A 70,796-nucleotide genomic window follows, 5' to 3' on the forward strand; every position below is an offset into this window, starting at 1 on the left:
CCCTGCCCCGTGTTGGGCACGCACCGGGGACACCGACCAGCACCAGGGCTAGGACAAGAGGTTCCCATCCAGGCTGTGCAAGGGTGTGGAGCAGCTTAGCAAAGAAAAAAACACATTAAAAGGGTTGCTTTCCAAATAACTTTACATTTTTTAAGAGTTCAAAAAAGTCCAAGAGCTCTGTTTAGGATGCCAAAATGAATTTTTTTTGATTGAAAGCAGAAAATTGCTCCAGGTCTCCCCTTAGCAGGAGCAAGGAACAACAGTATCTGGGAAAAGTCTTCCACCAAGAGATCCATCAGCAGGAGCAGCTATATCCCAAGTGAGGTTTCTGCCCTGATTTGGGTTGCCCAAGAGCCTCCACAGGCTCCCCTTCAGCCCCATCCCCTCCCAGAGCCATGACCACAGCAAAGGAGGACACTGCTCTGCAGGCTCCCATCAGTGCCTCTCTCATATATTATTTTATTTGTTCTGTTGGCTTTTATTGAGAGTGAAAAAATAATTTAAAGCAATTATCTGTACAGGGGGGGCAGGTGGCTGGTTAGCTGGGTGGAGGATCGGTGACCACTCCGGGGAGGGTTAGAGGGGGTGATTTACAGCTGTACAAAGACACGACAATCCCACCGAGGAGGAGTGGAGGGTGAAGGACATCTCTCGAGCTCTCACGGACCCGGAGCAGAGGGGTGGGAGGCTGTGCGGGGACAGGGGTGAGGCCAGACCCTCCTCAAGTGACCTGCAGGGGCGTCTCCAGCATCTCCATGAGGAAGGTGTCAATGGGGGTGTCGCCGATCAGCTTGAAGAAGAAGAGGTGCTCCAGGCACTTCAGCCCGATGGACCGCAGCGCTGGCAGGCGCAGGAGGAGTTTGGCAAACCTGGAAGGAGGGGAGCGGTCAGAGGTGTGAGGAAGGTGCTGAGTGCACGGTCCTGCTTGTTTCCAAGCCTGTGACAGAGGCCTGGGAGAGCAGAGCCTGAGTCCTCCCCAAAATGCCTTGTGGAGTCACAGTCAGACACTTCAGGGGGAATTACCATGGTTGAGCAGGGCACAAAGGAAAAGGGGAGCTCTGTTTTTCCTTCCCTTGTGCTTCAAAGTAAAGAAATAAACATTTTTCTCTGTATGAGTAGACAGAAAATATCTTCCCTAAAATAATTTTGCATTTCTAAGTTCCAAAAGAAAAGCAAAATAAAAAAAATCTGGATTCTCCCCCCAGCAAGAGCTTGAACTGGTGACTTGCATCTCCACCGTGCCATTAAAACACGACGTGAAACAGCCTTCAAAAAAGTCCTCTCCCCCATTTCTCCGACAGTGCCTCTGCCTCCTGTTTTGGGGTGCAGCGGGGGGCTGCTCCCCCCTTCCCTTCTGACCGCAGGACCCCGGCCGGAGCTCAGCACCACAGGAGGTGCCAGGGGCGCAGCGCTCGCCCGGGGCGCAGGGGCCGGATCCAGCCACCGGCGCTTCGGTGGCGCGGCCAGCAGAGGGTGGGATCGGATCGAGAAGCAGGAGAAGGGCTTCTCCCAGGCGGCCCCAAGGCTCCAGCACAGCTTCGGGGGCCTCAGCCTCTCCCCTGATCCAGCCTCTCCTCTCCAGGGTGGCTGTTGGGGTGAGCAGGGAGCTGGGAAGCAGCTGTGGGATGCTCTCAGTGCAACCCAAGTGTCCACGGACTAAGGGAAGTGGGAAAACTTCTGGGGATGATCCTACATTTGTGCAAACCTGGGAGTCCCCAGGCTCAAAAGGGACGTCCCCATGCCCCACGGGACCCATCGAGTGGCGTTTACGACCTTCCGCGTGCCCTCTGCTGGACGCAGCCCCAGGCTGGAGGGCCGCTGCCCTGCTGGGGACACTCACCGCCCTGGCTGCTCGGGGTATTTCTGCTTCGTGTAGGCTTCCAGCGTGGCGTAGACCTTCTCCCGCAGCGACTCCACTTCTGAGGGGCTGGACAAGCCCTTGGCATCTGGAAAAGAGAGAGCTCTGGTGGAGGGGAAGTCACTGCAGAGACATTGCTGCTGCCAGCAGTGACCAGGTGCATGGGTGGGAGAGGATTTGGGCCCTCTTTAGCCGAGGACCCAGAGACTGGGGCAGATCTGGGCACGGTCCTGATGCTCAGTGCCACAGCTCTCCTGCTCGTGACCTGCAGAAGCCTGGAGCCTTGTGTTTTCACAGGGAATTTCCCTCCCCTGCAGCCCTCAGCATGCAGGGGAGCAATGGTGGCACTGCATGGCAGCCCCACAGCTTACCTGGATTAAACAGGACAATGGCTCGCAGGCAGCCCAGCTCTGACTTATCCATCTGCATGTCCTTCATTTTGGACACCAGCTCTGTCAAAACCCTGCATTTAGGAGACATGGGTGGGCAGATCATCAGAGAAAGGGTTTGGACAGCAAGGCTAGGGGCTGAAGAGTTTCTGGGATGGGCACTGGGAATCCCCCCAATTCTTCTCTGCAGGGAGAGGCAGCAGTGAGGGACAGCGATGCCACACTGCCCTTTTACATATGTATCAGCAGCACCTGGGGTCCCCAGCACCAAATTCACCCCTGCTCTTGCTCTGCTCAGCACCTGGCCCTCTGCACTGTTTGGATTTTAAAGAACAATTTGTGTTTGCTTGAGGAAAACCACATAGGTGTTTCTCCACATTTCACTCTGTAAAACGTGGCCAGTTGTGTAAGAGTAGCAACACAGCACCCTGCCAGGCTGCGAGCAGACATGGCACAGACAATCCCCGTGGCTGTTACATGAGCAAATTCTGCAAGCTGCAGCTTAAGGCTCTGCTGGCTAAAGCTCTTGCTGATCAGTATTAGCTCTAGATCCAGTTACAGCAAAAGCTTCGAGCTGCAAGGGGAGGGCAGAGAGGCATTCCTCCTGCAGAAACACACACCCAAACGAGGAGATGATTCTGCAGCTGCAAATCCCTTCCCAAGGTGCTTTCAACCCTTTCTTGTGAGTTTTGGTTGGTTGGTTGTGTTTCTTTTAAGCCAGTTGAGCATCTCCTCCTCGTTCTAGCTAATTCTGCCCCAAGTCTCCACGGGTTTGCTCCAGCTCTTGCTAAAAGAACATGCTTCCCTTTCAGAGGGGAGAGGCAGAGCTGCTGGGGGTGACAAACTGGCCACAAACCTGTCGAAGATGGAGCCCACGCCAGCGCTGTGGGCGCTGCTGCGGTGCACGTGCAAGCCCGTGGCCAGGAGGATGCCGTCCTGCACCGACACGGAGCGGTGGGAGAAAGAGGCGATGAGCAGCTCGTTCCAGCCTGGATTGGAGGGACAGGGAGGTGTGGGAGACAAGAGGACAGGTTCAAAGCATCAGTCCCACGTGGAGTGGGGAGCTGGTCTCTGCCCACTGGCTCCACCATCAGATTCCCAGTGCTCCGTCTACAGTTTTTGCCCAACACCCATCCTGGCCCTGCTCACCCTGCAAGCTCAGGGCCTCCTGTTCCTCGTGGGCTCACAGAGGCCAGGGGAAGGATGGGGATAACAGGAAAAGCCCGGGAGGCCACACATCAGGGACGTTACCTGCACGAAGGAGGATGACTTGGTCCTCCAGCGTCAGGTCAGAGAAGTGGGGGATGCGCTTGGCCCACTCCACGAGCGTGAAGAGCTGCTTGTCAGCGGCGTGGCAGATGTTGGTGACGGGGTCATTTGTCTAACAGAGCAGCAGCATGCAAGGGAAAGAGCACAGGAAAAGGGGAGAATTGGTCAGTGTAAAATCACTGATAGTCATCAGCAGCACATCATGCAGCATCAAATCAAGTTAGCAATACTCAAAGTAAACTGCAAGTAAAACAATCAAATCACAATAATTTCAGCTGCGTGCTTTTGGAATAGAGATTTTTTATTTTTTTTTTTTAAATCATCATCTCTTATCAGCCAAATTAGCAGGTTGCCAGGCATTTGTTTGCTCTCTGTTCTTCACAAGGCAAGTTCTGCGTGGCAGGCTGGAGTCCTGCTCCCCAGGGCACATCTCAAAGCCATCTGAACAGGCACGAACAGCAGTTTTACCCAAACCCAGGGAAACCAAAGCAGTGAACCCACTGTGTCCAGCTCCACCTCAGCCTTGGTTGCTGGGGCAGGCAATCTGTGCCCAGGGCTGTGCAGGCACAGAGGCCAGCACTTGGCACCAGCTCCCTGGCATCCAGCTGTTGTCCTATCTACTCCTTGAAACCACAGAGGAAACCGGAAAAAAATCTAGCAAAGCAACATACAGACTGTTTTATAGCAGTCATTCAGAATAACTTTTAAAAATCAGTGGTTTTTAGATTTTGTGAAGAAAAGGTATCTTGCAAAAATGGGTTTGTCATTTCAAATCACACCTCGGGTTTGTCATTTCAAATCACACCTCGAACGCTCTCATCTCAAGATGTGAGTGATTTTATTGAAACCGCACAGAGCCCCTTACTGAGCTCTCTGTGTTGACGTCGTTGTATGCCTCCGTCTTGGGTTCGACCGCCAGCTCTGCTTCCAGGATCCTCTCCACGGGCATGTCCTCACTGCCGCTGCTTGTGGACTCAGCTTCGTTTTCGCTCCGCTCCCTGCTCCTCTGCCTCTCCTCCTGAACAGCTGGAGGACAGAAAAGCATCTCTTCACACCCAGACAACACTTACCTGCTCGCTTTGGGTTCCTTTTCCTCTGGAAGGAAGGTTGAGAAACCCTCCTAGTAGGGGGAGAACAGAAAATAGACAGATACTTCAGGGTGCCCCCATCACTCCCCAATAACTTTGGAGTTGTTGCAATCCAGTGGCCTCCAAATTTGACAAGTGACTTCCAAGCTCCAGCAGAGAGGAAGGAGGAGCTCATGCCTCCAGGTGGCAGCCTGGACTCAGCCGTCTCTGGATGCTGGAGGAGGCAGGAAGGCCCCCAGCACCCAGCTGCTGAGGTTTGCTGCATGCCCAAGTCCTGCCCCAAGCTGAGGCCTCCAGCAGCTGGCACAAGGGGGCATGGGGCTGAGCAGGAATTCCTCCTGCTGCAAGCTTGGATCTCTCCTTCTCTTCTACCATCTACGTTTTCCAAAATATCTGCCAATAGGAGAAACAGAACCCCTGAAATTCTTTACAGATCTCAGCTGTTAACCCTCAGGGCAGCTGGGTGTATGAAGGACAGGTCAATGTAGGATGAGCATCCATGGCATGCCAAGCCTCGTGCTCAGTAAAACATCCTGGGTGCACATTTTTGTTTGAGGAGTCCCAAAGGGGAACATGGAAACGTTGCTTAAAAAAGGAAAGAAAAAAAAAAAAATCAAGTGACCACCAGTTTAGCTTATTTCTGGGGAGAAGCATCCCAAAAGAGCAGCCCCACTGACACCACTCCTGTACAAAAGCACACAGCACCAGCCATGCAGCAGAGCCCCCAAAGGACAAGTAGGCAGCTGGGCTGGTCTCAGATAACCCGTGATGATCTGTAGGCATTTATACACCCAAAGTGATAAAGGTTCAGTAAAGCTGGGCCCTGCCACAGAGATTCAGCACCTTAAAGACTTCCCCAGCCTTAGCTGTGCATCAGGCAGTCAGTAGCCAGAGGAGTAGGGAAACCACCATTAGACTAAGAGATAAAAGGGACTTTTATCCATTTTTATCCAGGAGAGGGGACCTGCAGCAGAGGACACTGAGGAAGGGCCAGCTCTGCAAGCTGCGTCCACCAGCAGCCTGGGGTTTCCATTTTCACGCTCTGTGAAGGGGAGCTGCACTGACCTCAAGGTCCTCTGAGCCACTTTGCACCTAGCAGGAAGGGAGAGCTGTGCCTGAGATTAGGTTTTTGATTCCAGCCTGGCATTTCACAGTCCCCTGCTGCCCTAAGTGCTCAGGGCAGCATGGCAGTGACCGTGCTATGGGGAACAGGCTGAGGTTCAGAGGTTCAGCCTCTGCCTGGCATCACAGCTGCCTGCCCAGGCTTTGCCCTGCACTGGAGTGTTTTGTGTGCTCTCCATGGGGACGGCGTGGCCTCTGAAAGGGATAGCTAAAGGATGTCCCTGCTGGCATTCAACCTTGGAGATGACAGGGTTTTTTGCCTTGGAGCAACAACAACAACAAAAAAAAGCAGCTTAAAAGCCACACTGGATGTCACTACCTGACCTTACAGTCAATATCCTGAGGAAGGAGAGGGGAAAAAAAATCACCCCCCATGAACGTGAAGGACAAGATGTCCTGTGAGAGGGCACCTGCATAAGCACTGTGGGACACCAAGGACCAGCTCTGTGAGTCTGCAGCTCTTGAAAGCCCCTTCCCTACATCACAGCAAGCCCTAAGGCTGCATGAACACCAACACTGCTGCCCCACATCCTCCTGCAGTACGCAGTAAAAATGGTGTTTCTTGTTCTGCCACGCAGAACCCAGGGCAGCATGCCATGGGACCATGCTGTCCCCTCATGCCACCAGCAGTGCTGCACACCAGACTGCCCCTAACACACAAAATATGTGTGTAAGGAGGATTTTTACCTTCCCTCTTCATCCCCATGGCGAGGCACTTCTGATAGCGGCAGTACTGGCAGCGGTTGCGCTGGCGCTTGTCTATGAGGCAGTCCTTGTTGTCCCGGCAGGTGTAGATCAGGTCCTTCCTGATCGTCCTCTTGAAGAAGCCCTTGCAGCCCTCGCAGCTGTACACCCCGTAGTGCTTCCCTGGGGAGGCAGGACAGGCCGTGAGCAGGCATGGAGGAGCTCAACCCAACCCCAAACGTGAGCGAAGAGGTTGCAGGGTGAGACCTCAGCAGGTCTGGCTTGGCTTTAGCAGCTCTCAGCAGGAATAATGACTTATCACTTTGCTGTGATAAGGAGAGACCACATCCACCTGCACCCCAAGGGAGGAATGCAGAGCCATGTCTTAGCTAAGGTTCAAGGGCAGAAAATCTATAGGGAGCAAATGGGGTATGTGGATATGGTGGAGTTCGCCAGGCTGCAGGACTCTGGGGCAGGAGGGAAGAGCCAGGCACAGCCACAGCCCAGATAACACAAGGCACAGGTGAACAAGAACATGGTGATTTTGTGTTTTACCTTTGATAAACAGGCACAAGGTGTAAAATGAGATGATACGCAGAGCCTGTTTTTTGGGGTTGCCCTCTTTTGTGCACAGCACAACTAATTTGCAAAGCAGACAGCCTGCCCTTAGGTAAGCCAGGCCAGCTACAAATCCTGCAACACCAGCACAGCCCTGCACGAGCCCCACTCCAGAGCATCAGGGGAGCTTTCATTGCACAGAGCCTTCCACGAGGAATAAAACCTCCTACCTGAGGACCTGTCCCCACAGATGGCACAGATGTGTTTGGCTAGGGAACCTGGGCTTGTAGATGGATAATTCATGTTCCCCATCCCCGTGAGACCTGGCAGGGGCTTGACATCCTCCGAGCTGCTGACGTTGTTGAGGACGTTGAGCTGCAGAAGCAGAAGACAACACATTGAGAGGGTTGAGCTCCATATCCTAGTGAAACCATCCCCAAATTGAGCCCCCCCTCCCTGCCCAGGCTGGCTGGGCTCATCCCCAAGCTCATCCCCAGCCCCAGGAGGTTGCCTTGGGCAGACTGACATCCTCCAGTGAATCCAGCTGGAGGGAATTAAGCAGAAGCTGGGTAGCAGAGATCACTTCCCACACCGCCCTGATGCTGTAACCAGAAGACAGCGCTAAGCAGAGCTGGAAAAGGGCAGGCAGCAACCCTCAGCTGCTCAGTTACAGCCTCCAAGCAACAGTGCTGGTGGGATCCTGCCTGCTTCATTAGGGGATGCTGGTCACCAGCTGCCTGGGGCCTCGAGCACTAACTGCTTAGTAAGGAAGGGATCTGCAGCCAGGTGATTTGTTGCAATTCAACCTGCGTGGCTGGGGAGGCTGTAACGATGTTAATAACAATAATGAGTGCTAAATGGGGTAGCTTCCCTGCCTCGTGATGTGCAAATCTGCAGAAACACGTGAAAATACAGCAATCACAGTTGCTCTCTGGGGCTCAGGTTCCCAAACTCGGTAACAGACGGGTGATCAGAGCACATTTGGGGTTGCCAGATCAAGAAAAGGAGCAAGCTGAGCATCTAAAATGTGCTGCTGCGAGATGCAGGCAGAGGGCCCAGAGCTCCCAGCTCGGATCCCCTGGAGCTGCTCGTGGCTGCTGCAAGTTAAAGGTTACAAACTGACATCGATCAGAGACCAAAGCCCGATGTTGCCCAGGGCTCCCTTTTATTGCTATTTGCTATTGCTATTTTGCTCTGCTGTTGTCGGCAGGGCAGCAAGGAGTAAGGGCCATTGAGCACGTCTTGGCAAAAGCTGCCCGGGCAGAGCAACGTCTCCCCAAAACCACGGGCAGATCATCTTTCCCATCGCCATGCTTTGAGGGACGGTTTCTTCATCACTGAGCTTGGTTTTTAACAGTCACCACAATTTGTCAGCTAAATCTCTGCTTCCCAGCAAGAGGGCAGAAGCAGGGAGAGAAAACAGGGCTTGGGGTGAAAGTCGAGCTACGCCTCTAGTGAGCCTTCAGAGTAACTAAACCACCTGGTTTTATACCACTTGTTGCAGGTTCTCCGTTTGTTTCAAGAAACTGTCCATTTCCCATGAAAAAGTGTAAAAACCTCCCCAGGGAATTTTAGCCTAGAACAAGGAGAGGTGGTCCTGCTGGGATTTTTGGACTCGTCATTAGATAAGTAAAAATGTGAGGTCTGTCCTCATCTTCTGTCACCGCTGGCCCTTCATTTTCAAAGCTTCAAAGGTCTGATGGCATTGAAAATACAAGTTACCCAGCAAAATTATCACGTTAGGAGCCAGCTTTTCTCCCACTGAAAAATAGGGCTCTACAGAAAAACATTGCCCTGGGTAACAAAGGTTTGCTGTCCCCAGCAGAGGCCCAACCCAGACAATGGGCAGCTGTAAATCCAAAAGCTCCAAAACCCAAACTTGGAGCAAGGAAAGGATTATACAAACATTTCCTCCCCTCCAAGTACCAGTTTTTAAAAAACTCTGCAAGTTTCTTGCCAAGATGCTGAGGCAGGAGGAACTTTTTATGGTTTCAAATATTACTCGGAGCTCAGGTATCACCTTTGCTTTCACTCTGGCTGCACTTCCAGGCAATAACAGGGTGCACGTCGGGGGAGAAGTGGGGCAGTTTTAGCCATCAGTGTCTTTGGAGCTTGACTCCTGCAGGTTATGTGCAATCACGTATGATATTTGGGACAACTGCTTGAACCCAAATCCATTAGCAGCCTCCCTGCCGAATCCCCAAGGCCCAGCTGTCTCCTTGCATTAGAGGCAACACAAGTGAAACGCTCCTCGGAGCTGGTAGCTTGGCACGGTGCCTGGATTGGGGAAACTGCCTCCTGGAGCATCCCCTGCCCCAAAGGAAAGGGTCTCCGTACAGCCAGCATCACCACCATCTCCAGCACCACCAAGTACCTGCTCAGGGTGCCATGGGCACAAGTATTGCCAGAGCTTTTCAGCACATGAGCAAAATCCCACACTGCCACCTGACTGAGGTGGTTGTGGGCTCTTGGCAGCTTGGTCCTGCCCCTGCCCGGACCAGGTACCCCATAAGGGTGTCCCCTGGCTCTGGGGGACACCAACCCCAGCCACAGGGATCCCCCCCTTGTCTGGAAGGGAAACCTCAGCATCTGAGTGAGCTCAGACAGCGAGGACAGGAGCGCTTTGTTTTTCTTCAGGCAAAGTTTACCTGCAGCCCAGAGTACGTGGCTGGCATTTAGCATCAGCATTTGTCTCTCCAGAAAGTCTATGGGAAGGAGCTAGAGCGAAACAAAACAGATACCCTTTTGCAGGAGAAATAGGGATGACTATTTCCATTTACAACACATGTACGTGTATTTCCACTCGTAGTAATTATTCACGTGGCAATAGATGCAGTGGTGGGGATCAGAAATCGGGATTAGCTCTCTCCCCTCACTGTGCAGGGTATTTGGAAATGTAGACAGGCATTTTCCGTGTCTGTGCCAGGGGGATTTAGGCAGGAAGGCTCACGTGCTGATTGTTCTTTACATCCAACCTCCATAAGTGGCCAAAGCACACCAAGGACTCCCCAGCAGCCCACCCCACGCCAGCCTCAGAGCACCCCAACCTGGCACAAAGGCAGCCAGCGCCTCTGCCTACCTGTGGGCTGGCGTGCGCCACGAAATTCATGCCCGGGGCCGAGGACAGAGCGACAGGGTGCGAGCCGATGGAGGATGCGATGACCCTGTAGGGCGAGCCCAGCGCGCCCACCGGAGACCCGATGGCGTTCATGGGGGACGGCAGCGCCCGGGAGGCATTCGCGGGCGCCTCGAGGTAGTTGTGGTGCCCGTCCACCGCGCTGCCCGCGGAGAGGCTTGAGGATGGGCTCACAGATGTGGAGCTGGCGTGAACGGGGGAATCTGCAGGAGAGGCAGAGATGAGGGACACGATGGGTGAGCCTGGCCGTGCAGAGATCTGCTGCCCTGACTCGGTCGTGTCAGAGTAGATGCTGGCCGAGGCTTAACACCAGCCAGCAAACGTGCCTTATTGTATAAGGGGAAAGAGCAAAACATCGCTTATGGCACAGGAAATAGGGTTATACACAGCAACAAAACATATTATGAAGATAATATTTAATAATCAAATCTCCCTTCGCTGCTTCAGTGCCTCAGCTGACGTGGAACAAGGCACCGCTGCTGCCTGCCTCGGGCTGGGTTTCTATTCCCTGAGGTCCCACAACTGTTGGGAAGCCATCTCTGGGGTCAGCACACAACTAAAGCCATGATATCCCCACCAACCAGGCTGGAAACCCCAAATACTCACTGGGATGCTCCCTTGCTTCCCATGATGATGGCTCACGGTGTCACGCCCTGCAGGCTCCTCTTCCCTTCCCCATGGCTCAGCTCCTCACTCCCCCCACGTATGTCCCCACCTTGCTATTTCACACCTTCCTCCTGTTCCTCTTCAAGACGCCTCATCAGGCTTTGGGACCCATTAACCATACAACCCACAAAATGCCAAGCTCCATCTCAACGGTTTTGCCCATAATTATCTAGCAGTGCAGACAGCAGGGCAAGGCACCCAGAAAAACTTTTTATCCATTGTTTGCCCTCACTTATTGGTACAAGAGGGAGCAGGCAGAGGCTGTGACCACACAGACAGCAGAGTGTCTGGGCACCAAATGCCTACCAGCCTCGATGGGTTCTGTATCTAGTTGCACTTTAAGGATTTACTTGTGACCTTTTTTTTTTCCCCCTTCCCTAGAATTTAGCAACCCCGGTTAGCATTAGCTGTCATTAGCATTTCAATGAAGCATTGTTTCTCTGTTGGCTTTTCAACACAGGAGACCGTTCCTGGAGCAGCAAGGCAGAGATGCTGTGTGGGAAGGTCACACAGCTGGTTTTCCATGGCTGGCACGGAGGATGCTCTCCTTGCGTTTGCAAGGAAGGCAGAGGTTTGGTGGTTCCCTCCCTTCCCCCCCTCCCAACATTATTGCAAAGTTATTTACGTGACAGTGTTTGTTATTTTACCTGAAGTAACAATCAAATCTGATTCAAAAGGAAGATGCACAATAAAGACGGGAAAAGGTCAGCTTGCTGAATAACATTAAAGACATTTGTCAGAGTCAAGGAGGACTCGATCCGCTGTTATCAACCCACTTCAGACTTAATTCCGCAGAGGGAGGGGGAGAAAAGGTCTTTGTCAATTCTTGCTTTGGCTTTTTGGATCAATCCTCCCAGTGGGAAAGCAACGTGCGGCAAGAGGAAGCCAGCACAACAGCAGAGCCCCAGGGGCAGCATAGAGGTTTGTGGGCAGCCCCAGGGCATGGGGTTGCACCCTGCTGCTGGAGGACATGCCCCAAGCCCTCCTGTCACCCCCCCTGGGGACAGCAGCATGTGCAGCCTGGGTTGTTAGTCAACAGCAAAACTCCTACCTTGGAGTGGCTTCCACATAACAAAGCCTTTCACCCAGAGACAGCTGCCAGGAGAGCCTTTGGAGGGGGGCAGATATCCCACCTCCCCTGGGACCTGACTCTGAGGCACCTCGGTTGTTCCTTGGGACTTGGAGAGGAGCATCCTGACCTGTGCCATCAACAGCTTCGGAGAAATGGGCACGGATTTCTCATCGCCTCCAATTAGTCTGGTTCCAGAGTGTGCAGTCCTCCCCAGCATCAGGCTTATGAATAAATTAATTTTTATGTCACTTTAAACAGTGAGATAACAGCATTACCTTTTAGGATTCTTCAGCTTGGGAGAATAAGCCACCGAAGGGGGGATTGGGCAGAAGTCTGTCACAGCAGAACAGCTAAGGAGAAGAGGGGTGATTCTTCATCCTTTTCCAAGGGCATCTTTTAAAGTACAGTTCAAAAGATGTAAGCAAATAAGAAAAGACTCCCAGGTGAGATATTTTACCTGTGTACACTTCCACCAGACCTACCAGAAACGTGGCCACTACTAAGTTTCCCTATTAGAAAGGCTCCAAGCTTCCGAAAGTGCATCCAATAAGTGCATCAAGTCAGTCTTCAAGGGAGCAAAACTGCTCCCGTGTGCATCCTCCTTCACCAGGAGGACTCTCAGAGCACTCCAGCCTGGGAATGGGAAACTGGGGGGGATATGGGGAGTGACTGTAAGGCTCTGCACCTTGTGTGCAGGACAGGCCATGCCAAAGCATCCTTGAAAAGTGGGGTTACTTACTCCCTGAGCTGAGCACCCTCAAAGCTACTTCAATCCAAAGGAGCCAGATTGGTTCAGACAGCGCAAATGGCAGAGACTGCAAGTCTTGCTGATTCGGGCTGAAAATGGCTTGGGAAGATTAAATGAAATGTTCCATGGGAAAATACCATTTGTGTCACACTTCTTCCAACAGAAAGTGACCTGAACATCTCGCAGGGACTTCCCTCAAGGTATTTTCTTCCATCGCTGGGGGATGAACAGAAGCATCCGAGCTGCTCCGCGGCAGGGATGTGGCCCTGGGATGGCACGGGGGGGACCGTGGAGCCAGGAGCCAGCCAGGGCTGCCTCCACCTCTCCAGCAGCACTGGGCACAGGTGACATTTACACAGGCCCATAGCCCATCCGTCAGGTAATGCAAGATGACAAGTGGTGCTGGGGACTCAGCCAGCTGCAGCAGGGCCCTGTGGAGCCAAGGGGAGGAGAGGGCTCAGCTCCCAGCCAGGCTGGCGCAGCCCAGTGTCAGTGTCCGGAGGACCCAGTACCTCAATCAACCCTTTACGAGCTCTCTTGTATGCCCCCCTCACACACAGCAGCCTTCTTTTTGTAAGAAACCAAGTTTAAAAATAAAATGGAGCGAGTTTCTGTGTGCTCTGCTGCTTCCAGCTGCCTCTGTGGGTGCAGCACAGGCTGCAGAGAGGAGCCAAGCGTTGGGCATACAGACACAATGTGCACCCTATTGCTGCAGCAATCGGGGTAAGATCATATGAGATTATTGACGACTCTGCTGGCATTAGAAAGAAACTAGAGGAAACCCCAGGAACCATGCAGCTCTCTGCGTTTTAATAACGTTGCCCTTGAGCAAAAGCATTGCGTTCACCTAATGGCCACTGAAAGCAAGCAGGCACATGACAAAGCTCTGATTCTCCACTTCAATCTGGGTTTCATCTCCACCACAGCAAAATCCCAGCCCAGGATGGGAATCTTGCATGGTCAACCTCACGAAATTGGGAGTACAGGACCACCATCTCCATCAGAGCACAGCTGCGGGTGCCTGGCAGCTGCAGGGCACAAAGCCCCAGGACCCCCCCATTCACTGCTGAGCAGCCAGGGCTGGGCTAACGCAGCTGAGCTGGCCCAGGACCAGTGCTGGCTCACTGATGCCAGCTTGGACACCCCTGTGCCATGAGCACCTCCCAGGGGAAAAGAGGATCGTGCCTGAAAGGGAAGCCAAGCTGCAAGAGCGCACAAATGACCACAGGTATTTCAGTAAAGACAGCAGGAAGGGAAGTGCCTGGCCTGCAACCCATAAAAATGTCTCGGTTTTCAAACAAATAATGACAGAAGACACCAATCTCACCAACTGCATTAGAGAAGAAGTGGAAAGAGAACAGAGAGACTAGAAACATCCAAGCCTAGATGATCATCTCTAGATGATCACGCTTCCAGCCTTGTTTGGCAGGCCTCAGAGAACCAAGAACCAGCGCAAACCCTTTGAACAACAAACAACATGCCTGTGCTTCTGGGGTCTCAGGCATGCATGGAAAGGGTTCATTTCACTGGCATGAAGGATGACAGCACAACTTTGCAGGTACCTCCTCCTCTGCAGATCCAAGCACCAGGCAGAGGCGTGCAGGGAAGGGCTTCAGCAGAGGAGTGGGAGGTGCAGCCTGGCAGGCAGCTCATCCTTGGAGACAGCCTTTGTGGGGAAATACCTGCAAGGAACGCTCCTGAAATTGGATGCAGTTGTGTAGCAAGGACCCTGAGTTAATTAGAATAAAAGTTTTGCTGCTATGACTGCATATTTTTTTCAATACATGGAAGCTAACCCAAAAAACTATCCCCTTTCTGGTGGTATTTTTAACTGTCCAAGCAGGTTTCCATGGGCAGTAGATCTACATGCTAATATCCTACAGCAAGGTTACTGGTTTTGCCTCGCTTTTAAGGTTCAGCAACCTTTGTGCTTCCAGCTGCCCACTCAACTCTGCGAGCCAATAAATAATGCAGCCTTCCCCTGACAGCTGACATCAGAGAGGAGCAAACATTTTTGGAGGTGAGCAGGGGCTTCTGCAACGGGGATCTGCATGGAGACAGAGATGAGCAAGCAAGAAAAGGTTTCCCTCTGGCAGTGGGAAAGAGCTGTCACCTCTCCTCTCAGATAGTGCAGAGCTACACTGCTCCTGTGCTGCCCCTGTAAGCCAGGGTCACCCAAAACCTGACCCAGGAGGAGCAGTGGGCTGGAAGCACGTGAGGCTTTCACCTGGCTTGGTCCAAACTCTGCATCAGATGCTGGTTTGAGATCTTGGGCTGATTTGATTGAAATTGGACCAGGTGTCTCTATGGCCAAATTCACCACCACCTACCCCTACAGGTATCACTTCCCCCTGGTGACAATGGTAATGCATGAGAGTTATGTAAAAGTTTCCCATTTACAAAGAAAAAAGTAATTGAATTTGAGGCCTGAAGGGTTTTTTGAGATTGTCTGATCAGATTTCTCACTGGGATCTCCATCACAGCATCCACCAGGGACAAAACATACACACTGATCCCTACAGTGGTCTTTGGGCTCCTGGAGAAGCTACAGGTCCCCATCAGAAAGCATCCCATTTGGCCCTGTGAAGGCAGGTGAAAGCGAGTCTCTCCCACTTTTAAAACAAAATCTGTTTCAGTAGCTGCAGGATTTTTCCCCATTGCTCGATTTTCTCACACTTCTGTCCATTGGGTCAAAGACCTCCGCCACCATCACAAAAGCACGCTCACGGGTCTGGCCACAGCAAGCTGGGGCACCCAGAGGAGAAGCAGCCCATGGCACAGGCACCACGGGCAAAAAGGTGCCAGGCGACCGGGCAGCAGCCTGGGTTTTCCCCCGCAGCTCTCCAAAGCCCCCAGCCGACCCGGCCTAACCCCGGCTTTGCCTGGGAGAGCTGACAAGATCGCAGCCGGAGGTGGTGTGGCCGCAGGCCAAGTTACATGAGTACTCATAAAAGAGACTTTGTGGAGGAGCCAAGTTAGTTCTTGTCCCCAACCAACTGTGCCAGAGTGCTCGGAGAGGGGATGGCCAGCACAGCATCTTCCCTTGCCCTGGGAGCGAGGCGTCGGATGAAATGCATCCTTCTGGGGAACAAGACCACGGGTTGAAACCCTTTCCATGTTCCGGGAGCCCAGGCTGTGAAGGCAAATCTGGCTGCTTAGCGCACATCCCCTGCTTTGGATGTGTGGGGGTGACTAACCTGAGCGCTGGCACTGCTGCTCTCTGCACTCCTCGGTAGCACTGCACGGCCCCGAGTCCTTTTCTCAGCACAAACCCTGTGCTTCTGGGCAATCTGTGCATGACTGTTCCCTGACACAAACCTGGTGTTACTCAGACATTTAGGATCATAGTGACGGCTATATGCACCATCAAAAACGCATATTTTATCTCTAAGGTCAATGAAGATGAAGTTAAAGCATATGTAACAGTCACTTGAATGAAAAAAAAAAAAAAAAAAAAAAAAGGAAAAAAGAAAGAAAAAAAAGGAAGCAAATACAGTTTTAGGAAACCAGTGCTGCATCAGGGGCACAGGAGCCCTCCAGCTTTGAGGGGAGTGTGGATGTGAGCAGGGACCCCAGGTCTGTATCACGCCCAGGGAGCACAGGGCAGGCAAGAGACATGGTTTAAAGCAGCCTCAACAAAACTCAGCCAATGCTTTCCCATCTCTTGCCAGTGATTCACCAGCAGAAAACTCCTCTGGTTTTCTAAACCAAGCTAGAAGCAGGTTAAAATACCACTTAAATGCACTTCTAAATGGAAGTTAAAGCCCCAATATATCGAACTGTCGGCCAGATGTTGGATTGGTGCCCTGGTCTTCACTGGTGGGGCAGAAATACCTCTTCTTCCTACCAGCTCCCTTTCCCAGAAGCCTCCCGAATGCTCCGCAGAGCGCTGTGACCCCTGCCTCCACAGGGATCCGTGCCTGGTTCCTGCGAAGATCAGTCTGAATGTCTCCTTGTACATTCGTAATACTCAAGGAATTAAGCACAAATAACACTTCCATTGTTCCCCTCTTATTGCAGCAATAGGAGAGAGTTTGGCTTTGCTTTTCTTGTTCCCTAAGAACACCAGTGAGCAGTAGACTTTTCCAACAAGAAGCCTGTTTTCTGCAGACCCTGGCTAAGGACTTACTTTGGAAAGTTGAGCACTTGCGAAACGCAGGGGTGACGATGCAACGCCTATGGCTTTTCTGCAGCTGGAGAATTTCTAGAGGTGAGCATCCATTGCAAGAGGGAAAATTACACGTGGTGGGACCATCCTGTGTGCAATCCAACATCTGCACAGACCTCATCTCCAGCAAAGAAGTCCCACCCAGCAGCACCCAACAGCTCCTCAAACCATTCTCCCTCAGCTTCCTCCACATTAGGACAGGGAAAATAGCTTAATACCTTTGGATAAAGGCAACAAGCGAGCACTAGGAACTACAGAGCCTGTTTCCCAAGAGCAGTTCTGGTTTCTGCACTGGGGCTGGCTGGCATGCAGGGGACTGGAGCAGCCCCTAGCCCTGCAAGCAGGCATAGCCCCCTGCACAGCCCCATCTCCCTGCTTGCAGCCTTGTTTGGCAAACCCGAGGCAGCTCCTGGTGGTTACAGGGGGATCCATGTCCCAGGGACAGTGCCACGATGCAGGCTGCTTTATGTCTAAAAGCGTTTTTTTTTTTTTTTTTTCCTCCAATGACTTAATGAATAAAAATGCAATTGGAAAGATACTTCCTTCGTTTGGTCCTGCTCTTTGAATAGGTTCAACTCACACACATCTCCCGAACACCAAACTTCAGAGCAGAGCCTGGCTTTGATTCACGCCTGCCTGATTTCAGGCAGCTTGCTTTGGCTGTGCTGAAGTAAACCGCAGCACAATTTCAGTCCCAAGCACACAGGCACTGTAGGTTACCGCCACACGTGAGCTAGGCTAAACACATTTCTAAATTCCCTTTTCCCCCTCGGATCCCTACTGCAGGATCAGATTCCCCACCCAACCCAGCAGGCACCGACTGCGAACGCAAGGAGAATACTCACTGCCGAAGCCCACGGGAAACTTAATGAAGTGAGGATAATTCCCATACATGTTGAATCTTCAGTTCATCTCTCGCCTTTCTAAACACAACCACCTCCTCTCACTTCAAAGCTGCCCGGAGCGCGGCGCAGCCCACCGGGGTCGGGACATGGCTCTGCAGGAGCGGGGGCTCTCGGGGGGCACGGGGGCAGCTGCCTCCTCCCGCGGCCTCATCCTCGCTTCACGCCGGCAGCAGCTGCTGGCTGGGATGAGAGGTGCTCTCGTTCCTGGCAACTCAGGGCTGGCTCCTGTCTTCGGCTGTCTCGGCTCGCCGTGAATTCACCGCAGAGCGTCCCGGTAGCATAATCGCCCGGCTAAGACACCGATGGATGCAGGCAGGCTCCGGTATAGATCAAAAATTGGGAGGCGGAGGGGAGGTTATGTTGTTTAGGGGAGGAGCATCGTGGAGAAGGAGGCGGCTGTTTGCTTTTCCACCAGTCAAGACTCGGTGCAGGTTATTAGTTATGCTGGCCCCAGCCATGTGGAGGTGTTTTCCAGGCACACCAAGGGCCAGCAGTGCTGAGAGCAGGAGCCCCCACGCAGCTATCCAAGGGCTTTGGGGGCTGTGCAGGACGTGGAGCATCGTGCTCCTGCCCTGGCTCTGCTTTACCTGCACTCCTGGCATCACGCTGCAGGGTCGTGGTCGCCCCTAGGAAGCAGCAGGTGGAGCTGGAAGGAGCAAAAACCCAAACCCCAAACCCAGTGTGCACTGTGGCAAGCATCATGTGCAAATATCAGCTTCCTTGCTGCACCACGCAGGGCAGGGGCATCACTCACAGCATCAAGCACCCAGGGGGTTGCTTTCGGGCACCCCAGTTAGGTGCAGGGTCCCCACACCCCTCCTGGAGCCAGGATGCAAGCTGGGCTGGTGGGGAGCCACTCGGTGGAGATGGGGAGCCCACTTGTAAGGAGCTGGTTTACAGCTGCATGGGATGAGGAGGGGGGGACACACAGGACAGAGCCCAGGGGGCTCAATCCACGCCAGCAAAGAGTTCGCAGCCACAGCAGCACGAAGCAGCAGGCTGCACAAACAGCCCCCATCCATCCCTAATGCTCACTTCATGCCCACCCACCCGATAATCAACTACTGCAGGAAATAAGCAGAAATAAGGAGGAACAAACAGGCAGATGCCAGAGCAGGGCAAAGCCATGTGAAGATTTTTGGTACTGCCTCTAGCAGCCAGTGCTCTGTGGGGGGAGCATCCCAGCTCCCTGCCCAGGAACCCCCTGCCCTGTGGCTGCAGTTTTGGGGGGAGGCAGGGATGGAGGCAATGGCACAGCCCCATGCTTCTGATGCAAGTGACCTCAGATGAAGTCACCTCGAAGGAATGGGAGAAGGAGGAATTTTACCCGAGGCTGTAAAGCGAGCAGAGGCCCAGGTCTGCACTGCCTGGTGTGCAGAGCTGTGCTGGAGGAGGAGGAGAAAGAGGAAGAGGAGGAGGAAGGAGGATCACAGCCCTGCCACCAGCACATGGTGGAGAACAGGGACAGGGGGCTGGTGATGGAGGCCAAGCATCACCCTCACACCTGGCATGGAGGGTAAAGGTTACCCTAGTTAGCTCCATTTCTCCCTTCACTCTCAGACATCACTATGCTCCTTCCTCTCTAACCATAGTTCAAGCAAGGAAATGTTTTTATTCCTCATATTAATATTTCAAAAATTATTTATAGAGGTGATTTGGCCTCCTCCCATTACCAGGTAACGCACAATATCAGGAGGACACCAGATCACAACCACAGCTCCTAACGGGCAGCAGGTACACGGCAGCAGCTCCAGGACTTGGCCTTCACCTGGGCATCTCCACGCAGCAGAAGACTGACCACTGCCAGGAGCAAGGAGGCTTGCAGGCAGCAGCATCAGTACTCTGCATCGTCCCAGGCACAAGCATGCAGTTTTCTTAGAGTAAGACACGAGATCAGTATTCAGAGTAGGTTTTACTGATACAAAAAAAAAAAAAAAAAAAAAAGTAACTGCGGTCTTGCAGGGGGAATACAAACAAGAGATGGATCCTGTAGTTTCCATCAGGCCACCCTTCACATTCCACTTGCCTTATTGCACAGACAAGGTGGGCACTGCAGGATGGTTTCATTCCCCAGGGGCTACGTCCTGCCCTCCTCTGCACCCTGCGCTAACCACGGGGATTTCTAACCTGTAGGCAAGGCGGGCTATTAGGGGATAACACTGGCTGTGACTTCAGCACGGTCTTTTAGTGTGGTGTTGGGGCTCCGTGCGAGGCCAGGAGGCAAGAGGCAGCAGGGCAGGATGCCCCACGGCCCCGCAGAGCCGTCCGCAAGGTGCCTCGTTTCAATCTCTGGATGGAAAATTGGATTTCTCAGTAGGGAAAGCATTTTGCCCTCCGTGACAAGTCTGAAAAATATTTTTCAATCAAAAAAAAAACAACAACAACAAACCAGCAAACAATTGCTTGGGAAGAAGTGATGCTTTTTACCCCCACGAGCAGGCACGGAGCAGAGCTGGGACGGGGAGGTGTGAGCAGCGAAGCCACTTTGTGTTTTAAGCACCCACCACGCCGGGTTTTAGCAGGGGTATTAATCCTCACCCACCACGCAGGATCTCAGCAGCCTTAATTCCGTGCTAATGACGTTTTAGTAGGGAATTATTTTTATTGATCTGCCCAGAGCAAAGAGCCTGATTTTAGCCCAGCTCTGCCAACATCCCGTCCTTTTTTTTTTTTCCTCCTTTCTTCCAGCTTATGAGAAATGGGAGAGAAGAGAAACAAAACAGCCCTGAGCTCCTTAAAAAGGCTGGAAGTCCCAAGCAGTAAGTGGATTACTTTATTGATTTTTAGCAGATCTGGGTTAGCCAGCGCTTAGCGCTGCAGAACACATGCACGCTGAGCAACTCCAAGGGAACCCCTCCAGGCCCTTTCCTCAAGCTAAGCAAGCACTGGGAAATTCATTTCAGGGTTTTGGGGCGGGCTCCAGCCCCTGTACACAAATCAGTCTGGCAGGCTCCAGGAACCAGCCCAGCTTCTCTTATAAAGTGCTGCGGGACCATGCAGAGGGAGCCCCTCAGCTTCTGCAAGACACTGCTCCGTGTTCTCGAAAGCTTGCCATTTCTCCCCTCTTATTTTGTAAATGACAACACCGTGACCACCACTGCTGTCTTACAAAGGGAAACCACTGCCACACTGCACCCATGTTGCCTTCCCTGGGTACCCGTCAACTCCCCAAGGCCACCACACCATATCTGATGTTTTGGCAGCACGTTGGAATAGCATCCCAAAGTTTTCTCAGCACTGCTCCACCCAGACTTTTGAGATATTGGCCTCTGGAGCCAGGCCCTAAACGTGTGAAGGCCCCAAGTTGAGTCATCTTATCCCACCGTGCCCCGGAACCAGGAAAGCAGAGATGAAATACAATCCCCATTCCCTGCACATGCGATTGAACCACAAAAACCCCAAACACGTATCAAGTATCCCAGTCTCCCATCCCATCTCTGTTTAAAAGCCGTCTGTGGCCATGTATGTGGCAACAGCGTATGCAAACAACAAGGCTGCAGCCCTCCTAACCCCACAGCTGCACATTCATCCCCCCCATCACACTGCTTCGAGCTGCAGAGACCCACGGGGGCTCCCCTCAGATGGCCACTGGGGTGCATCAGGAGCTACCAGGCCAGATGCCCCATGAGCCAAAACAGGACAGGCAGATGCCAAGTGATGTGCTCAAGAGCAAATAATGATTTGGTGACAGAGCAGGGACTGGAGGCTGAGTTTCTGCAGGCAAATTGATTGATGGACCCACTCTCAATGTCTGCTTTACTGGTTGGCATTGGCATGGGACAGAGCGAGGTCACTTTGGGCATTCCTCACAGATGGAAAGGAGCTGCTGCTCCAGCCCTTCCCCACCCAGCCCTGCCCTTTGCCACCACTATCTCTGGTGAAGCAATAACCACAGACACCAAGCTAATGAAATTAGCCCCAGAGCCCCACCGGGCTAATGCAATTACCAGCAGCAGCAGCACCAACACACCTGCAGCAGCACAGCCTCCTCTCTCCTCCTCCCCACGCCTTCCCCATCTCCCCCCGAGCCCCACGGGTGCCACCACGTCCCCTGCCCACGGCCAGGACCAGCAGGGTCCGGAGGGCACAGGTCACTGTCCCCAGCTCCGAGGGCACTGCCTACCTTGCAGAAAGCACTGTCCCCTGCAGCCAAGAGCGGGCTCTGAGGGCAGATAATTCCCAGTCTGTTTAAACCTCGGGAGTCCTTCAATTATCAGCACCATAATGAGGCCCTCGACGCTAATCAGTGGTGTCACTGAATCCTCTTACGCCTGCTTAAGCGCCTCCAGCAGCTTTGCTGGTTGCGGGGCCCAGCTGCCCACTCCTCCCAGGAATTACCTCCCCCGGCAGGCACCGGTGCAGCACGAGCACTTTTGGACACAGATGCAGACAAGATGCTTCCAGGCATGGTACCAGAGAGCATCCAGGACCAAGCAAACACACCAAAATCAGCTAAACAAAACAAAACAAAAAAACAAACAAACAAAAAAAAAGGAGATCTTTTAATGCTAACATTCTAAGCCACCAAGCCAAGCTCATTCTCCAGGATGCTCCAGGAAGCTCTTTGGCCCCTGGTGGTGGGTGGCAGGTGACCCTGTCCTGCTCTGCTTCTCTGTCCTGGCACTCACTTGTGGGGCAACAGGCAGCACATCCGTTCTGACTCAGGCTTTCTGCTCCAACAATGCACTTTTTAATATCACGCGAGGAGCAAAAACAACAGGTCCACTATAACGCCGAGATATCCTGAGGCAGAAAATCCATTTGGAGCCCAGCGAGGGAGAGTCAAGTCAATTAGACACTTTCTGGGGCGTCAAGCTGCCAACAATCCCAGCCTTTGTAAGAGCGAAGAATCAGTGCCTATGTGCTTCCCAGCGACTCCCCCTTGCCGGAGCAGAAAGGTCAGCAGCAGCAGCGTCATGGAAAAGCATGCAGTCAAATATTCCCGGGAAGGTGGATCCAAAGAAATAGCCATGCGGACCTTTTCTGTCAAAAGCATCCATTGCTCTGGGTCAGGGTTCGTGGGGGAATGAGCGCGGCTGGTAGCAGGGAGGTTTGGTGTGCCAAATTAAGGGGTTTGGGAATAGATAGCATTGAGGGGCGATGCTGGGTCTGCTAGCTCAGGGCCTGGGAGCTTGTGGCTCTCCTTTCTCCTTCCAGGCAGGTGCCTCCACCTTTTGGGCTTTGCCAGGGAGAAGCACATGCAGACAAAACACTGCCACAATACTGCAAGACTGGGAGAGCCACACGTCCTCTGCATCCCAAGGAAAGCACCCCCCTTCACTTCTTAGGGGTACAGGGCACCCAGCTGGGCTATGGAACCAGGACCGCAGGTTGGGTGAGGACAGGACAGAGCCAGGATTTCCGCTGGCAAGTGCCCAAATCACCCAGATCTCAGGCAGATCCCTGACCAAAAGCTCTGTTACAAAAAGTTGGGTTGGAAACAAACTCAGCTCTTAATAAAGCCCGCTCTGATAAATCATTTGGTGCTCAGCAAGGGGCTCTCAAAGCAAACGCTAAGATTAGGTTCACTTGATGCCTCCCTGATATCCCCCTGAGTAACTTCCTGAGTAACTCCAAGCTGTAATGCAAATCCAAGCCCCACTCCAACCCTGCTGTAGACGTGACGTGAAGCTGGCATTTCTGCACGCTTGAGAACAGCTAGGGTGGCCTCCTTCAAGGAAAAATGAAGGACAACATTCCCTCATCATCTGAGAGCAGCCCCCAAGTTTTCAGAGGGGTTTTAGAACACACAGCCCATGCACTTGCCTGCAATGCTGCTGCTTTCCCTCAGCGACCATTCCTCAGAGGAAATTTTTCAAAAGGAGATGGATCCTTGACTGGGTTAATCCTGCATTAGTGCTTGTAAGGACAGCAACATAAAAACAAAATCCCTCAAACAAAATCGCCGTGATTTTAGGGCTTCTCTGACTGCCCAGAAACAAACTACCTAAATAAAACTCCATCCTCCCACCTATCTCTGCAGAACTCCTGGAAAACTTTCAAAAAGCCTTTTTTATTTTTTTCCTAGATCCTGCTCAGTTCTTCACTCTCTTTTTCTGTGAGACCTGCATTTTGTGATGCACCTGTGTCCCCTGGGGTGGACGTCACCCATGCCCCATGCAGCCGGGGGCTGTGCTTGCTGCTCTTGCTCCATGCATCCCCACGTTTGTGCTTTTATGTTTCCTCCTGCGCCAGCAAGTGCAAAACTCCAGAGACAACCTGTCAATCTCCATCACATCTGGCTGCCTCGCGTGCTCTATTTATACCAACCAGGCAAACGTGGAGCTCGGAGTTCAAGGTAACAGGGGTTATTTCTGCTCCAAGTAGCTCCCTTCTCAGGGGAGGAAGGGTTGGAGGCATCCAAGAGGAGCAGCTTCACATCAGGGGCTGGCACCTATCCCTTAAAGGCTGGGGACACAGCAGCAAGCGCCAGCCACAGCACCATGGATGTGAAAGAGTTGAGGTTGAGATTATTGTAGGATACCTCCCTCTCCATGGCATGGTAGAGAGGGACATGGGTTGGAGACCAACACACCCCACAGGCTTTCTAACCCATGTTCTCTGCAAGGCCATGGCATTAAGCTCACTCTCTGGCCATGGTGCAGGCAGCTGACTGCCCAGTGTATCCTCAATGCCACAGCAAGGGCTTGTACCAAACCTTGGCTGCCTCTCCAGCGTTTTCATGCCTCCAATATCCCGGCAGCAGGAGAGCAGATTGTATCTGGTGCAGGACAAAGCCTGCCTTATCAAGCCACCCCATTGCTATCATTTAGACAGATCTGAAGAAGGAAGGAGGCATTTACACCAAATTAGCAGTTGGTGTCACGCGGCTGCAGAGCTTTTCATCTGAACCAAGGGCCCTAAAGCCACATCTACCGTATCACAGCTTCCGCCAGCTCTTCTCAGCCAGCTGCCTTTGGGATTGTCCTCTCCAGGCGGTGAGGCCTTGGCTGTAAGGCACAGAGGAACACCAGGGCTGCCCTCCCTTCCTTTAGATGTTTGCTGCTCCTCAGGAGCCAAGGTGCTCACCTGGATCCCACCTCTGCAGCACCTCTCCAGATGCCACGGCGATCCTTGGGCCAGGAGAAGGACATGAAGCCCCACTCATACACCCATGTGTCTGCATGGAAGAAGGAGGGGCAGGTTTCTTAGTGCTCTGCTGTCTCCTCTGACGCACAAAGACCTCACCTGTTTCTGCAATGATGTGGTCTTCCTGGGGATGGCTCTCCTGAGCTCCACAGAGTTTCAGGCAAGTCTTGGAGCAAGTTTGCATGGCAGCGAGTACCCGGATTCAGCAGCCCTGGCCTAGCACTATCTGGTCCCTCAGCTCACACCTATAATGCCTCTGGGCCACCAGGAAAACAAATGAAGACCACATCTTTGCCCAAGCAACATCAGTTTGAGACAGCCAGCCTGCTCTGTTTGACATTCAGGTGACAGAGCCATCGTTGCCTTGTTCCGACAGATGAGCACATCCCTCATCTGTGGCCGCCCGTCCCCTGGGACCCCCCCTCTCTGTGGCAGCCAAAGGGAGACAAGCACAACACAAAATTCAGCCTAAACCTTCTCCCACAGGAGCTGTTCCCCTCAGCGTTTCCCCACAGAAACTGTTCAAAACCCTTCACCCACCTGCATAGCCAAGGGGCAGATAAGGAGCCAGCGGCAGCGACCGTCCCTTTCCTTATCAACAGCCTCCATCACCTTTCAAACACATTCTCCTCCTGAAAGCCACATGATCCCCCTCAAACAGAAAATCCACCACTATTTAAAGCCTTGTGAGCATGACAAAATTCCCTCTGCCTCACAAAAAGGCAACAGTCCCAGATCAAGGCAAGCACAGAGCACGCCACGCAGAGAGCCAAGACAGCGCAGCAGCGAGGAGCAAACGCATGAAGACTTGGCAGGGATGTGCAGTGACATTTGCTGGCACTGTCAAGGATCTGCTCGCTGCCCCCAACCTCTTCCCAGTAGAAAGGCCAAGGAAGAAGCAGCGAGCGCCTGCCCGCAGCCACATGTTTCAGCTCGAGCCTCTGAGCAGAAGGAGCAGCTCCGTGCAGCAGGAGGAGGGGAAGGGGCTGGGGAAATGCAGGCACAGCGATGCACTTCTGGGCACTGACTTAAGAAATCCACACGCTGCTTAATGAAGCAAGCCCTGAAGATGCCTGAGCAGCTTCTCCAGCTCCGTCCTGTCTCTGTAAGACAAACACATCCCAGCTGCAAAATCCAGAGGCCTCAAACTTTCCACAGAGTTTTTGTGTGTGTGTTTTGTGTTCTTTGCTGTAACTGTTCCCAGCAGCCCAGCCCCAAAGGCTACATCTGTACCAGCAAATTCACCAGCTCCCGGGCATGGTCCCAGGGTCTGTCCTGCTGGTTGTAATCACAGGCACTGGCATTTTCCATCAGATCATTCCCAAGAGCAGTTTGGGAGTCAGCACAGGCCAAGGGCTCTTTCCACAGGGAAGTTTTGACAGCCAGGCTGCCCTCACAGCCTCCCCGGGCTCATTCCACCAGCAAGGCTTTTACATCATTTCTATCCACTAAATCCCGCAACCCCAGAGCCTAAATCCAGGGCAGCCAAGACCCAACGCTTCAAGCATCCCAGAAATTGTGCAAGACATCCCTCAGTGCCCCAAGTATTCCTCTGAGCCCCGCAGGGCAGGTGTGCCAGGTGGGAAGCTTTCCAAGAAGGCTGCTCTGCTGAGACACGAGCTACTTCTGGGTCTGTCCTGCTTTGGGGACCTTGAAGATGCACATATCTGCCATTTTGGCCTGACGAGGACGGCAGCGAGGAGACAAGACCTTTGCTTGACACGAGATGCGATGCAATCTCTCCGTGCCGTCCCAGGCTCCAAAGGGCACCTGGCTCTCCAGCCCCAGCCCCGGGGCACCCGCGGCCCCGTGCGTGCGGAGATGGCCGGCACGCCAGGCTCCCCACGGGATCACGCTGCCCAGCTCCTGCTCGAGCTGTCAGGGCAGGGATCACAGCCTGGCACGGGGCTGAGCTCTCCGTGGAGCCGCACGGCTCAGACCCACGTGCGTGGTGCAGAGGCAAGGCTGGCCATGAGGCTGCTGAGTGGGACAGGGGATTTTGCATCCCGAATACCCAAGGTGCAGCTGTGGAGGAGCCCAGGGTGGTTCCCCAGTTCACTGCCTTCTCCCCCAGCAGGGAACAATACCCTTCCACCCCTTTTCACTCCCCTGAAAGCACTTGAAGGGGAAGGATTCGCCCGCTGCAGGGTCAATCTTTGCTTCTGTTGCACACACCTCTAAGGAAACTCATCCCAAGGGACGTGGCAGGCTCAGCGTGCCCATGAAAAGCCCCTCTCCAAACACAAACCGGGCATTTTGGCTTGCAAATCTGCCCCAAGCCCCAGTGCCAAGCACCCCGCTTCCCTGGCTGCCATCCCTCCTTGCTTCTTGTATGCCTTCAGCAGCATGCTGGCTTACCCACGGCAGCCAAAACAACAAAGCTACCAAAAAAAGCGGAGAAACAAACGTGATATTCTGCAGCAATTAGGGCTAAACGGGGGAGAGGGGAATGAATGCACAATGGGGAGGGCAGGGACACGGTGGGCCGTGCACGAACTGTCCTCGGGAAGCCAGGTCCGAGCCAGGCAGCCTGTAAGGAAAGGCAGGGAGATGAAAAGGGTTTGTTAAACCAGCACAGGGGCCTCCCTGCTGGCCGGGGTCACCACGGAGTGCCCAGCACCCAGCAGCTCCCGCTTGCCCCCTCGCCAAGTCCTTTTGGGTGGCGGGAGGACGCTGGCAAGCTGCGGTGGGGTCCGCTCGGAAAGGAAGGAATCCATTAATCTCCCTGGTAATTACTGCCACATATGGATTTGCACAATTACACTCTGTTAATTGCTTATTATGGGCAAGGCGGACTGATTGGGCAGAATTGCTGCACTTTAACCCCTTCGCTGCCCCGCAGAGCAGCCTTCCTCCCAAAACAAGGCTCTATCCTCCTATAACCTTGCTGCTTCCCACACCACGGGCATTCGCTCAGATCCTTTCCTTTCAGCTGAGGACCCCAAGGAGACACAGCACCTCAAATCAGCCAGATCCCCCAGCAAATTTTGTCTGCCCTGTGCTCGCAACACACACCCCACAAGCTCTCGGGGTGCTGAGGGACTGCGTGCTCTTATTTGTTTGCCAGAGGAGTCCCAGCTCCCTCGTGCACTCCGACTCGGTGCCCTCAAGCCCAGCAGGGTTGGTGCCAACGGGAGGAGGATCCACCCCCACGTCTCACTCGGTCTCTGAGCACAGCTTCCTCCACCAGATTTGCAATGCAATGTTTCCCCTCCTCAAAGCACAGAAAACAGAGGGTTTACATCATAAATATGTGTGTACAGCCACAGCGATACAAACTACACCAGGAAGCAGAGATAAAACCCTTGTGAAAGCCCCAAAGGTGCAGAATCTCTGCCAGCTGGGTATGGAGCAGCCTGGCCTCCCTGCCCTGTGGCCATCACTTCTGACACTGCTTTCAGGTAACAAACAACCCCGTACCTGGCCCCAAGACACCTCCTTCAGGATCCATCAGCGCTTCTGGAGAAAGCAGGGCGCAGCGACACATCGCTGTGCCAAACGGTGCCTCTCCATCCTGGCATTTCCAGATTTGCTCTCATTTTTTGTAATATTGCAGTTTCCCAGAAGTTTCCCCTCTGCCCTTGTGGTCACACACATGGATGAGCCACAAGGTACCACCCCACCACCCATCCTGCCCCTTCCCAAGGGAACCTACTTGAAAGATGCTGCTCGGCACGAGCAGGGACTCTTGAGAAGAGCAGAGCCAGGTGTCCCACAGGGCACAGTGAGGGCTTCCAGCTCAGCTCCTGAATCGCCCCAGCTAGCCACTGCAGGGGGAGCAAGGAGAGAAACCAAGCAGAATCCCTACAAAAGAAGGAACCTCTACCTCCAAACCACCTTCTTATCTCCTTCTCTGGGTAAAAAAAGCCTTTGGGAGGCCCCCCTGAGCTGCCAGCTGGAGTAGATCAAGACTCAAAACACCTGCAACAAACTCTCACAGAAATCCCCCTACCGCTACAGGAGTCCCTACTACATCGCTTTAGGTCCAGCTTAGGAGAAACCTGCCCCTCATCAGAGAATTAAAGGCCTTTTGTTGTTCCTCCTCTGCTGCAAGGAACAGCTCAAGCAATAAGGTTTCTCTCCAAAAGGTCGCCAGATCTACAGGAAAGTAGTAGCAGCAGCATTTGCTCCTTTTATTTCAGTCAGCAGTGATCTCCTGGCTCCCAAACTTCAATGCAAAAGTTTCTTCCTCATGCAAAAGCCAGCCCCAAGCTTCACCAGCTGAAGAGGGCCCTTTTGAATAGGCAGCATCTCCCTGAAGTGTTTTCAGGCATGCGTGAGTTCAGTTTTGAGGAAGGCAGGCTAGCCCTGCACCCAGGGAAGGCTGCTGGTCCCTACCATAAAGCAGTCGTCACCGCAAAGTTCAGGGTGAATCTTCAGAGCTGTCAAAATGGAGAGGGGGCCAAACCCGCAGCCGTGCTTCAAAAGGTCAGCTGGGAAAAGTCAGGGGAGTAAGGACATGCACTTTATGGACAGATGCAGAGTGGAAGGGGCCAACCCGTGAGTACCTGCGAGCTGGTTTTGGCAGCGCACGCAAGGCTTCAACTCTGGGCTCTGGTGGCTGTAGCCAGTGATGAATCCTTCGTGGCTCGTTTGCTGACAACAGGGGCTGGGGATAAAGCCTGAGACTGGGACTGAGGCTGAGCACCAGGCAGCCTTCCTTCATCCCGAGGGATGAGAGCAGGGCAGTGGGATTCCTGGCTCTCATGACCCAGCTCTTCAGGTCTCTGAGCCTTGGACGTCACTCCCTGTCCTTCAGTTACACGCACACCTATTTGTCCAGGGTTCGGTAAGGAACGGAGCTGTCAGCACCAGAAATATACTTGCAGTTTCTCAAGTATGCAGCGAATCACTCCACTAAAAAGGCAGGGAATCTTGCAAAACTGATGGACTCAGGCCATGCAGGTCACAGGGTGCCAAGCCCTGTCCCAGGCAGGGCAGGAAGCTCGGCAGAAGGAACACATCTGATATCTTTCCAAACTCACCTCACAGACGATGGTGCTAAAACCTTCAGGGCAGACATTAGCAAAGGTAGGTGACAGTGGGGCACGCAGGCAGCTGATACACCTAGGGCAGCTGTGCATCCACCTCCTGCTGCAGCTGTTATTAATGGCCAGGAAAATCGATTCCAGTGTTGTGCCACTGGTGTACCCGATAGACAGGAATCATCCGAACCATGTATCATCTGATGCTAATTAAATTCCATATCGATACGGATACATGACATATATTTACTAAGCAAGAAGCAAGAGACGTTGCTGTTTTAAATCTTATTTGACTTGGAAATATATAAAGGCAACTCAATATATTCCCTGTGCTCAGGATATGGTTATACATACACCATAAAGAGCTCACGTGCAGTGGAGGTAGTGAAATACATTGGGTCTGTTTGAAACACAAACCAGGTTCAAACAAATCAGAAATGAACACGAATATTTTGACAAATTCCAGTGGAATTCTCAACCTCAATTCTCTCTCTCTCCATACATACACACATATATGGAAGTGTATTTATATATATATATATACACACATATATGCACACACTTATTTAATACATTTGACAAAATATTTATCCAAGGAGACTTTCAATTTTTTGGAGAAACACCCTTTTGTTAAAAGACTTATTCTCAAAGAAAATTCACGACTAACTTTACGTGTAACTCCCACCCATCCTTTTTTAACATTTATGAGCTGATCTCCACAACTCCTTTAATACGAGCCATTGCAGGCCTCAACCCTACATGCAGTGTCCCTTTCCACATCCTGAATGCCCTCCACTTCAGGAGGAAGGCACAGACTCACAGAAAACAGGTCTGGAAGGGACCTGGCATGCTCCTCTCACCCATCTCCTTCCCCAGATCAGGACCAGGGACATTCAGTGATGGGGCTGCCACCTCCTCCCCAGCCCGGCTGTCCCTTCACATCTCCACCACCCCTGTTAAATAGTTCTTCCCAGTGCCTAACCAAGAGTTAGTTTGTGTGGCTGCACCTCACAAAGACAAGTCTCCTACACCTGCCATCAGAACCGTACCTCTCCTCCTCAAGCTCAAGGAGAAACTATTGCTGAAGGAACAGGAGAGCAGTTTCTTTCCAAAATCTGCACCTGAATTAAACTCCCATTAAGGCTCAGCCCAGTTGGCAGCCCGCACTGCAGCTGAGCATGACCTATTTGCACGAGGACAAAGCAAGGACTTACAGAAGTGAGGGAAGGAGCCCGTCTCCAGGGAATAAGGAGCCTGCGTGCCCGGCTGCATTTCCAACCTGCGTCCTGGCTCTTCAGCAGACTCAACCATGAAGGGAGGTTTGGGATCAGCTCTCCCATCCGCGCTGGGCTGTTGGAGAAGGAGAGGATCAGAAAGAAAGAAGTGTTTGTGCATGACACAGCAGCATCCTCACGATCTGTCCTAAGTTACAAATTTACCTCCCAGACCTTGACCGGGGCTGGGGTTTCCTGTGTTTGCTCTTGGGCTCCTGTCCCTTTGGACAACAGGAGGTGTTGCAATGCCGGGGGGAGGGCTGGCTGCGAAAGGCTGCACGACACAAAGGAGCTGGTCCAAAGCAGCTCTGCTGAGAAATTGCCTCCTGGAAGCGATTCCTTCTCTAACCCTGGCTCCTGATGGAAGAAAACCAAGCAAACAACTGTCATCCCACCATGAGCAGCCTTGGGCTGTACCCAGCCTGTCTGACTTCACACTGCGATAGCCGCTGTCCTTTGAACTCTTATCACAGCTCCATAAGTTGCCCATCTCGGTTCTGCTTTCCTCCTCCTCTCTTCCCTTCTCTCTGCCAGGTGCCCTTTTTTTCTCCTGTTTGCAAACATCCCCACTCTACAGGATAATAAACTTTGCAGTTAGGAAGGTCGTAGTGCTACCCACCTCGCTGCTGGATGCCGGGGGAGACCAGGCATAGCTGGCTTTTGCCTCAGAGAAGCTGTCTGAGGACTGTGGGGGCAGGTGACAGGGGAGAAATGTCCTATACGCATTCCTGCGCCGCGTCCTTGGCTGCGTATGGGTGACCTGGACAGACCCTTGTCTCCAGAAGGCTTTCAGAAGACAACCAGCCTGTGCTGCAACCAGTTTTTCTTGTGCTGAAGTTAGAGCCCCTGGCTCTGTCTCTGTGCCTGCTTATCTCTGTTACACTCTCAAACCCTGCGTGGGCGTCCGCCTGCATCTTCCCTCCGCGTTTCGGTTTTGCTAGTCCTGGTGGAGAGCAGCTACAAGCAGACGGAGAAGAGCTACAAGCAAACAACATTCCTCTCCCCTGCCTGCACTGATAATCTCGGGAATTCATCTCCTCTGTGCTCCCCTCCAGGCTCTGTCAACATCACCGGGGTTGTGGAGGGCAGGATTGCACCCACTGTGCTGCCCCATCCCGTACGCCGTGTGCTGCCCGGCCCAGCACACCGCGCCGAGAATATTCCTCTGGGGGATGAGTCAGAGCTGCGAGGGGTTTATAAACCCCTCCCTCTCCTGGATTTCTCCATATTTACAGCAGCAAAGCACGCAGGTCCTGGAGTGCAAAGTGATCTTGAGACTTCTCCTTCCAGAGGCTTTCAGAAACCAGAGCCCCTGCCTTGCTGTCATCCCCTCAGATCACCAGACAGAGCATTGCTAAAGCCAAGGTGGACCACAAAGCCTCCTCCACATCGGTGCCAACCACCAGGACATCTCCCACAGGAGAAACAGCCCCAGGGAGTCCAGGCAGATGAAGCTAGCAGGGGTGCCAAACTGCTGGTTTGACTTTGCTTGCATATTCAGGGAACCCATAATCTGAAAACGCAGCAAATTCCCCAAATTTGTGTTCTCATGGAGGTGAAACCCTGTAGGGATGTGCAGGGCTCCGGGTCCTCTCAGCTCCACCACTGACCTTACAGATGCACTCAGGTTTGCTGCCCCAGTGCCCACAGACTGCAAGACTTCCCTGCCCTGAGCTGTTGTGCCCGGATCCCTCTCGCGTTCCCCTTCTCCTTCCGCAGACCAAATATCCAGCAGCAGACGCCAGAGAGCAGAGCCACCCCAGGAATCAGGCTGTGGTGTTAGGTGACACGGCTTTAATATGCGACAGGAGCCAGAAGAAGGGCTATGAAGCACAGAAACCTCCACGCAGAGCACTTTGTGTGGCTGTGAGCAGGAGCAGCAGGGACGTGAACTCTGCCTGCGAGCACACAAAGGAGCTGAATCAATGTCCTGTTGATACAGCCCAGCAAAATAAGCTAATGATGGACAGGACTGCAGGTTTTCATATGTGAGGGAAGGATTTACAGTGATACCAAAGGAATTATTTCAGCCCCACAGTGGCAATACCCACCCGCTTCCTTATTATATTTTATTGATCTTGCCCTAAATACATGTGGCTGGAGGAAATGATGCATAAATTACTAACGAGTTAATTTCTTGCTCCAACACAGGCTCACAACAGCCCTTTGAAGGGGAACCAGGAAAGACAATGTGTGAAAGGATAAAGGCAATGAGACAAGCTTGGATGTAATAATCCCATGTGAATGATTATTGCTGCAACTAATGTAATCTAATAATGAAGAATTTACGCCAGATGTCCCCCCGAATATGCCAGGCAGACTCAGGATTCAGCAGTGGATCCATTTCTAAGGAAACCTTGTTAGGAGGAAAAAAAATTGCCGTTGTTTGTTGTTTGTTCTTTTTTTTTTTTTTTGCCAAGCAAGAGGCTGTAGACCTTTACAGACGGAGTCGCAATAAAAGCAAGCCGTGCAAAGCTTCCTGGGAGCGTGTTCGTTAGGTCTGATTGCAAATTTGTTTTCAGGTGAAGTTTAAGATGTTGGGTTTGGCCTATACAGCTCCTAACAACCTGGGATCAGCCTGTTTCAAAAGCTAGCCCTTGCCCCAAGCCAGAACTGACACCAGGGTTTCCCCTGCATCTCCCTAGGGTGTGGAAGGAGGTGCTACGAGGGCAAATGAATGAAGCGTGGAAAATCACCTCCTTTTGTTTGTTTTCAACTTGCATCCTTCCTGCTCCCAAAAGATCCTGGACCAGAGCTCCATCCCCATCCTGGGGCACAATATAACCCACACAGCCCTTCCTCCTCACACACTGCAGCACACAGGGACACCACATAGAAGGGAAAATGCAGAGCTCTGCACCAGAGGCGCACCACGGTGAAGTCAGGCTGCTGTCTAGTAGGACCAATTTCTCCTTGGCTCCATGCTCTGTAGAAGCCCGTTTTGTAGCCTGCAGGTTGAGGACAAGTCTGCTGGAGCGCTGCCAACCACCCAAATGTTTCATGAAGACCTGAGCTAGACCAAAATTGGTGACCAAAGAGCAGACAGAGTTGGGATGATTTGTTATTTCAGACCAAGCACCAATGGGTGCTCTAGCCTGGGGACAGACAGGGTTGGTGTATCAAGGTGTGAGGACAGCGATGCCAATTGGCACTGATTTCCTGGGCAGTGTGTTGGGTAATCACAGACAAACCACAGACCTGACATCAACACTTCCTCTTTGTTCAAAAATACACAAGCCTAACTAAAAAATAATAATAATTTTAAAAGGCACAAAGCACACTTTTTGCTCTCCCTCCTTGCCTCTTTTCTTATTCATCTCCTCTCTGAAGATATTTCATACCACCACTCCCAACACCTATTCTGGTCACACTTTGTGCTTTGAACTGCTGTTCCTAATTGTTCCCTTTTAACCACTGTTTTTTAAGTCGCTTTGATGGGAAGAAGGGGGAAGGGAAGCATTAGCAGGATCCAGATCCACTACAGCACAGAACGCTACATCCAACTTGAAAGATTTGTTTAAGCCCCATTAACTTAATTAGGACTTAACATCTTGTTCATTAGCTGTTTTTGCAGAAAATCCAGAGATCTCCACAATGAACCTGCGTGACTCCAGCACTGAGTCACGGGCACTGCATCAACGTGCTTTGATTGTGTCAAAATCACAGCCTCGGTGCTTCTCCCGTGATCCTCCTTTGTCAGCTACTTTGATAGCGTAGGCTGCTTGTCTGTGTTGAAATCGGTTTCCCGGGGGCTCTCTGATCTGCCTGGGCGCTGCTGTTTTCTTCTAGCAGGCACACAGCAGCTCCGAGGGACTTTGCAAACAATAATACAAACACAGGTGCATTTAGGACTTGCGAACCCTGATTTTAGCCACTTTTGCCCGTCAGGTGCTGCCGGGCCTAGAAACAACTTACAAACAGGACCAAAGATCAGACCTAATTTTAGTTAGCCTTTGGGCTCTGCGTCCCCTGACTGTGCTTGCTTTGATGAAAAGATGATCATAGGATGAAAGGAAGCAAAAACCCAGCTGGCACCTGCTGGGAGGGCAGGGAAAGGGAATCTGGCAGACAGGAGGTTCCTACAGAGATTGCCAACACTACTACACGTCTGTTTTGCTTTTTGGGCAGCATGGCGAATCCAAAGGTGATAAACATTTGGCTTGGCTGGCCAGACAAGATGTGCCCGCATCGGATACTGTGCTCTCCCTCCTTGCTCCTCTGCACCTCTCAAGGCAGCCCCTTCTGTTGTGCTTCAAGTCCCTGAGCTTCAGAGGATCCAGGCTCTCTGCTGGAGTGAAACATTTAGGTGGGAATAGCTGCTCCCTTGCACAGAGCGTGCTGGCTGGCTGGGCTCCTCTATACCAGACATTTGGACAACTCATCTCAAACTTCAGTTTGCAGCACAACACGAGGATTTTTATTAGAAGACATGTTCGAACCTCAGGCAGCTTTGAGGTTATTGTAGCGTTTTTAGGACAACAGCTTTATTTGCAATTCAATTTCATGAAAAGACAAATCTTTAACCTGCGAGTGATTTTGCTCCCCAAATGCTTTCAGTGAGGAAGAGCAACTCTTTGAAGTGAAAAAGCTTGCTGTTGCCTGAGCACTGAACAAGCTTAGCGAAGATTGTTGACTCTCCTTTGCTTGGTCTGAAATCCCAAGGAAAACACAACAGCCCAGTTGTGCTTTTCAGCCTAAGAGCATTTGGAGTGTTCTCTTTTCACCAGTCACGCTGCAATTTCTTTCTATAAATACCTAGAGGTTTTCCCATGCCATCAAACGTGCAGGTGAGCTGGCTTGATACACTTAGCAGCCAACCACCTGCAGCTGGAACAACTCGCTGCCCCTGAGTGCAGCAGCAGTCAGCAAGTAACATCCTCGGATGGAGGACAGGCACACAGCTCAAAGCTTGGAGCTTTCTGAACCCTCTCCTCACCCCCCTGCTCTCTCTGGAGGGGAGGGCAGCACATCTGGGAACGAGCACCCGCACCCCGGGCCCAGCGGCGAGGTTTTATGGAGGCGGTCTGGTTGCTGGGCCCCTTCTAGGAAGGAAGGGGCTGCTGATAACAGGACTGTGCCTGCACTCTATCTCGGAGCCTGGTGCTTGCCTGTGCCGGAAACAACGTGCTAGGAACCATGCAGACCTTCGTGGAAGCTATAGCAATTAGGTTAATGAAGAGCTGGGGCTGTCCCATATGTTTTCTGAGCTGTTGTTCTTTGGGTCCCCTATTGCACCTGTTCCTACAGCATCCAAACACCCTGAAGGCTTGGATTTCCCTGCACCAGACACAGGAACAGAAGGACGGCCAACCCAGATGACTGGCGCAAGGTGGAGGCATAAGTTGCTCGGACTTAGCCACCAGTTATGCCAGGAAATTAAACCTAGCACTCATCCCTCCAAGCCAATATTAGAGTAGCTAATAGCCCCAGCATGGGATTTCTGAAACAGCCAGAGATTCAGACACCAACCTGCTCCAGCTCTCCAGGACCTGCAGACCCAATCCCTGGGACTCCTTGGAGCATCGCTGCAGCCCTCAGATCCCTCTCAGAAAACCCTTGCTTTTTGCACAGGGTTGCAGTGCACAGCACCAATTTCTACCTGCAGCACCATCCCTCTCAGCTTGGGACAGGGGTTTGGAGTAGGCGACGTCTCAGGGCCCCTCAAATCCCATTTCCCAGGATCCTCTGACAAGTTGTTTTTTTTTCTTCCCCAGGTGCAAGCTCAGGGGAAAAGCTGTCCTTCAGAGCTAGCTTTGCTCATTGCAAAGTCCAGGGGAGTCCATGCTCCCCAAAATCCTCAAAGACAGAGGGTCTATCCCTGCCCAGTGCATTTCCCTGAAGCACAATCATTTTCCAGAGCTACGCTTCAGCGTTGATATGAAAGCAAGGAATCTGTTTGCCATTTGCAACCATTCCCAGCTCGTGCTGGAACACGAATAAAGTGCTTGAAAAGTCCCCAGAGACCCTGTCGCCAATTTCCATCACCTGCCAGACGGCACAGACTTGCTCCCACAGAGCAGACAAGGAAGGATGTCGTGAAGAGTCATTCACCATTTAATGGGCCAAGAACCAGAATCTGCAAGGAAACGGGAAGTAAAAGTGACAAAACAGGAGCAATGACCAGCCTGATGTGCGTGTGCACACAGGAACGCGTGTGTGTTATTAGCTTCCTCTGGCAGCATCTGAAACACTTTTGTCAGTGCCTGAAGGACCGCCTCTGAATCTGATGCAGCCAAACTGAACAAATGCTGCTCGCAGTCTGGAGAAAACAGTAATCTGTCTGACTTGTTCTCGGCACTTAACGTGCATTCAGCGAGCCAGATGCTTGCTTGTGAGTAATTGCAGTTTCTTCACAAGAAACTTTTTATGTCCAGTAGGTTTTTAAAATCCGGATTTTAAAATCGGTGTTTGAAAAGATGGATCTTTTAACCTTCTGGTGTGTCAGCTGGGATTTTACACCACTCTGCACAAAACCTAAACCCTCTATTCTGGCAGGGCAAATGAAACAGCGCTGAATATTCCTGAAGAAAGAGCTAAGAGAAGGAACAGAAAACTAACCAGGCTGATCTGTACTGACCTCAGCAGTGGTATCTACCTGCCCCAGTTCAAAAGAGCAGAGTGACAAATGTGTCCAGATGAACAGCTGGCCTGGCTCTAGTGCAAATAAACCACCAGCCTGAGCAAACTCTGCATGAAGAGGATGTCTGAGTAGCGCGTGCAGAATGCACGGTGGCTTTGCCAATTACCACGCAATGCAAACTGCCACTGTTTCCTCCAAAGGCACACGGTGAAGTGTCTCAACTCTACCTCAGGCCCCGTCCCCACCAAACTTGCAGGCGCTCTGCAGGCTTAATACTTCAGCCTCTGTCAAATGGTGTGGCAAGTGGTCCGCTGATTAGGAGGGAAATGGAATCCTTTGCTACATCTGGTTGTTTGAAATAGTTGTGTCTTGGCCAAAAGTGAATAGCTGTGAAGTAGCAAAAATCTTCTCTGTCCTCTGACGCTGAACCAGCAGTTCCTAACTAACCTGCAGGGCTTCTCCCTGCTGCCTTTGAGGGTGATCTAGATCAGATTCCAGCCTGGGAACAGCTCTGCGATGCAGACACATCCCAAACTCTCCTCCCTGACCACCCCAGGGCCCCCAGCATGAGTTGTGGCAAGGAAAACCTTGAGGATGGGGTAGAACCCTATCCATCTATCTTAGGGTTTGTGGGACCACTCCCATTGCCTTTTACTAAAATCATATCACTTCCCCATGGCGCATTTTGTTATTCATGTGAACCTAGCATTTCATCACGTCTGATTTTTACGTTATCTGGATTGTTTGCACTGACACGCGATAAGATGAAGTGGGGACGTCACAGCTCCATGCAGCATTGGCTGCGCTGTATTTCCCTCTTGGTTTAGGCCAGGCTGGGCTTGATTTCCCAAGATCCCAAAGAAAAAACATCCTGCCTGATTGCAGCCCCTCCTTTCCCAGAAATTGCTCTGTAGAATAAGCCCTGAACAAAGTGTTTCCTGTCTTCTGTTTAACCCTTTTCCTTCTAACCAAGAGCTCCATGACCCAGGCCTGCTCCAAAAGGCATGGATTTAGCACAATTCCCTCCTCCTGCCCGCTCAAAAGCTGTCAAAAGCCCAAAATGACAGCACTAGAGTGCCAGAAGCAAGCAAGTCACCTGCAATTTCACACCTGCCATCGCTGCTTGCATGGCAGCTGGTGAGGCGAGAAGTTGATGAAGGTCCCACTTGGCCCAGGCTGAAAGTCAAAGCAACTGTTGGGCTTTTCAGGGAATGTCCTTCCCTGAAGTGGGAAGGCAGGTAGAAAACCTGCTGGCAGCTGCCCGGGGGCATCTGTTGCCTTGCTGAGGAGGTGTTTGTGCTTTTTTTTTTTTTTGCACACAGACCTGTTCTTGGCAGGAGTTTTCCTGAGCTGGAAAAAACACTGGCCATCATCAGCTGTGGAAGCACTTTCTGGGCTGTGGATTTCTCTCACCACTGGAGCCATGGCTGAAATGTGCTGGCCAAGTCTGCCTCCCTCCTAGGCAAGATTTATTAGCACCAGGTGAGTAGCAGTAACAACCCACCCATTTTGACTCCACTGGCTGAAGCTAACCTGCAATTTTGCTCATTTCACCCTAGATGTGTGCATGGGAGCGGCTGTAAACCAAGCTACAGGGCCCCATGGTATGACTGCAAACGTTGCAGGCTGGACTGCAAAGCCTGCTGTTCTGCCCTCTACTGGGCTTTTTCTGCCCAATACCAACAGGAGGTTGGTAACTATATGGGCAAACCTACACTGTACTTCTCCTTTGATGGGAGATCTGGCTCCCAGGGAGCATGTCTTATGTTTTTGTGTGTCTCTGACAGCTCCAACACTCACTGCAGCAACATACTCCTCCAGGCCCACAGACTGAAGACCCCTCACCATGTACCCACCACCAGCCCCACATTAGCAGCGTGCTCAAGCCAAGAAGCAGCAGCCAGTCCCCTGCAAGAACCAGAGGAATCCAAACAGGAGCAAGACAGAAAACAGACTCACAAAGGCCTGAGTATGTCGCGTTGCACGGACATTGAATGTCACAGTCTGGCCCCCTGGCCCTAATATCCGCTGACAGCTCCCAGAGCAGGAGCTGAGCAGGTTAGTGATTTGTTCGTGACTCCAACTCCTGCAGAAGCTACTGCTTCAAAGTCCCTGCTGTCAGTCCTCAGCAAAACACGCAAGGAGCTGCAAAGACTCGCTGTCTCCAGAGCCTGTCGAAGAGACCTACCTTTGTGAGCTAAGAATCAGTGGCCAAATGCTGGGTCTAGTCCAGCCTTTGAAAACCAGAGCTCTGGAAGGCAACTTCAGCCAGGTCCTGGTAAATGACTGCTTGTTTGATGGCTAATCGTTTGTGAAAATACAAGGCAAACCCCAGTGTGGGAAGGGTTTAGGCTGTCCATACCACCAAAGGCCAGAGACACCTACCCCAAATCAAACACTACTTGTCTTTGATGCCTTAAGTAAAAGGTTGCTTCTAAATCCCCTTCCGTTGGGCTACAGATGCAAAAATCTAAAGCAGCCTGGGTAGCTCAGCTCATCAGGGAAGTGCTAAGTGGTACCACAAAAGCCATCTCCTCACCAAGCAGCAAACATGCAGAGCCGTGAAAGCACACACACACAGGCCTCCCAGTTAATGTCACCTTCACAGCTTCCATAACTCACAGCACAAGCAGATATCTGTTCCAAAACAAGATGCCAGGCAAAGCAAGGATCCCGTTCTGAACAATGCCACGGGCCCAGGAAGCACTGAGGAATTAGAACAACAAGAAATAAGGAAAGTCCCTCCAGCAGAGACTGGGAACCTTTGGTGGTCGCATGGCAGCGCACTGTTGATAGGAGCAATACAACAGAGTTGTGAAGTGACTGTCTGGCAGCAAACATTCCCATGGCCACTCTTGCCAGAGCAGGATCTAGACAGACAGCAAACAATAGAAGAGCCGAGTTAACAGTCACGGTGACAGAGACATGCTCGTTACAAAAACAACTTCCTGAAGACCCTAGAGGCCTGGACATGCCATGCCACCAGAGCTGGCAATTCATATCCTGAAGCATGAATAAACCGTGCCAGAAGAGGACCAAGAACCAAGGGACCTGGACAAGTACAGACTGGGGTTTTAACTACACCCTGGAATAATGTTAATTTTGAGGATAGATGTAGCCTGCATGTCACTGGAAGGAACGGGACCTTTAGTGGGGTGGAGGGGATCTGTCCTGGGTAATACCTGCTGTGAGAAGGGGAGAAATGCAGGACCCTGTCCAAATGGGGTCTCACTCTTACTGCCTCCCGAAGTCACACAGGATGAACGTTTGGAATGGGATAATTGTCTAGTCTCTTGTCTGGTAGGAATGGCCCTATAAGATCCTAGGAGAGGTAAAGAAAAGCTGCTAGAAGCACCAGCTCTGGTCACCTCCTGGGAGAAAAGCAGGGCTGCCCTGACTGCAGCAGGGGAGGAGCCGTCTCCAGAGGATGCTACAGGACTGTGCCTGTAGAGGACAACACCAAGGACAGGCTGGGGGACCCATGTGGTGGTTTAACTCTCAAAACAGCTCCTGTAGGGATTCAGAGCAGGGCGTTTCGGGCTAATCTCTGCGTCCCCTCAGGGAACCTGAAGGATTACTGCTCTACATCTGCTCACACGGTTGGGCCCCACCTTGCCGCCAAGGCGGGGGGGAAGCGCTGGCAGCCACTCTGTTTGCTAATCGGTTTGGGATAAACAGCAACGGGCACTATCCCTCGTGGTGCAGCAACTCCTGAGCATCTCCCTTGCTCCCTGGCCTGATGGCTTCTCTCGAGCCTTGCCTGGGGCAGGAATGCACCTCATGTTTCCTCAGGAGCTGCTACAGAGAGCCATAGCACAGCTCCCTCGGCTGTGCCAAGGGCCAGGGAAGGGCAGCTACAGCAGTGCCCAGCCATCAGTAGCCCAGGGCAGTCTGGTTACAGTGGGGGTGGAGGCCCCTGGATAGTCACCCCAACTCCCCAGAGCTGTGTTTACCAGCTAGCCCATGCTCTGCCAGCCCCCCACTAACGTCCCAGCAGAAAGGCCTGGGAAAGTCCTGCATGGGTTTGTGCTGTTAACTGTGCATCAAGGTCACTACTTGCTTTTCTTTCTGCTCTCCTCTCCCTTCTGAGCATCTCTATCTCCAAGCTCACTGCTGGTCCAACCACCTGCTTTATGGGATGCATCACTGAGCCCTCCTCCTTCCTTTCAGGACCAGGAATGCTGGTTTCGGGTCTAGCTATGACTGTGCTGGCTCCCAGGTAGTCAGTGCCATCTGCCGGCTACTCTTTCCTTGACTGCTATGAAAACATGGAAAGCTGAATAAGAGAGCAAGCTCTGCAGACTTACTGTTTAACCAGTCCTTCCCCCACACCCTCATATTCGGCTCCTGAAACCACATATCCACAGTGCACATTTAAAAGATGAACGCTTTCAGAAAAGGAGCATTACATTTAAAATGTTTTATTAAATAATGTTACAAATAGAACAATACATATCAAATTCCAAGTCATGCAGATGTTTAATTTATGGTTATAACTTAAACATAACTTACGACTCATTTAAAGTCCTTTAAGAGCTCTATAAATCATACTTGCAATATATATATATATATATACACATACAAATCTGAGACTTCCATTTTATTTGCAAGTTATATGCAGGCATGTAATCTTACAAACATATCTGACATTTTAAAATGGCCTGTGCCCAGATCAGTGATCAGAGACCTACTCAGGAACAGGTGCTTTAAACATTTACTGTTAACAGCACAGAAATACCCACAGTAAAATTCACTCAAATTAAATATTTAAATATACACCTGTATTACAGTAATCCCATGGGGATGAGATCATTTCAGATCTACTTGCTGCATTCAGAAACTGAAGTACCTATTACAAGCACCAACATTCCCAGTGCTATTAGCAAAAAAGTCCACAAGCTTTCTGGGACATGCAGCAGAAACACAAGTAACCGTCCATTTATGTCAGGGACATCATCTTAAACTGATTTCAACAATAAACCAGATCAATGACTTCAAAGCAATTCAACAAATGTTTCTTAATCCCAATTATTTTGTTTCTGCAAGTATATCCCATATGTCTCCAGAGAAGACATCTCCAGCAGTGTAGTAAGTGATGTGAAATAATGCATGTCTTCACCTCACCTAGGTACCTTTGAGCAGAACAGAGGAGAAACCAGCCTCCTCTTTAGGCAGCAGCTTACTATTTGCTCACCATCTGGACAAGAGATGGCAAGCTCCCAGTTATGATAACTACATGACTGAATGCAGACAGTATTTTGCCAGAAGGCCAGAATTTTGCCCTCTGCTTGTTTGTCTTCAATGAAAATACCAGACAGCTTGAGTTCAAAATTTGAGCAATACACAAGGTGAATCATCTTGTCAGCAAGAGGTAAAAACATCTGGACAGCTGCTGATCTGCATGCAGTTTCATTTCCTGAAAACCTGAGACATAAGTAAAGATGGCTTCAATTCCTGCAGAGAGAACAAAATTCCACTATAAATTAGAAAATTGGCATAGATTTGTATTCGCTCTCATGTCAGAGGAATTTTGTATGCAGCAGGCAGCAAAAATGCACAAAAGTGTTCCTAATGTTATATACAGCTAGACAGGCAACTCAGCACAATCATCCTTTAGGAGCTGAATAACCATTTCCAAATAAATTGATCAGCTTCTTTAGGAACTTTTATGCAATACCAAGATGCATATTAGGTACCCCAAAGTGCATATTGTTATTTCTGCAATTGTACAGCAATTAACAGTTCTGATTACTCCTGCAATTAAAAGGAAGACAACTGGGAAGTGTAGCGCTCTTGCATGCTTACCTGAAACACCTGAAGTTAAGCCATCTTGCCAACATGCTGGAAACTGCCTTCAATAGTAAGGCTCTGACAGCTGCTATAAAACAGAAATGAAAAGTACTTTAGCGATAGCTGTTACGTATCAAATGGATTTTAGAAAAGTGATTCCAATGCTTTTCATGCTGATTTTTGAGACACAACTTACCTGGAAGGAGTGAATTTCTTTGCTGCAAGAAGAAAGAAAAACATTATCATTTCAAGATGAAAGCCCTCTCATGAAAACTTTTTTAATTAAAAACTTTACTGTATATTTGATAAAGAAACATTGATCTAGCAACAGAAATCTCATAGGCAGTTATTACTGTGTTGTTATTAGCCCAATCTCAAACTCCCGCTCACTTTTCCTGGCAGTAATTACTGATGAATAGCTGTTTCTTTTCCCTCCCCTCTAATTATTTTCTTAAATTATTACTTTAAAAAAAAAAAACAAACAACAAACTTTTGGATGTTTAAATGCTCATTGTAAAGCCAAATGTAGCACATATGTAGGCCTTCTGAAAATAATTTGGTAATTTGTTTAAATGAGCTTTCACTTTTTCAAAAAGCCTTTTGAATCTGGAGGTACCACGCACACACACAAATCAGGAAGGTAAATAAAACAGTCCAATCTCTTACCTTTTTTTCTTAAGCGTCTTGCTAGCCAAAGGAATAATGATGCTGTGGTCAACACAGAGGCACTTGTGGCTGCTATACCCACATAGACATAATTGACTTGTTTGGCATGTTCAGAAGCTGAAAGAAAAAAGTTTCAGTGAGACCAGGACGCACGTGAGGTCTTTGAAACCCTGTTTCTTCCTTTTCCTTGTGCTCTTCGGAAGAAACCAGTATTGCTGCTTGTCACTTGCTTGTTCTACCTCTTGCTGAGATAGGGGACATCCTGTGCACAAGATGAAATGCTACATGCCAAAAATTATAATTATCCCACCTGTTGCCAAAGCAATGGCAAGGCAATAGGCTAACTATCCCAGGGTCTGTCTAACCTCCAGCCACAAGCTAAAATTTATGCTCTCATAAAATTTATGCTCTCACATTCTGGTTCCTGCTGTGGTTTTGTCCTCTTTGAAGAGTTCCACTGAAACCAATGAAATTATTCAAGACTCCAAACTATGCCCAAATAAAGTGGAGTTGAACTCTTAGCATGTTAAGCAAAGACATTTCATGCGGACCAAGCATGTTCCTACTGAGAACAGGGACAGCTCTTACTGCCTTGGATGGGAAGGCAAGGCTGAGACTTTTGCCCTGTAAAATTACAGCCTTTCACAGAAAAGCTCTATGAGTTTCTTGGGTGAACTGCTCAGCTGAAGACTGATCACACCAACTTTACAAATCTATACTTTTTCCACTGAGAAGCAGACTGAAGAATGTAAAATCCCTACAAAGTTATACTTTTCTAGAAAAGCTCCTTATTTATATGCAAATAGCTCAAGATTGAAAATATTTTATTATAGAACAAACAAAACCATCCAAAGTCAGGTTAAGGCTTTTGTTGTTTTTAAGAAATCAAGATTCCCCACCCAGACCTTTAAGGAATTTTCTCCTTTATTTTCAAGGAATATATTCAGAGATTTCATTAAGCTTTTTTTCTTTGTGCACTAGAAGTTCTAACTCACTGGTTGCTGTTATCTTCTCTACCCTTACATATCTCCTTTACTTGACTAGAAACCCAGTGACACTTTTGTGTGTCTATTCATAGATAAAGTACCTTCACATGTGGGCAGACTGGCAGTCCAGTTTCCTGAGCTATTGCATTTCAGAACATGAGAACCACTGAGCTTCCATCCTTCTGAACAAGTGAAGTGGCAGGATGTGTTGTAAGTGAAGTTCCTAGTATCAGGTGAGCAAACCATAGAGCCTTTCTCAGGATGCGTCAGTGCTTCACATTGCACAGCTGAAACACAGGAAGAAATGGAAATACAGGAAAAAAATGTTAAGAGTCATCTTAAGAAAGTGCCTTTCTTGTCTTTTACCCTACTCTTTGCACTAGTAAATGTACACTACTTTCAAAGTAATTTGAATTTATGGTGGAAACAATTCACAGAGCCAAGATGACACATTTTTAAGGCAAGGCAGGTCACAGCTGAAAGCATAAGAACTCTGTTACCTCTAACCTCTACTGAGGCCATGATACACCCAACCTTGCACACCCAACCAAGGCTGGAGAGTGACTGAATTTAACCTGGAACCTCAGGGAACAGGACTTCACATTGACAAGAAAATATTTACCAACTCAGGAATTCTTAACTTTGCATTTTGGTAATGCCTCTGACCACTGTCCTTCTGCCATGCACTGGAGGGGCCCTCCAGAACACAGCCCTCCTGGCAGTCGAAATCACAACAGGAGCAATAGACAAGATCTCAAGGGACATGGTCACAGGTCCTAAAATCTTCTGGCCAGGTTACAGCCTCACACCTCACAGCTGTAACATCAGGATCCCAAGAGCAGTCAGCACAGATATTTAAGGAATTCAGCATGCTAATGCTGATAGCCTCAAGAGCTCGGGTGTGCAGGGATAAGGAAAGGTACCTTCACAGGATGGCTGCTCCTCTGTCCAATTCCCAGAAGATTCACACTGCAGTGTGTCTGGTCCTTTCAGGACAAATCCTTCCTCACAATTGAACGTGCAGTTGGTACCCCAGGCGACATTCACAGAGGGATCAGAGCAGGTCACAGAGCCATGAGCAATGGGTGTTAAGGCAGGGCAGGTCACAGCTGAAAGCATAAGAACTCCATTACCTCTAACCTCTACTGAGGCCATGATACACCCAACCTTACACACCCTACCCAGGCTGGAGACTGACTGAATTTAACCTGGACCCTCAGGGAATAGCATCTCAGCGTGTTCCACATTGACAAAGAAATATTTCCTAACCCAGGGATTCTTAACTTTGCATTTTGGGAATGGCTCTGACTACTGTCCTGCCATGCACTCAGTGCTGGAGGGGCTCTCCAGAACACAGCCCTCCTGGCAGTCGAAATCACAACAGGAGCGATAGACAAAATTACAAGGGACATGGTCACAGGAAAATAAAGCTTCTGGCCAGGTTACAGCCTCACACCTCACAGCTGTAACATACAGATCCCAAGAGCAGTCGGAACAGATGTCTAAGGAATTCAGCATGCTAATGCTGAAAGCCCAAAGTGCTCAGGTGGCCAGGGATAAGGAAAGGTACCTTCACAGGATGGCTGCTCCTCTGTCCAATTCCCAGAAGATCCACACTGCAATGTGTCTGGTCCTTTCAGGAGAAATCCTTCCTCACAAGTGAACGTGCAGTTGGTACCCCAGGCGACATTCGCAGAGGGATCGGAGCAGGTCACAGAGCCATGAGCAATGGATGGAGCAGGGCAGGTCACAGCTGAAAGCATAAGAACTCCATTACCTCTAACCTCTACTGAGGCCATGATACACCCAACCTTACACACCCTACCCAGGCTGGAGACTGACTGAATTTAACTTGGACCCTCAGGGAATAGGATTTCAGCATGATGCACGTTGACAAGAAAATATTTCCCAACCCAGGAATTCTTGACTTTGCATTTTGGGAATGGCTCCGACCACTTTCCTTCTGCTATGCACACAGTGCTGGAGGGGCCCTCCAGAACACAGCCCTCCTGGCAGTCGAAATCACAACAGGAGCGATAGACAAGATCTCAAGGGACATGGTCACAGGTCATAAATCCTGGCCAGGTTACAGCCTCACACCTCACAGCTGTAACATCAGGATCCCAAGAGCAGTCAGCACAGATATTTAAGGAACTCAACAGGCTAATGCTGAAAGCCTCAAGAGCTCGGGTACGCAGGAATAACAAAAGGTACCTTCACAGGATGGCTGCTCCTCTGTCCAATTCCCAGAAGATTCACAATACAGTGTGTCTGGTCCTTTCAGGACAAATCCTTCCTCACAAGTGAACGTGCAGTTGGTACCCCAGGCGACATTCGCAGAGGGATCGGAGCAGGTCACAGAGCCATGAGCAATGGATGGAGCAGGGCAGGTCACAGCTGAAAGCATAAGAACTCCATTACCTCTAACCTCTACTGAGGCCATGACACTACCTTGCACACCCAACCAGGCTGAAGACTGACTGAATTTAACCTGGACCCTCAGGGAATAGGATTTCAGTGTGTTGCACATTGACAAAGAAGTATTTCCCAACCCAGGAATTCTTAACTTTGCATTTTGGTAATGCCTCTGACCACTTTCCTTCTGCAATGCACTGGAGGGGCCCTCCAGAACACAGCCCTCCTGGCAGTCGAAATCACAACAGGAGCAATAGACAAGATCTCAAGGGACATGGTCACAGGTCCTAAAATCTTCTGGCCAGGTTACAGCCTCACACCTCACAGCTGTAACATCAGGATCCCAAGAGCAGTCAGCACAGATATCTAAGGAAGTCAGCATGCTAATGCTGATAGCCTCAAGTGCTCAGGTGCGCAGGAATAACAAAAGATACCTTCACAGGATGGCTGCTCCTCTGTCCAATTCCCAGAAGATTCACACTGCAGTGTGTCTGGTCCTTTCAGGACAAATCCTTCCTCACAAGTGAACGTGCAGTTGGTACCCCAGGCGACATTCACAGAGGGATCGGAGCAGGTCACAGAGCCATTAGCAATGGGTGTTAAGGCAGGGCAGGTCACAGCTGAAAGCATAAGAACTCCATTACCTCTAACCTCTAATGAGGCCATGACACTACCTTGCACACCCAACCAGGCTGAAGACTGACTGAATTAAACTTGGACCCTAAGGGAATAGGATTTCAGTGTGTTGCACATTGACAAAGAAATATTTCCCAACCCAGGAATTCTTAACTTTGCATTTTGGGAATGCCTTTGACTACTGTCCTTCTGCCATGCACTGGAAGGGCCCTCCAGAACACAGCCCTCCTGGCAGTCAAAATCACAACAGGAGCAACAGACAAGATCTCAAGGGACATGGTCACAGGTCCTAAAACCTTCTGGCCAGGTTACAGCCTCACATTTCACAGCTGTAACATAAGGATCCCAAGAGCAGTCAGCACAGATGTCTAAGGAATTCAGCATGCCCCAAGTGCTCGGGTGCGTAGGGATAAGGAAAGGTACCTTCACAGGATGGCTGCTCCTCTGTCCAATTCCCAGAAGATTCACAATACACTGTGTCTGGTCCTTTCAGGACAAATCCTTCCTCACAATTGAACGTGCAGTTGGTACCCCAGGCGACATTCGCAGAGGGATCGGAGCAGGTCACAGAGCCATGAGCAATGGATGGAGCAGGGCAGGTCACAGCTGAAAGCATAAGAACTCCATTACCTCTAATCTCTAATGAGGCCATGATACACCCAACCTTACACACCCTACCCAGGCTGGAGACTGACTGAATTTAACTTGGACCCTCAGGGAATAGGATTTCAGCATGATGCACGTTGACAAGAAAATATTTCCCAACCCAGGAATTCTTGACTTTGCATTTTGGGAATGGCTCCGACCACTTTCCTTCTGCTATGCACACAGTGCTGGAGGGGCCCTCCAGAACACAGCCCTCCTGGCAGTCGAAATCACAACAGGAGCGATAGACAAGATCTCAAGGGACATGGTAACAGGAAAATAAAGCTTCTGGCCAGGTTACAGCCTCACACCTCACAGCTGTAACATCAGGATCCCAAGAGCACAGATATCTAAGGAATTCAACAGGCTAATGCGGATAGCCTCAAGTGCTCGGGTGCGCAGGAATAACAAAAGATACCTTCACAGGATGGCTGCTCCTCTGTCCAATTCCCAGAAGATTCACACTGCAGTGTGTCTGGTCCTTTCAGGACAAATCCTTCCTCACAAGTGAACGTGCAGTTGGTACCCCAGGCGACATTCGCAGAGGGATCGGAGCAGGTCACAGAGCCATGAGCAATGGGTGTTAAGGCAGGGCAGGTCACAGCTGAAAGCATAAGAACTCCATTACCTCTAACCTCTAATGAGGCCATGACACTACCTTGCACACCCAGCCAGGCTGAAGACTGACTGAATTTAACTTGGACCCTCAGGGAATAGGATTTCAGCATGATGCACGTTGACAAGAAAATATTTCCCAACCCAGGAATTCTTGACTTTGCATTTTGGGAATGCCTCTGACCATTGTCCTTCTGCCATGCACTCAGTGCTGTAGGGGCCCTCCAGAACACAGCCCTCCTGGCAGTCGAAATCACAACAGGAGCGATAGACAAGATCTCAAGGGACATGGTCACAGGTCATAAAACCTGGACAGGTTACAGCCTCACACCTCACAGCTGCAACATCAGGATCCCAAGAGCAGTCGGCACAGATATCTAAGGAATTTAGCATGCTAATGCTGAAAGCCAAAAGTGCTCGGGTGCGTAGGGATAAGGAAAGGTACCTTCACAGGATGGCTGCTCCTCTGTCCAATTCCCAGAAGATTCACACTGCAGTGTGTCTGGTCCTTTCAGGACAAATCCTTCCTCACAATTGAACGTGCAGTTGGTACCCCAGGCGACATTCACAGAGGGATCGGAGCAGGTCACAGAGCCATTAGCAATGGATGGAGCAGGGCAGGTCACAGCTGAAAGCATAAGAACTCCATTACCTCTAACCTCTAATGAGGCCATGACACTACCTTGCACACCCCACCAGGGCTGGAGAGTGACTGAATTTAACCTGGACCCTCAGGGAATAGGATTTCAGTGTGTTGCACATTGACAAAGAAATATTTCCCAACCCAGGGATTCTTAACTTTGCATTTTTGGAATGGCTCTGACCACTGTCCTTCTGCCATTCACTGGAGGGGCCCTCCAGAACACAGCCCTCCTGGCAATCGAAATCACAACAGGAGCAATAGACAAGATCTCAAGGGACATGGTCACAGGTCATAAAACCTTCTGGCCAGGTTACAGCCTCACACCTCACAGCTGTAACATCAGGATCCCAAGAGCAGTCAGCACAGATGTCTAAGGAATTCAGCATGCCCCAAGTGCTCGGGTGCGTAGGGATAAGGAAAGGTACCTTCACAGGATGGCTGCTCCTCTGTCCAGTTCCCAGAAGATTCACAATACACTGTGTCTGGTCCTTTCAGGACAAATCCTTCCTCACAAGTGAACGTGCAGTTGGTACCCCACCTGACATTCGCAGAGGGATTGGAGCAGGTCACAGAGCCATTAGCAATGGGTGTTAAGGCAGGGCAGGTCACAGCTGAAAGCATAAAAGAAAGCACAGACATTAGTCTGGGACATACTGAAGTGTTTTTACTTTCCTGAAGCTTAGCAACATATCCATTCCAGAGAAGCAGCTTTAGAAAGGAGACTTATTATCCTACCATTTCAGCAAGCAGATAGGAGTTGAAAGATCTCAAAATGGAAGACTGACTGTTTTAAGACAAGGTTGTAAATTCATCTGCAGCTCATGACACCAGCTAGTTAATATCAAAAGTTTTCCCAGTTTGACTGCTGCTTGGTGATGTATGATGCTTTTACTTGCTTCTAACAATAGCTTATTGTATGCCAAACACCTCAAAAAATAGCTAGTCAGGAGTACTTGGCCTGATGTGAACAGTCAGACAAGATCTTCTCCATTCCCTGTTCTCCACTTAAAGACAGAAAAGGTTTTCCTTACTTCGTAGTCTAAACCAAGATTGGGACATTGGCCGCTTTATCTCTTTAGGATGAGGGAGACCTGTGTGCTGCAATACAATAGCATCTTCACCAGAGAATTAAAGTAATGAGCCAGAATCTCAGTTTGTATCCACTATAAGCTATGTATATGTATCCACAGAGCTATGTATAACGTGGAAATCCCATCTATCATAGTGTTATAATGTCACTTTTTCATGATGGAAGAGGGGCAGACCACTCCCTGTAAAAATTACAGTATACTGGTTCCAATTTAGTCAGCTCATAGCCTTTTTCACACCAAACTGTGCATGGCAAGTTATAGGCAGAGCTCTCCAATGAATGGTTGCACTCAAGATTCCCATGATCAAATTTCGGTACCTCATCACAAGTCTTAACTTCAAAGAAGCACAAGGTACAGTCACTCTCTTTGGCTAACAAGGCAAATAAAGCCAGACAAACTGAGCACTAGTTAGCATGACCATCTCCCCAACTGGAAAGAAGGACGAAACAACCGTACCAAGTTCGCAATTCCTCCCATAGAATCCAGGGTTACATTCGCAGGTGTAATTGTTAAAACCCTCGTTGCATTGCCCATTGCCACTGCAGGTAAACTCATTGCAAGAAGCTGCAAAAAAAAAAAAAAAAAAAAAAAAAGAGTCAATCAAATAGAGTCAGCAATGGCCACTACTGAAACTTGGCTGGTGCTTCATTTATCTTTCTGGCACTAAACCAGCACTTTGTACAGCAAAAGAAAATCAGGGAATTTTGCTATATAAGGCTATCCCATCATTTCACAGAATCATTTCAGAAATCAATAGCTTTGACAAACTAGCTCACAGGGAAAGAATTCCACCGGCTGGAAACTCCATGACCACTTGTTCTCAGTTATTAGCAATAATTAAAATGTAAAAGGAACAATATACTATGGGGTTGGCAGAAATCCTCAGAGACATTCTTCATTAACTCACCACAGCTCTGATTTGGCAGATTTCACTTGGCTATTTTTGTGATAGATTTATTTTTTTGACCTCTCTCTACACAAATCTAAACCAGTGTTCTGTAGTTAGTAGAGACAGATGCCTCCAAAAGGACAATTCTCATCTAGCTCAGTCACCTACTTCAGAGTAGGATCACCCATCTTCTGGAAGAGACTGTTTTTCTCCACTGATTATGGAGAGGGTCTAATAACTCCCTTAGAAAAGATGGATGATATTCTGGGAGCTAGAAGGTAGGTAAGATCAATCCAGCTCTTAGAATAAGGTCAACCTCAGCTCTGTAAGGATAATTGTACTGGTGTTTACAGGGTTAGGTAGTTAGTATGTAAGGCCAGGTTAAACAACACTATCTCATCTCCACAAGGGCTCACTGAAAAGGACTTTCTGATACCATACCTCTATAGCACAAGGCGACCTTTTCTTTCGTACACCTCTCATCATTCCATTTGCCATCATCCTTCCCTCTTTTGATGTAGATTTCAACACAGTCCTCGTTTCCATCGCCATTTGGCTCCTTTGTAGCCCAGTTTTTATCTTCGTCGTTCAGTGGTTCGTTTGTTGCTACCCAGGTCCAGTTATTATTAATTTTTCTGATTCCAATCCAGTAGTAACCCGGATTGAAGGGTAAGGCTTCATTGAGGTAGTCATTTATGCTCTTATTTTGAATGGCAACCAACTTAGCGTGATGGTTGTGGCACCACTCCTCTGCACCATCATATGTCTCGTTTGTATTTGAATAAATGTATATCCAACAATTCACCCCCTCCAGTATTGTAAGCCCTGGAACAAAAAGATGGCAAAAAGTTGCTATCAGACTTTTTCCTCTCCTTCTCTAGAATAGGATCCATAAAACTCTACAAGTACTGCACGTTTGTCAATATCTGAAACAGCATAAAGGTAGCAGCAATTATTTGATAAATAATTAATCAGCAAGCTTCAAAACAGGTTATGTCACCATCAAGCACAGCAACTTCAGCCTGTGAAACTATGTCTGATCACACAAAGCTCTGCAGACTTCACAGTAAATCATAGTAGCCAATTACATCTTTGACAGGTAAGCAGGGCAACGTCCCATTGCAGCTACCGCTTTCTATGGGAATCCAGTCTCAAGCTAATTAGGTCACATTCAAAAAAAATCTGCTTAATTCTGAGCTTAAACCCAAGCACACTGACATTACCATCCATCTAGTTTTCTGCAGACATACACACTTACCATAAGCAAGAAGAGATAGGAACCACAAGCAAGTCATGTTTCTGAGTTTTGTCTTTTATGCAGATGGCTGGGAAAGATCAAAGGAACACATTTGTATGGAACATACGCTGTTTTTTTACAATTCAGTATAAAATATCATTCACTTAATCTCTTCTACATCTAAACGATCTTTCTAAAGAATTAAATAAGACTGCAGTTCTTGGGAGATTAATCACCTAAAACAGTTCTAAACGTCAAGATAGTTTTAAAATAGTTTTTTAAAAACTAACAGAATTTTACCTATCCAGTCGTCCTCTAGCTGAGCAATGAAATATAATAAAAGTCCATTTATACTCACAGGTGTAGCTGTATTGGTCAGGTGCTATAGAAGTCCTCTATTATTTAGCAGGGACTGCTGGATATTAGTTAAACTGTTGAATATGGACTTGAAGATTCAACTCAAAGCATCCAGACATCCAGACTCTGTGCCCCTTGCCTTTACTACTGCCTTTTATTCTCTCAGCCAGCCTGTCCTTCATAGTACGGGAAATCCCGCATGGAAAAAAAAAATTCTTGGAAAACCCCAGGATCACACCCTTACAAACTAAGCTTGATGTTTCCCCTTGCCAATCAACCCTCCCACAAAGACTTGCTGTGCTGACAAGCTGCCAAGTGCTGGATTACAGTTTTACTGACAGAAACACACAATTCCGGGATATCAGGAAAGAGCAAGAAGAGTTTGCTGCATGAGTAAGCAGATTCCAGCTTTTCTCCTAGAAAGTTTTACACCCAAGAGGCACCAGCTCTTTGGGCATCTCAGTAAGAAAGGCACTGAAATCAAAAGCTGGTTAACCAGTTTGAGTAAAAGATGAAAATTGCAGCACTGGGTGAGCCCTTCCTTCTGGATCACAGCATGCTGTGCAAAGTTCCCGTCTATGGTGGAGTTCACCAGCTCCAGATTTATTAGTGGCCATACAGGGTCTTGTTCACAATATAAATTCAACTGCTGATAACTGTCAAGCACACAGGCTTTGCTTTGACCTAATTATCTAATTATCTAATTATCTAATTGTATGCATGTAGGGTATCTATAGGCTATCTTCTAGGGTAGGCATATAGGGTATCTATAAGAAGCACATCAACTTCAGCAGATCTTTTCCTCAAAACTAGGACAAGGCGTAGCACATTCTCTTAAAAATCAGCACAACAAGTGCCTTAAGAATGGAAATATATCAACCTCTTTCTAAGTGAGTTATGTTAAGATATGCCTTTCAATACCAGCTGACATCTACCAGCACTCCATTCCACCTGGAGCTGGCGACGGTAAATATTACAGCAGAACAGGTAGGTCAGGTAAAGGCATAAAGCAGTTTCAAGAACTGGCTTTTACTTTTGTTGAAAAAGTAAAACATTTGTGAACACCCATAGCTTGATAAATCTCTGCCCATTCAGAGAAGGCAAAGAGAACAGAGTAAGCAGTATAAAATAGCACCAGTTCATATCAAAATACCAGTTCCCTAGAACTTGCAATGAAGTCCTTGAAAGCCTGTCAAAATCAGCTACCGATTAGAGTGAGAATTAAAAAGAGCATGCTGAATATTTGCAGGGAGAGGCAGGTGTGAACTAGGAAAGCTAGAACCAGACGTGCTGTCAAGAAACTCTGAAAAGTTGAGGTTAACTCCTGGCTATTCTACAGCCACGTTCTGTGACCTCAGGCCTGGGCCAACTTCTTATAACCACCAGACTTCCAGAGACTTACAGTTAGCATCAGGTCAGAACTGATTTCTTTAGCCTCAGCTGCTCATCTGGAAATTGGGAATGAAAACACTTCTTGTCTGCCAACCTGTCTGTCAGTGTTCTTCAGACTGTAAACTCTAACAGACTGGTACTCTTAATGCATCTGTACAGTATATCACACAGCAGGGCAAAATTCCATGGGGTTTGTGTTATCCTAACACTATTATAGTAATAATAATAAGTTGTGATAGAACAGCTATTTTCTTCTCCTAAAATATTAATCAGGTGTTAAGATGTAGACACAGAAGAATTATAGACAATTCCAGAGAAGTTCCTGTCCCCTCCAGAGCCAGAAGAGGGAAAAATAATTCACCTCTTCCTGGAGATTCACTTTTTCAAACTGTGTTACAAGCTTCCTACTGGTAAATGCTCAACCTTCTCATGGCAGAGGCTCTGAAGTTGAGTTGAAGAAACTGCATCAGAATCGCTTTACCAGTGGAATCTCCAGAGGAAGGAAGAGAGGGTTTCACAGTTTACAATAGTCTTCCTTCACAAGGACTGTCTGGGACTGAGTGTCTGCAGCAGATAAAGACAAAAAAAAAAAAAAAACACAATGCAAGCCTAAAAGCAATATGCCTGTAATAACTCCAGCCTAAAAAAAGACTGCCTCTTTTTGTTGGCAGTGTTTCACTGTGCAACACTGACTTGGGGCTCTTTTTGGTTTTTCCCAGGGAATTCTGCTACCCACTGATTATATTTTTAATCTCCTTTTAATGTAATGGAAGGCAAATACAAACAAAAATTTTCAGGAAAAAAAAGCATGAAAAGCATTTAAAGGCATACAACTCAGAGGTCTAAGTCTCGTTAAATTTAAAGGTACTTAAAAATTTCAACTCCATTGTTGTTCGGGAAGACTGGGATTTCTGTGAGCTAAAGATCATACTGAAACCTAAGATACACAGGTGTTTCAGGAAAAATGTACCTCTGACACAGTTGTCTAGTTTAAACTGCAGGTATTCAAGCTAGAAATGCTATCCAGCCTGCCTCTTAACTGGTTTCTATATTACAGATTTATTTTCTTTTCATCATTTTTTCACGCTTGCATTTTTTCTTCCTTTGGCAACTAATTCGAGAACACAATAAAGAACTTCATTTCTTGTACTGCACTGAGCTGGTTGCAGTTGTCTGCTCCCAACTCGTCCTAAAAAAATGCTCAACACTTCTTGCTCTTATACACACCAGACCTTCATTTCCACAAGTGAAAGCCTAGCTTCTTCAAAGTGAAGGGGAATACTCCAGATCACCTCATTTCTGTTACAGATAGAAGCGTCTATCAAGGATTATCTAATGACAGCTGATTTTCTAGTAGGAAAGCTTAGCTGATAACCCAGCATGGGACAAAAAGGCAAGGAAAGGCTATATACACATATTAGGAATAAGAGTAACTAAAACCATTTGGGTCTGCTATTTAAAGAGAGAGCCATTGACAGAGAACACAACAAATTTCATTTCTTTCTGTACAGAGAAAGGTTAGCAGATCCTCACTACAATAGTGTTGTGTACTGGGAAAAGAGAACAAGTCAGAGTATGGCAAGACTGGAGTGAAGGCTACATTTGTTGTGTACAATCAAATTAGTGTTCAAGGATCCAACGAAGCTTTCTCCAAACCCTCAGTAATTACCTTAGAGCATGTGGAAAGGTGTCAGATGGCTGGTGAAAAGCAAGGATTGCCTCTCTACACCTGGAAGTTAATTACAAGTCAGGTTCTCCACACAAGCAACTAGAAAGATACTAGAACTTCACTGGAGAAATATTAAAGAAACCTGAAAAATCAGCAAAAGGATACTAAGATCTGCCAATAATAAATCAATCATATCAATTTTCTTGACAGCTATCTAGTTTTGTTTGTAGTTCAAGGCTACAAAACAAAAACAAGCAGTGTGCTATATATTGCTGTAATCAAAACACTTAATACTGTCCCAAGAGGCATTCTTACAAGCAAGTGACACAGGGCTAGCTGAAATTATCATAAAATGAGCATGCAAGGCATTTAACCACTACTTGAAGGGCAGTTTTTCAAAGATCACTGTCAGTCTCAGGACTGTACAAACGAGCCATGCAAGGGCTTAAGCTGACCTTAACATGACCTAATGTGCACTGGATTGCAAAATATCATCTAAAATACTCAAATTTTGCAGACACTGAGCTTTGAGGAATTGCAAGGGTTCCAAAGGACTAGTGTAGGCTTCAGGATGATTTGACAAATTAGAGACATGATCTGAATAAAATGATGAGACTCAATAGAAAAAAACAAAACAAAACACTATTTTCAAAAACCAACAAAAAATAGCAGCAAACTCAGAAATCACTGGCTAGACAGGAACATTGTAGAAAAAGAACTAGTGTTATAACAGCTCACAAACAACATAAAACAAACTTAACAATTTGTTGTCATTTTTAAAGACAGGAAATGCTGTTCTGGTATGTAACAAGAAGAATGTTTTAAGGCAAATATTGCAATTAATCCATCCAATCTGCCATTGCCAAATCTTAACTGGGGTATTGCACCTGATCTTACAAACTGCAGTTTTAAGAAGGTACAGGCAGATAACATACAGTCAAATCCTTAGCAAGACAGATGACATGTTTATGACATGAGCAAAGTTTTATTTATTCTCATATAGAAGAGAATTGATGACCATCTCATACACTCCTGATACCCTGCATTATATTCAAACAAAAAAAGTTTTAAAATTAATTTACTGATTTTATTTCTTACACACATCCTCATTTTGCTTGCTTCCCTGACAACACATGCATACGCTTGCTCGCTGTAAAAACTGAAGAGAGTTAACCATTATAACATCTCCAGCCAAAAAAAAAAAAAAAGAAGAAGAATAGATTAAAAGTCTACATGATCTTCTACAACCTACAAGGTATTTTAGAGTGCTTAGGAGGAATGCAATGAACATTTCTTTAAGTCCACTGGTATATAACAAGTAGTGGTTGGATTAATTTGCCATGATAAAGTTTTAAAGGAAATTTTTCTAAATGCCAAGGCCATGCAGTGCTAGAACAGCTCTTTGTAGAGACTAGCTTTCCTTTGGAGATTTAAGTCCTGGTTTGAGAAAATGTTGTATCTTTATCAATAGCTTATGGAAATGGGAGGCAATGAGAAATTTTAAATGATTGAAATTCTTAATTGAACTCGCTAGAATAACAAAAATAAGACAAATACAGGATATGGTAAGTTGTTAGATAACATGAGTGTATACGTGTATGTATATACATATAAAAAGAGACAGACGTTTGCCATGTTTTGTTTAAAGAACAGCTCTTTACCTATATTAAAAGATTACACCTGCATTTACACATTTCTAAGTCACTATTTCTTTTAAAAGAATCAGTGAAGCTTTTATGCCAGACAAAAACAATTAAATACCTCTGTGAGTAACCCAGTTCCATCTCTCTAAAGTAGGCATATTTGCCATTCAACTATGAAAAAATCTGATAAGTATTTATTTCAAAATAGTTTGTAAAGCAGATATTTTTCCTGTGGCAAAGAGCTGTAAAACCTGAAATTTTGAAGTCACAGAAAAAACTCCAATTTTACCCACAGCAATATTCTGTAGAAGAGGAAGAATAAGAGCCGTAGCCAGCCTTGAAGGGAAAAGGAGTTGTGGAGCCAGTACTGAAGGTGCTTCCTGTTTGGACAGGAGCTTGAAACACTAATTCTTTAAAAATTCTGAGACAAAAGATACAATACACAAGTTTTCCCTGAGGTCTTGATGGGAAAAGATAATTTCCAAAGACATACTCATCCCTCAGCCTCTGTCTCATTAAGTGTGAATAAGGCAGGTAATACAACTGCTACAAAAGCTGGAATTTCTCAGGCTTCCTAAGACAGTCTCCACTCTGTCTGGAGCAAAACCCCAGGAGACAGAAAATCTTATCTCCACTTGTCATTTCAGGAACTCTCCAATGTGACTCACATGCTCAATTTCCTCTAGATAGGCCAAAATTCACATTCAGTAATCTAACTCGAGTCCAGGGATCACTTGCACTGGCAAGGTGTGATTCAGAGCATTGAACATGAAAATACACAAAGGAACAGAGGAAAGTTTGGTGAGTGGCAGCGCCTCCTCACACCTTGAATTAAGATCAAAGTGGGGCTAGGCTTAACTTCTAGAGCTTGATTGCCTGCAGTTGCAGATGGAGCTGACACCACCGCAAGCCTGATTATTTCTAGAGCTCTACTGTTGGATTCCATGGCAGTGGCTCGGAGCCTCACCACCCTCCAAGCACATGGAAGGAAGAAAAACTATATGATCCACACGTAAACATTCATTTTACTGCCCAGCTCCATTTCACACTCCCATGCTCTCAACAGAGCCTTTAATATCCAAGTCTGAAGTAAAAAAACTAACATTTTTCTCTAACAAAATAAGGACTCCCCAACCCTTGGTGCACATTATTTCTTTTTTTTTTCTTTCTTTTCTTCATCAATAGGCATTTATTCATCCTTTATAATCACGTATGATTGCAATTGATAGAGTCTGGTTCTTTATAATCAGAAATGATTACTTTCATAATAGGTGTTGGAACAACAGAAAGTGAAAGGATTATTATTTATCACCTCTAAAACAATACTGGACCTGAAAGCAACATTACTTGAAGTGGTTAAGAGTTCAGTTTATTTGTGTTTCTTCTAAGTGAAGAAAATCCACGTTAGACCAACTGCACAAACTACAGAAAAGAAGATACTCAATCATCAAAACAGAATGAAAGGTTCGGGTTCATACCTACCTAAAAATAAGTTAAGAGTCCAGTTGCTCTATACTCTATAGACTCAAAGACTAAGGTATATCTAAAAGATAAGTCAAAGGAGCTCCATTCTGCCTCCATTAATAAAAATGAGAGCAAATATACTTGCTTAGATGCTTAAAGCAATGGCAATGGAATCCAGAACAAACTTTACAGTATTCTAATAATTTCATCTCCTATTCAGGTTGCAGAATTACCTAGCAATTATACTAAATAAACTCAAGCCACCAATGCTATAGGCTTATATCTGTCTTCTAAGATAGGATTTAATTGTCCTCCCCTGAAATAAACAGTTTACATGCACTCTTGAAGGCATTTCCTAGACTTAAGACAAGCAATCAGAATCCACTCCCATGTATACAAAACTACTTCCTGAACTTGGCACTCATTGAATGCCAGAATTTGGGAAAACAGCTATTCTTTCCCTTACTCCATATGCCAATGTCCCTCCTCTCAAAGGAGAACTATTGCTATAGCTAAACCTGCCCACAGACACGAACATTAGTAAGTCACCACAAGAAATAACCTTTTTTTTTTTTTTTCCAATCAATCCATATCCAGAATCCTGCTACATTCCCATTCATCTTCTCTTCATCATTCCAATTTTTACCTCTGACCTAGGTAGCCCCTAACACCACGACTAAGGAGGGACATAATTTCCCTCTTGGGCACCTCTAGCACTAAACCCATCATTCAAAATATTCTCTTCTCTCTGCTCCATAAATCCAAGTATGAGTTTACCTTGAAGAAAATGAGCTGCAGCTGAAATGCTTTTATAGTCAGGTTGTTATAGGTTATAGAAATTAACTTGGATCAATTAAATAGCTCATTCACACTGATCATCCCTACAGGCCACAAATTAACAGCTGGGATTCTACGACCATCATCTGCACACTGTGCTTCCATCGTGCCCCCACCACATGGTGCAGGGCATGGGCACTAAGGGCAGGGAGGGACAACTGAAGGACAGAAAGCCCCAAAAGACAAATCCAGCAGATTGTTTTCACAGAGCAAGTGAATTCTACATGTGGTTGTGTGCTGTTTATGACTGTTCAAAATGGAAAAAACTAACAATCCTATGACAGGCAGGTGATACTTAAGGGCATTTAGGAGAACTAGGTGAACAATACCTCCTGGTAGGACACTAGACTGTCCAAACAGTAGAAATATTGCATCAGGTCCCCTCTAAAGAATTATCTTCCCAGGTGCCAAGTAGAAGATTGTGTATAAGACCAGGGAAGCAGCAGCTAGGAAAGCTCAGAAAGAATGTGAGGGACTCGTTAGAATTGGCAGGTAAGCAAAGAAGGTGATCAGGAGTCTTCTGAATACAAATGGATAAAGCTGGTACAAAACCCAAGTGGATACAAACCACTTTTTTGCAAGTAAACGTAGACTGGAAATTAGGAGGGAATTTCTAGCCAGCAGAGCAATGAGGTTAGAGAACAGCCTCCTGTGAGCAGAACAAAAAGGACGAAGGTTTTGGTGCAGATGTTGTTTCATTTCTGAAAGGGACAGTAACAAGAGCATTATCCATGAAAGTAAAGTAGGAAAGATTCAGCGGGCAGCCCATATTCTCCTGCATCCTGGAGGTGGCTTTGGATTCTCCAGTACACAAACCAATACCCCGGCTCCTGAACTGACTACACATACACATATCCAGAAGATGTTAATACAAAGAGAGAATGTCATTATCCTCCATTTGTTCTGGCTTTTGGTGCCAATCTGGGGAGCTGTTAACCAGCAGATGTGAAGAAAACTTTTCATTCAAAGCCTCTTAAAACAATTGGGCCAAGCAGCAAAGCAGACCTGTGGTCCTAAGACGACCACGACACACACAGTGTGCAACAGGATTTCATTTGCATCAGTATCAGGCATTCTTCTGCTCCATGCAAGTGCATGCTCTCATTCCATGATAAAGTATTTGCAAGTACTGCTGAAAGTTACCCTCATTTTATTTTCTCTCTCATGTGAGAGTTACATGCAATGGAAATCACCTACTTCAAAATTCTTCTTAATACTTTCCTGTAATACAACAACAGGCCAAACATATCCTTACATCTTGTGCCCTACTGTCAAAGACCTCAATAAAAGGAAAAATTTATAAAGCTGGAGTCCAAACTGATTGCTTCCCTTTTCCTGATTCTGGTAACCTGGATTTGCCTAATGGCTCGAGAGAAGCCCATGATAAGCTCCTTGGTTTCACTGCAACACAATGTATGCTTAGCACATTTGTATAACACTAATGCTTCTTGTCTAGTCAGTTACCATTCAGAGGCTGAAGACCAAAATAAACAAGGCTGTTTTGTCATTAAAATACTCCTGGCTAACAGGGCTGTGTTTGTTTAGGTGTTTTTTATTTTATTTTATTTTATTTTTTTCCTATTTGAATGAAATGCTACATTTGATATTAAAATGTAATTTACTGTCTTGCTTTTAAGATGTGCAAGTTAACTAGGATAGTCTGGGTGCTACTGAAAGCAAGCTAGAAATAACAGGTTTGAGACCTACACAATAAATGGATCCTCTTTTTTTTTTTTTTCTTTTTGGCAGGATAAACCAGTGTCATCTGAACTCCACGTTTCTGCAGCCAGGTGGCTTCTGCTACCTGAACCAGTTCCACTACAGCTGACTTAAACATCTCCACATACAACTGCAGTACAGCCATGTCTTCTCTTCCTCATTCCTCACATCAATCCTCATTGATAAAGCAAGAAATACTTGTCAATTTTTAATAACAGTTTCTCAAAAGTTCCACTCAAAGACAAATCACCTTTGACTACAGATAAGAAAGCCTCATAAGCCTGTATGTATGCTAGTTGCATTCATTTTACCCAACATTTATCCTGTAATTTCTTGAAAACACATTTAAGACACTTTCTTTTGTTGTTTGCTCTTTTGAGCAGGTCTTTAGCACATTCTTCTGCTGTTAGGTCCAAGAGGGACACATAAATGGATACCTTAAAATTTTTTTTGAGAACTCATATCTGTTTTCAAACTACCATTTAATAAACACATGTAACAATCTAGCTAAGGAATATAGACTTGAGATAAAGTTGCTGTATTGGATGTGTTAAGCTGGTGAACACACCAGCGCAAAGTTGAGGACACTGCACCCACCAGTGGTAAACTCCTCCACGGTTCCTTGAAGACTGCTTGTCCACTTCAGTGGTAGAAGAAAATGTTAAGCTGTGGACAAAAGATTCAGAAAGAGCACTCAGTAACCATCCATGTTTCCTGAACAAAGCAATTTTCCCTTGGGGCAGCTGGGGAAGAAAAATGATTCTAGGGAGTTACTATAGAAAGACACAAACATTGCAGCCTTTGTGGCACCACAAAGCCCAGCAGGAGTGCCATTAAGTGTGACAAGAATGTGTTTGTCCTTTGCCATTAGTTTCCATCGTGAAATATTTCACTCAATATGCAGGAACCCAATCCCTCAGCAGGAACGCTACCAGTGTTCCTATTGTCTACCTGTTCAGCTTTTACACCATACTCATGAACATGGTATTTTTTATTTTTCCCCATCTCTGCATGTGCTGGAATATATAACCAACCTTAACCAAGTTCAGATGTAGTAGTTGAACCAGTAAATTGGCTTGGATATCCCAGATTCAGTAGGATGACAGCGTAACCTCACGTGCTGTCACACTAAGACACAATCAACTACCGCAACATACACCGCAATATGGGCCCAAATCAAACCAGCATGTGAAGAGGTGAATTTTACAGGGGTTTGGAGACAACAGGAAAGACATACACAGGAACAGCCTCACTTTACAGTCATTTGGGTCCAATCCAAGGCCTGCAAACCATAATGGAAAACAAGCCAGCATGTAACCCAGATGAGAAAGAGTGTTGGCAACATTTGCTCTTATGATCTGGCTAGAGCTAAACACAAAAAATACCCATTACACTACCTTAATTATTGCCGCACTGGTTTACTGTAATCTAGTTTGAGATGTTTATTATTTTTTTTTCCTCAGAACAATGGTTTTATGACAAGAGAGTAAAGACACATGTCACTTAGCCAAATAAGTAAGAACAAAGTCTTCACTTTTCAGAAAAGAGTGCCGAACTCTGTGCCACAATTAGTTATGAGCACACCCACCCCGAAAGGAAAGTCCCTCTCTGCAGGAGTCAGGCTGTCTCTGGTCTGAGACCCCTGTTGCCCCATGCCATCCTCTGTTTACTCCTGAGGCCTACAAAGTGACGCACTAAAAATTACCGCCAACAACAGGGGGGTTTTGTCGTTGGCCTGGACGCCAGCAGGAAGCTGCGGTACCCCAGCAGGGCATAGGAAACTACTTTTGGACAAGGAGGGTGCTTTCAGAGGCAAAACCATTAACAAGCACATAACAAAGGTCAGTTTTGCCTGTTACTACTCAAACGCACGTCAGGTCAAGGCCAGATGCCCATTCTCTTTGTTAAGAGAGCTTAGCCTGTTGGAAGCACGGTGTTAAGTATTTCCATTGCCATCCTTGCCCTTGCTCATCAACTCTACCATTGTTTGTTGCTAGCTCCTTCCATGTATCACAGCTGAAATGGGGCAATCAAGCTTTCCACAGCCAAGACTGTACAACAGGCTTCTATGCTCAAGGGAATTAAATATCTTATTCCAGCTAAAAATAGAAAGGTGAGGTTCATTCAAACAAGCAATCTCTGCAAAGCCTTCTAAGGCACTAACTTCAACAGAAAGAAAAACTAGAATACCAAATACCATGCTAGAATAGTAGACAAAATAATTAAGAAACAATTTATATGTACAGAAGCTACCAAAACAAGAACAAAGCTTTGAGATTGACTGAAACAAGCCTAAAAAGCTACTAATACCATAGCCTAACAGAGGCCTTGCTAGTGGATTGGACTAATCAGAACAAAACAAGTTTAAGCAGCCACTATATCAGCTTTACAACACTCTCTCAGTCTCCTGACGTTAAAGGGCACCTCACCCAGCCACAGCTTTTGTCATTTTCCCTGCCTGACTTGGAATATGCATGACAGCTGAGACGGTAGGATTGGGTTCCTATTTATAGCCCTCCCTCACCTCTACCCTCTCTAAGGTATAGATGGTAGCAGCCTAGCTTATTTTATCAGGGCTTTGTTTTTGCTCACAGTATTGATGGTAGTCTGCACCTAAAAAGGTAGCATCTGAAATAGTAAAATGTTAAGATTTAAGGCAGCCAACAAAGCAGGTAAGTAATCTTCCCTGATTAGGAACCAAACAACCAGGCTTATGTAATGTGTTGCTTTCATTGTATTATGTAGTTAAGCTACTATACATCTAAAAGTTAACGTTAATAATGACTTGCTAGCTTTATATATTCATATGTTACTTCAAAGGTGTAGTCATGCTGAAACTTGTTTATAGAAGTAGTCTAAAACTTTTAAAAAAGTTGTAGACTTTAAAACGTACATAGTACTGCTGTTCTGAGTAAGGACTATGCCCATATATCAGCACTGCAAGGAAATATGTGTTTTTTCCCTGTAGTTAACATAAACCTAATAATCAATAGGTTAATATTGATACTGTACAAGCTGGTTAAAGAAACTCTAACACTCAGTTTAGAGTTTCAGAAAGCAGGAATTCTTTTCTTGCAGTGCCAGGCACACAAGGGATCGCCGCACCTAGTGTGCGGGCTGAATTGCTCGACTGCAAAGGTTATATGCAAACAAAGTATACATATTCATTAAATTTCCAAGGAATAATCAGTGTATTCATATTTCCCAAGAGTCATTAAAACATGCAAATATCCTTCACACATACGCATTTGTTTCTGCTGATGGTCATCAATCCTCCCCACTGTGTTTGCATGTTGAACCCAATTCTTCCACATGCTCAGGCCATCTTCCTTTCTTATCTTCTTGTTTCAATTTAGGCATGTGTGCTGAGCTTAGCTGGTTATGCATCCAAAGGCATATGTACAGCACAAGTTCCTCACATCACGTACCGACGTGTCCTCCAGGCCTGGGTCCTCTTGCCCTCACTTTGAGGTACAAGTCTGTATTTCTTACATACGGTGGCCAGCAATAGCATTAATCCTAATCCACTTGGAGCTGGAAGGCCAGTATAATACTTCTTAAAAATTTTTGAGCATCCAGGTCATTGCTTAGCTACTGGATCCATTTTCTTGGAAAAGTATGCTGCTGCTCGCTTATATTCCCCCAAGTGTTGGGGCAGGACACTGAGGGCTACAGCCTGCCTTTCATAGGTGAACAGTTCAAAAGGCTTTTCTAAACTAGACAGCCCTAAAACCAGGGCTTTCATCAAGGCTCTTTTAAGCTGACTCAGCCTTTCATTGGTCCACTGAAGGGAGCCCCTTGGTAATTCCAAAAATTCATGTGAAGGTTTCACCATCGGTCTGTAATTAGTAATCCACATGTGGCACCATCCCACCATTCCCAGGAATCCTCTTAATTCATAAACATTTTGAGTTTCTGGGAGTTGGCACGTAGCTTCCTTTCAGTATTTAACTGTCCCTTTAAGATTTCAAAACCCTAAACATTGTACAATTTCTTGTGCAATTTGAGCCTTCTCCTTCCACACTGGATACCCACTGAGTCCAAGGAAATTTCATTGTCAGTTCCAGACATTCTTCCCAAGGGTTGCCAGCTAGTAGTATATTATCAACATATTGTCTTATTCCCTTTTTGTTGTCTCCATAATTCTAATAGTTTTTGCTAGCTAATCTCCAAAGATTGTTGGACTATTTTTAAATCCTTGTGGTAATACTGCAAAGTACATTGAGTTTTCCTTCCCATCTCCAGGTTCTCCCATTTGAAGGCAAAAAATTCCTGGCTCTCAGAATCAAGTGGGATGTAGAAAAAGGCATATTTTAAATCTAAAACTGTAAACCATCCCTGTTCTTCAGTGAGAGCAGTTAATAACGTATATGGATTTACTACCACAGGGTGAATATCTTGAACAATTTGATTCATTCCTCTCAGATCCTGGACTAACTTGTAAGATTTCCCATCAACTTTCTTAATGGGTAAAATTGGAGCATTATACTTAAATTCACACTCCCTCAACACCCCATATTCTAAAAATGTCCATATAAAAGGGACTAACCCAATTTTAGCTTCTAATTTTAAATGATATTGCTGCAAATCTTACCAGTGCTGATCCTGGCTTAAGATCTATCCTTATGGGTTCAGCCCTCTTTGATCTTCCTGGTATTTCTTCTGCCCAAGCAATGGGAATCACTGTGTCCTCAAATTCAACTGGGATTTCTCCTTCCCCTTGTTCAGTCTCCTGTAATAACATCATTGAAGCTTGGACAAATTTAGATTCAGGAATTAATACCTCTACTTCACCATTTTAAAACTTTATTTCAGCCACTAATTTTTCCAATAAGTCTTGACATATTAATGATTTTGGTGCACCTGACAGAAACAAAAACTGTTGTTACCCATTGTTTTCCAATTTAAAATTTTAAGGGTTTAAAGAAGGGTCTTGTTTCCAACTTTCCTGTCACACCAGTAATTCTTACAGTATCATATCCTAATTCATGTTTGTTTGTATTTAAAACCAAGTAAGTGGCCCCTGTATCAATTAAACATTCTGTATCAGTTTCATCTTCCTCCAGCTTAATTTCAACCAGAGGTTCTGCTGGGGATGTTTCCTCTGGTCCCCTTAGCTCTCTAGCTTCTACAGCTGCTATAGGAATATTTGATCCCTTGGGCCCATGTAGCAATGGACACTCATCTCCAGTGTCCCTTCTTCCTACAATAGGCACACTGAGTTCCTCCTATCGGGGGCCTCAGCAGTCCTTTACCATATTCTCTTCCTTGATAACCCCCTCTAAATCTACCTCCAGGTCCTCTTCAAGGATCATAAGTTTCTTCTAGCACAGCAATCAATCTAGCATTCCCTTTCTTTTTCTGTTAAATTAACCAAGCTGCATCAAATGATTTTCCCAAATCTCTAGCATCTGCCACCTGCAGCCAAAATTCAGACACCAAATCAAAACAGTTAGCCAAGCTGGGGACTCTAACCTCTTTTTCCTCAAACCAAATGGGGACTCTAATCCCAGTCCCTGTCCTAAACCTGCGTAGCTTTCGCTGGGTCTTATGGGCAGATACACAAATGTTTCAAAAGAATGCCTTTGTACTTACAAAACAGTGGTCTTTGCTCAGGGCCTCTTTGGTCTGGGGATCAGTGTCCTCTCCAAGAAACCCTCAGTGTTGGCTGAGGCTCCACGATCCCAGGAACGGTCGAGGCTTAAGAGCTGTGTCCCACCTGGGTTGCCAAAACTGATAGTGTACAAGCTGGTCAAAGAAACTCTCTAACGCTCGATTTGGAGTTTTAGAAAGCAGGTGCTCTTCTATTGCAGCGCGAGGTGCACAAGGGATCACTGCACCTAGTGTACGTGCTGAGTTGCTCAAATACAAAGATTATATGCAAACAAAATATACATATTCATTAGATTTCCAAGGAGTAATCAATGTATTCACATTATCTCCCCGAAGTCATTAAAACATGCAAATGTCCCTCACACATGCACATTTGTTTCTACTGGTGATCTTTTGGGGTCTTCTTGTGCTCACTGATGGTCTTCCTCACTGTGTTTGCTGGCTGAACCCAGTTCTTGTACAAGCTTGGGCCATTTTGCTTTCTTATCTTGTTGCTTCTTCAACTTAGGCACACGTATTGAGCTTAGCTGGTTACATCTCCAAAGCCATATGCACAGTGTAAGTTCTTCACCTCGTCTTCTTCTAACACATCCTCCAGACCAGGGTCCTCTCACCCTCATTTTGAGATACAAGCCTGTATTTTCTTACAGTTGAAGCTGGCTGAGTAATACAGAGTTTTTAAACTTCCTTCTATCTAACTAAACATAGCAAAGGTTAGACCTATCTGCTCATAAAACATTTTAAATTTTGCTCCATTGATGGGGGGAAGGAAAAAACATATGTCCTTTTGGTTTGGTATCAGATCTAATTTATTCCAGATACTTGTGACTTTACAGTGAAGCCGTGTGCTTACTTAACTCGGGTGGCACACATTAAAATGAGACGAACAGCTGGTAGGCTTGTCTTTTATCTAATGTGTGAACAGCAGCCTACAGAAGCTTGCAGTTCTCTTCTTTTTACCTCTGTTTTTCTGCAGAGGGTGAACAAAGCTCTGGCAGGTAGAAGGAAAATGGCGGCGTCCCACAGCCTGCCTGGAAGGGGAGCTTTTCCCCGGAGCTTTAAAACCCTTTAGGGTGCCTGCTTTTAGGAGGTTATTTTTAACCACAGTGCAATGCTGTCTGCCCATGTGGGCGTTATGCTACACAGCACTGAGCCCTCCTTCGGAGAAGCCAGCCCCGACACAGCCTTACCCCTCACGGGGCAAAAAAAACGGTAGCTAAGGAAGGGAATCGTTGAAAAGTGCAGCCCTCGGCCCTCCGAGGGCGAATCTGAAAGAATTTTTCCTCACAAACTGCTGGTGCAGGGCGGCCGCGCCGCCTTACGGCGCCCGGCAGCCGCCGCCGCCTGGGGGCGACCCTATGCGGGGCGCGTTGGGAGCTCTGCTTCTGCGGGCTCCGCCATGGCAGCGGTGCAGGAAGTGGAGATCGACCCCGAGGGCACCTTCAAGTACATCTTGGTGCGGCTGCAGCGGCCGGGAGGCGAGGGGCAGCGCCACATCGTGAGGGGCACCAAGGCGGCCGAGTTCCACAGTGGGTGACGGGCAGCGGGGGGGACGCGACTCATGGCGGGGCCGCGCCGCCCGCCTCAGCGCCCGGCCGCCTGCCTCAGCGCGGCCGCGGGCTTCCAGGCGAAGGAGAGCCCTTCCCTCAGCCCCTCAGGAGGCAAATAAAAAATGTGGGGGATGATCCATGGTCTCTGCTGCCATTTCCAAGCCCTACAAACCGTTAGCTGAGCGCGACGCGCTCCCCAAGTGATATAAACATGAGTGCAGCCTGCGCCTATCTAGAGAAACTGCCCTTTGCCTCACAGGCAAACGAAGGAAATGGGAGGAAAAATAGTTGAAAATAGCTGAAAATAAGAGTTCTAGAGTGCTTGATGCACAGCACAGCTTCTAATAGCTCTAACTGTTCTCCTTGTGCAGATCACATATTTGAAAAAGTGAATCCTGAAATGGAAAAGCTGGGATACGAATGCAAGTGCCTCGGAGGAGGGAAAATTGATCATAATAGCAAAGACAAGAAAATTAGGGTATTTGGGCTCTCTACAGTAAGTGCCTCTCCTGTATTCTGTCAAATCTTCTTGTTGTTCTGGGATTTTTGTTTTATAGCACGGTGGCTTTCAGCACTTTAAATCAGAGTGTAAACATTAACTGGGAAACTTGCCTGGCTTGCTTGTGGGGTAGGTTAGAAAAACATTGTTTTTAAAGGCAGGAGACCAAAACAAAAAGAACAGATAATGCTGAATGATGATTATAATCAAGGCTAAAAGTGGAAGTTAGCATTTCTTAACTCAGAATGTGTCAGGCTTAGAGCCAGAGTGGGAATGTTTGCAGCTGTAGGGTCCTGATCCAGCTGTAGAGTTGGCTGGCTGGAAAGCAGGACGCTTCTGTTCTGTGCAAGTTAAATTTCTTTGTGAAAAGACTTATTAAGTGGTAATAACTGCAAGTAAAGATTATAGGCTTTTAATGTAGACAAATCCAACGTGATTCTATTAAGTTAATACAAATTTTTATGGAAAGTGATGGCTACTTCACATGTGCTAACCTTAACATGATGAGCAGTCAAAGCTGGGCCTTGAATGTGTTAAAGTGTTTCTAAATGTTACTGCTGCTTTTGTTCCAAGATAACTCCTGCCACCTGGAATCATATGTTAAAAAAAATATTCCTTAAGATTTGTGTGCTGAGGGAAGGCAGTGGGTAATACTCTGTCGAGGTCTCTTGATTGTGGATGCCCTTTATAATTGCATTCTGGATGAGACTTTACACCTGCATTACTAAATAAGCTGCCAATTTAGTGTTAGAAGCAGCAATCAGATCTTGCTCTTGTAACCCAAAGTCTATGGAAAGTACCTTGTTTCTCTGTTTTTGGTACTTTGAGGCTTACAGATGAGCCCCAGGT

General features: G+C 47.9%; 3 protein-coding genes across 5 annotated transcripts in view; 1 reads left to right on the forward strand and 2 right to left on the reverse strand.

Annotated features, from left to right (window-relative positions):
- Positions 1–721: 721 nt before the first annotated feature.
- Positions 722–31,048, reverse strand: RXRG (retinoid X receptor gamma; the record flags this gene model as incomplete). 2 transcript variants are annotated; one of them, XM_084291397.1, is made up of 10 exons in its annotated part: positions 722–869; positions 1,841–1,946; positions 2,230–2,321; positions 3,104–3,236; positions 3,499–3,628; positions 4,382–4,542; positions 6,414–6,593; positions 7,199–7,343; positions 10,048–10,307; positions 30,952–31,048. In XM_084291397.1, the coding sequence occupies 10 exons, from the start codon at positions 31,046–31,048 to the stop codon at positions 722–724; spliced, it is 1,452 nt and encodes a 483-aa protein (XP_084147523.1). The 2 variants fall into 2 exon arrangements, with proteins under 2 accessions (XP_084147523.1, XP_084147524.1); XM_084291398.1 differs by lacking the exon at positions 30,952–31,048 and adding an exon at positions 17,604–17,652.
- An 11,072-nt stretch (positions 31,049–42,120) lies between these two features.
- On the reverse strand, positions 42,121–53,681 carry LOC311211859 (E-selectin-like). Its single transcript, XM_084290832.1, has 17 exons — positions 53,563–53,681; positions 53,226–53,292; positions 52,409–52,792; positions 51,535–51,642; positions 50,413–50,598; positions 49,790–49,972; positions 49,148–49,333; positions 48,508–48,690; positions 47,883–48,068; positions 47,248–47,430; positions 46,604–46,786; positions 45,957–46,142; positions 45,135–45,320; positions 44,048–44,164; positions 43,578–43,599; positions 43,397–43,469; positions 42,121–43,045 (listed from the first exon to the last, which is right to left on the reverse strand). Exons 2-16 carry the CDS (start codon positions 53,260–53,262, stop codon positions 43,412–43,414), a joined length of 2,388 nt encoding a protein of 795 aa, XP_084146958.1. The 5' UTR covers positions 53,263–53,292; positions 53,563–53,681; the 3' UTR covers positions 42,121–43,045; positions 43,397–43,411.
- A 15,373-nt stretch (positions 53,682–69,054) lies between these two features.
- Positions 69,055–70,796, forward strand: part of LOC311212014 (14 kDa phosphohistidine phosphatase-like) — a 4,029-nt gene continuing 2,287 nt past the window's right edge. The window contains exons 1-2 of one of the 2 annotated variants that reach the window (XM_084291109.1): positions 69,055–69,427; positions 69,820–69,944. In XM_084291109.1, the coding sequence (XP_084147235.1) occupies positions 69,298–69,427; positions 69,820–69,944 (255 nt within the window). In that variant the 5' untranslated portion in view covers positions 69,055–69,297. The remainder of the gene's footprint in view (positions 69,428–69,819; positions 69,945–70,796) is intronic. The other variant, XM_084291108.1, reaches the window with a different exon arrangement.

Source organism: Netta rufina (genome assembly GCF_964035555.1).
Source record: "Netta rufina genome assembly, chromosome: 8".
In the NCBI taxonomy this organism is placed as follows: domain Eukaryota; kingdom Metazoa; phylum Chordata; class Aves; order Anseriformes; family Anatidae; genus Netta; species Netta rufina.

Bases quoted from the DNA above. Each gene is read 5' to 3' on its own strand.
- LOC311211859 (XM_084290832.1), bottom strand. From the start codon at position 53,262: ATGACTTGCTTGTGGTTCCTATCTCTTCTTGCTTATG. The intron at 50,599-51,534 runs GTACGGTTGTTT...TTATGCTTTCAG, and splicing joins TGGGAGGAATTGCGAACTTG to CTGTGACCTGCCCTGCCTTA. The intron at 47,431-47,882 runs GTATCTTTTGTT...TTATGCTTTCAG, and splicing joins GGAGCAGCCATCCTGTGAAG to CTGTGACCTGCCCTGCTCCA.